This window comes from Adiantum capillus-veneris, chromosome 6, assembly GCF_014529385.1.
Source record: "Adiantum capillus-veneris isolate H3 chromosome 6, ASM1452938v2, whole genome shotgun sequence".
NCBI classification, from domain to species: domain Eukaryota; kingdom Viridiplantae; phylum Streptophyta; class Polypodiopsida; order Polypodiales; family Pteridaceae; genus Adiantum; species Adiantum capillus-veneris.
The window spans coordinates 149,000,963-149,073,051 of record NC_140936.1 but is presented as its reverse complement, the minus strand read 5'-3'; the positions used below and the strand labels follow the sequence as shown (position 1 = coordinate 149,073,051).

Genomic DNA, 72,089 nt, shown 5'->3' with positions numbered 1-72,089 from the left:
CTATAGTGATCAAAAGAGGAAAGAATAAATTTAGAACAAAGATGGATGAAAAAAAGGTAATACCACCTTGGATAGCTATTCTAGCTTCAAGGGATCCCACAATTCTATCATTGAACAAGAGCTCCAATTGACTTCCTGCACACTCAGAGTGTGTATAAGATGACACAAGCGAGGCACAAAGCCCAGTGACTTCATGACATATTCAATGAAGGACCACACAATCCTATCATACACCTTTTGTAGATATAGGTAAAGAAAAATGCACTCCTGCTTCGTGAAAGTTGCATACTCAATGCCCACCATTGCTGCCAAGATATTTTCATAAAGTGATCTTCCTTTGATAAACCCTTGCTGATGAGGGGAGATGACTCTGTCTAGGAGGGGAGAAATTTTAAGAGTGACTTAGAAATAATTTTGTATGCCACAAGCATCATAGTTATGGGATGCCAACCTATTTTGGGATAGGCTTGATAAGCCCTCTTTTCACAACAGGATCAAGGGACCCCTTGAAAAAAAATTGGTAAGCCATATACGTGATTGGGACCTTGAGGTCATCCCAAAAATACTTGAGAACTCATTGGTCAGACCATCCCATACAGGGGAATTCTCCTTGCCAAGAGCTTGCAATGCAAGTGAGCACTCATCTGTAAAAAGTCTATCTCAAGACGATTAGCTTCAGGTTGTTGGGGAATTTTCCTATTGACATTCTCGAGCAAGGTCGCTCTGGCCTCATTCACCTCTTGAGAGTGGATCTTTGGCTGGCAAATGATTTGGCTTAGATGATCAAGCATCATCCTTGCCATTTCATCTTAGTCTTGCGTGGCATTCCCATTCTCGTCTGTGAGTGAGTGGATGGAACCCCAAATTTTATTGATTTTCAAGGCCCTAAACAAATGTGCTTGATTAGAGGCCTTTGGTTGAAGGAAGGTCTCCCTCGATATCAATCTCACTCTCCTAACCTCCTTGAGCTACTGCTTGGCCAGGTTGGCTTTAGCTTCCAACCACCTTTTAAGTTCATCTTCAGAGCCAGAGGACTTACCTCGTCCTAAAGATTTTTTTGAGGTTAGACGAGTAACCTCGTCTTCAAGCTATTTGCAATGTTATTTTTGGAACTTTTCCATCCAAGGGCCCGAGCTTTTGATTTCTTTCTTGGTATTCCGAGTAAAGAGGTCCCAAGCTTTAGGTTTTCCAAGATTAACATCCTTATTAAGTTTACTCATATCTTTTTTGGTAAGCCTTCTAAATAGAGGGTCTTTGAGCAGGGGTGTGCTCCAATAACAAGAAACGTCTTACTCCCTTGGGGGTTAAGAAGTTTCTTATAATGACTCATGTCAAAGGTAAGAAACAAGTATGAACACACATGTTTCATAAAATTATTTTGACTCTATAATTTCTTTTAAATGTTCATAAATTCTTTTAATGTTCGCGCATACAATGAATTATGTTTTCTCTCAAGTGCCAAATAGACTTTGTCAATCTACTTTGGAAGACTTAATGGCTAAGTAAAGACATGCTTCTGATAGCTAAGTCTTCCAAGCACCAAGCTGAATTAGCTACCACCACTGTGGAAGGATGTCGATGGGTGAAAAGTGATCCTCTATGCAAAGTAAAATTTTTAGTTATGGCTTTATTTTCCCTAGTCCATAGTCGAGGCTTACTATGGTTTCAAGGGAGAGGAAATGTCATGAAGATTAATTTCTAGCATTTTAAAAGTATTTTCCATCTTAAATTTGTCACTTAAGTTTGGAAAAATAAAAGAGAACAAGTCAAGTTAATTAAAGTACCTATAGACTTATTTTGGTCAAAGGTTTGGGACCAAAGAAAAGAAGTCTGTTAAAGAGCAAGGATAGTTACTAGTAGTTATCTTAGGAGAAAGGTACATAATAAATATATCCCCAAAAACCTTAGTCAAAAGTACATGACAAAGAAGGTTAATCAAAGAAATTATAGGAGTTTAAACATAGAAATTAATTGTGTAAATTTTAAGCAATCATTTTTTTTCTCATTAGATTCCAAGTATTAATTTGGGAAGCTTAGGGTAAAATTAAAATTTACAAAAATCAACCTAAATTTAGCGGATCTTGAGACTAACTTTGTAGTACCTTTGAAGGAATGTGCTAAAGTTTTGCATAGAAGGTGGAGCTCCAAAGCCTAAAGATTTTGTTTCCATTTAGGAGGTCCTAAATTAGCAAGTAGACCCAAGTTTGGGCCAACTCCACATAATCTTCAAAGGATAATGCAAAGGTCTTGCACATGAGCTAGTTAAATTAAAAGCAAGTCTATGGGTTTTAATTAATTCAAGGAAAAAAATTTCTTAAGGTAAGATTGGCCCCACCATTCTTAAAAAGTTGACTTTAGTCCTTCTCTACCATGTTTGGCAAGGCCGCATGTCCAAGTAGTTGTAGGCAAGTGTGTGCACATTTATTTTTAGCCCAAGACAAGTCCAAAAAGGGGAGGGGGGGAGATAGGGTTGAGTTCTTTTAAGAATAGCAGGGGGGGAGGGAGACATATATTAACTTGTGAGCGAGAAGGTGAAAAAGGGAAAGCACTTTTTCAGAAAGATATGTCCAAATTTGCTTACGGTTGCTTTACCCCTATCAAGCCAGCATGCAAAATTGCCCTTACTATGAGGCCTTTCTTTGTGTTTAAAAAGGACAAGAGTCCTTGTTATGTGAAGACACGAAGTCAACATTGGTGCTTCGTGCTTCATGTGAGAATTCAATCACAACCTTGGAGGGAAGAAATACAAGCTTTACCTTTGGGCCAATTTCAACATTATAGTGCAAAAATGTACTCATTATGACTATGGCTAAATTTCAATTTTCAAAGCATAAACATGTTTTTTGAGCTTTCTTATGGTCAAACAATCTTTTAAAAATGGGATTTTATTGAAATGCTTATAACTCAAAGCTCCAAAAAAACTATTGGGCTGGCTTTCTAAGAAGAACACAAAAGGTGGCTGGAAGCTAAAGCCAACCTAGCCAACCAGCAGCTCGAGGAGGTCACAAAGGCGAGGTTGATATCCAAGGAGACCTTCCTCTAGCCAAAGGCTGCTAATCAAGCACACTTTTATAGGGCCTTGAAAATCAAGAAAAATTGAGGCTCCATCCACTTGCTCACCGATGACAATGGGAATGCTACACAAGCCTACCAAGACAAATGGCAGAATGATGCTTGATCATCTAAGCCAAATCATTGGCTAGCTAGAGACCCACTCTCAACAAGAGTGTCAATAGGAAAATTCCTCGTCTGAAAGCCCCAACCGTCTTGAGATGGTCTTTTCGAAGATGAATGATCGCTTGCGTTGCAAGCTCTTGGCGAGGAGAAGTCCCCTGGCTGGGATGGTCTGACCACTAAGTTCTTCAAGGAGTTTTGGGATAGCCTCAAGGTCCCGGTCTTGTGTATGGCTAACAAGATTTTTTCAAGGGTCTTTGGATCCTAGTGTGAAAAAAGGGCTTATCAAGCCTATCCCGAAGCAGGTTTATTGCTCCCATCTTAAGCACATGCGACCCATAACTATAATGTCTATGGCATGCAAAATCATTGCCAAGGTAGCCACGCTTACAATTACCCCCTTCCTAGATAGATTCATCTCCCCTTATCAGCATGGGATTATCAAAGGAAGGTCAATAATATATGACAATATCTTGATAGAAATGGTTGGCATTGAGTACGCAGCCTTCACGAAGCAAGAGTGCATTTTGCAGCAGCTGGACATGGACAAGGCATATGATTAATTTATGTGGTCCTTCATTGAAGATGTCATGAAATCATTGGGATTTGGGCCTCACCTTTGTCAGCTTATACACACTTTGGGTGCCATGGCAGTCATTTTGAACTCTTATTCAAGGATAGAATAGTGGGCTCCTTTGAAGACAAAAGATTTATCAAGCAAGGATGCCCCATGGCTCCTCTTCTCTTTTCCATTGGATTGCACCCTCTAATAATGATGCTCGAAGGTACTGCCGCCTTGGAAAGAATTCAAGGTTTAACTTTACCCGATAACGACCAGCTCCTGGCCAAGATGTTCGCAGACAATTTCCTCCTCTTTTTGAAATCCTGCCCCCAAGCACTCAAGAAATCCCTAGAGATTGTGTAGACATTTGTTGGGCTTTGGGGTCAAATCCTAGTATTGAGAAGTCTATATTGATCTCCCTAATGGAAAATGCTCATTCGACGCATCGGTATGGTCAAGGGAGTTTGTGTATAAAAGAAAGATCTTTTGCCATCCGGGCGCCCCCTTGGGGTTGGATGTTACACACAAGAAAATGTTCCAATGGGTCCTGGAGAAGATCCATATAAAAATGAGAAGGTGGGAGTATGTCTTGCTTCCCTTTTAGAGCAGGGTCAGAGTGATCAACTCATTTATGCTTCCTTATATTGCCTTCACCAGTCTGCTCCTCAAAATAGCCAAATGTAACTAGAAGGAGTTTTTGAAACCTCTTGAAAGATTCTTATGGAGGAGCAACACTAAATCCTCGACGCTGTGGCAATGGGAAAAGTGGGAAGGTATTGCTTGACCGCTGGTCCAAGGTGGCCTCAAATTCTCAACCCTGTTGTTTATGTTGATGCATTGTGTGCCAAGTTTGTGGTCTTAATCAAAATCCAAGACAAATCTTGGGCTATCATGACTAAGGATATGATAGACAAGGCGAAACTTTTCTCTGAAGGTGGTCAGTGGAAAGGGATTGAGGTGCGTGATAAAATAATATCCTCGAGCGGGTCTAGCCTGAGATTAGGTGGCATCATGAGAGAGCTGGTGCAAAAGTGCAATAGAGCAACATGGGTACTGGAATGGGGTGAATTAACCAGATACTTCTAGATCTCCATCTCACACTAGTCACCTTGGCTGTCCAAAGCGGTTGGTTTTATCCTGAACCCTTTTTGGAGAGAAACTGTAAGAAGGATGATCAATAAAGGACTCCAGTGGCTGATCCACTTTTAAGATGGAAACAAAAAGTGTTGGAAATCCTCTGACTAGGCGACTACCCAGTTTCAACTCAATGGCATTAAGAAGCTACTTGTCAACAAAGTTGTAGAAGGCATGGACAATATATTCTAATGTTGGTGTGTGAATTTACTTTTGAGTGCAAAGCTTGGAAATAGCCCACCAGTAGCCAAGTCTTTATACCTCATACCAAGGGCATTTACCAAGCGTAGTAGCCAATTCTTTATACCTCATACCAAGGGCATTTACCAAGCGTTAATACATGAGGCTGATTGGCTTGCCCCTTTGAACAGTAGTGGAAGAATCAATGGACAGCTCGATGGGTTGAGGTATATTCTCTGATTGGAGAGGGGATGGATCCTCTCCCTTGTTTTTCCCTAGATTATTGCACAACATGAGCTCCTAATCAAGCGCATGAGGCCACCATGTCATCTAAGAGATCTATAAATGAATAAGAGAAGCACAAAAGCGCTATAAGGTTTGTGGCCTTTATGAGTGTGCCAAGCTTCATCTTGAGGAACTCCATCATCAAATTTGTAGTGTGTTGTTTTGATTCACTGTAGTTGACAGAAATGCATTCGATTATCTGCAAGTCAGCTAATATAATGTTTAAAAGTGTGTGCAAAGACATGTAGCAATTTATAGTTGAAAGCGTGACTTTATTGACATATTGGTTTGGATGGATTAAGCTGGTATGGTGAAGATGGTGAGTTGATATACAAGAAGGCAATAATTTCATAACCAATATGGTATAAACAAGTTTGCCTTGATTTTGTGTAACAAAAAGAAGAGGATGCACGCCAATCGGTTGAAAAGATGAGAGAGAGAGAGAGAGAGAGAGAGAGAGAGAGATGATTTGTTATATTAAACCTAGGGTACATTGCATTGGGTGGATGCTATGAACAACATGGTGTCTAGGTGTACTAACAAGACGGTACCTTGATCAAAAAGCCCATCCCAACCACAGTGTGAAGGCATTTGAATTGTACCTCTCATGGTAGCATCCCATTGTGGAGGAATGGCAACATCAATCTCAAGCAGCTAGTTAGTCACCCCATGGCCAATGACATAGTTCTCAGTCACAAAACTAGCATCTAACATACGAGTCTCGTGAAACATTTGCATGGAAGAAGTAGGTCCTTGATCCCAAGTAGCCCAATCAAAATGTGTCCTCTCCCCTAGTTGCCGTGGTGGATCATCCAAGACAACAGCTTCTTGTTGATGTTACATTCTGGGGTTGATTCCCTCACAGGAAAAAGTTTGCTCCATCATGGGAAAAAGATTCACACCGAAAAAAGCCTTGGGGACTCCCAGTTTCCGACTTAAGAATGCAAGAATAATTATCCCATTTAGACTTTCCCAATTGCATATGTTTTCCCACATTGATCTAAATAAATCCCAAGAGGGAAAAACCTATTTCCCCTTGAGGATGTTGTATTGCCACAACGTCTTCAATCAATCCACCTCAGTCTCCACGCGTCCGGACGGACGTGTGTGACAGAGGCCTTAAAGAGTCGCAGCTTATAGGACCACACGGGAGCTTGCGTGGCGCCACTGCGTCCTCACGTGTCACTTCACTCACTCACGTATTGACCAGGGTAGTGGGCACTACTAATTCAACAACAGCCGTATTTCAACAGCTCTATACAAATTAGCTTCTGGAGCTGCTAATTGCTGCAGGTTTCCCTTGCCACTTCTTGCATTGCTTACATGGACGCCTTAATTCTGGCTTCTTCAGGGTATCCCAATCCTCCATCTTTTGCAAATACCCACTTTCAATCCCCCGATGAGGATCACAGCAGCATACTCGTTCAAGAACAGGGCTTGAACCCCCCTTTCACACCCTCTTCTCCGTCGCTTGACATGGAAGCAGCTCTTGAGCATCTGAGTAGTGGCTGTGATTCGGAGCTAAGCAGTGGCGCGAATTCTTCCGATGATACGGATGTGCTTATGGTTGATCCCTTCTTAGATTACCTCAATGGGGTGTTGATGGAAGAGCGGGACGAGGACGACGTTGCCCCTTGCAATATGGGGGACGATGTCGAAGCATCTTACAATGCCATCATGAGCAGCTTGTATGATATTGTAAGCGAGTCTTTACCACTTGATTCTACTTCCTCTAAGAGTATCTCTGCCAGTGATAGTACGATCCAAGCAAATGTTTCTGGTTTTCAATTGTCAAAACCATGGGATAAGAGCAGCCTTAGTGAGCTGCATGCTTCCATAACCGAATCCAAGAGTGCGTTCAACACAGTGGCCGGGGTGTCAAGCAAGTCTGTGCCAGCTCTTGGCAAAGTTGATGTGTGGTTGGAGGAGGAGAACACAAGAGCCTTTTGTGCAAAGCAAGCGGTAATACCGACTACTTCTTCAGAGGCACATGATGGTTCTCTGGAGACCGCTCATGTCTGTGAGTATGTCGCTGCTGGAGCCATAAATGATTTCAGCAGTAATAATGGTGGGAAGGGGCAGGATCAGGAGCAGACTAGGAAAGTTGGCCTCTTACCTTTAAATTACGAGTCTCCCACGAAACCAAGCAGTATAGACATATCGCTGGAGGAGTTTGAAGTCAGGGGTGGCTATACAGATCTGTATGCTGGAAAGCCTACTCCTTGGAATACATCAATGAGTAATGGTAGAGCTAGGTGTCTAAATGAGGCGAAGGTGAAATTGTCCAGAAAAGCAGCGTACAAAGCCAGCCAATCTGCTAGAAATGTAAGTGCTGAAGCTGTAGGCGGATCATTTTTGGATTTAAAGGAGTTGCTTGTGAGCTGTGCACAGGCTGTGGCAATTGGAGATGTGAAAAAAGCAACTGAGATTTTGCAAGAATTATACCAAGTTCATGGTGTCTCTCTAAAAGGGAATAGCTTGCAGCGCACTGCTCACTACTTCTGCGATGCTCTGATTGCTCGAATGGGAGGCATGGGAGGGTACCAATACAGAATTTTATCTGAGGTCGGAGTCCCTACTGTGTCCTTCTTGAGGGCCGCAAAGATGTGGTATGAGATGACTCCATTCATGAAGATTCTGCATTATTTTGTAAACCAGAATATTTTGAAGGCAGCAGAGGGCGCGTGGAGGCTGCATATTTTGGATTATGGGATGTCTTATGGAATGCAATGGCCCTGCCTTATAAATGCACTGGCCGAGCGTGAAGGGGGACCTCCTTTGCTGGTCATAACAGGCATAGATTGTTCAAAGCCAGGCCTGGAATGGCTAGAAGAGAATGGGAGGCGGCTGGCGGCATATGCAAAGACTTCTAATGTGCCCTTCCAATTCCATGCCATTGTCTCCGATCAGTGGGAAGATATTGATCCAGCCTCTCTCTATCTTCAGGAAGGGGAGGTCCGGGTCATTAATTGCGCAGTGAAGGGCCTCAGCCGTCATGGAGATGAGAGTACTGTCGATTCTACTAATAATTTGAGTACCATTGCCCCTCGCGAAAAGCTGCTGATGAACATGCGCAGCCTTAACCCGCGTCTTCTACTCACAGCAGAGTTAAATTTAGCATCCAATTCACCCTTCTTTGTAACCCGCTTTCGAGAAGCATTTCTCTATTACTCCAACGTGATGAATATGCTCGACGCCCTCTGTGGTGGTGGTGGTGATGACCCAGACAGGCTCATTACCGAAATGGCCCGTAGTATTTTAAATATTGTGGCTTGTGAGGGGGCTGAAAGAGTGGAGAGGCCTGAGACGTACAGGCGATGGGATGCACTCATAAAAAGGGCAGGCTTTGAATTGCTGCCAATCCCTTCAGTTATTTTGTCCAGATCAAGGTCCCATGCAAAGCAGCACTATCATAAAGATTTTATGGTTCATGATGATGCTAATGGATGGCTGCTGTTGGGCTGGAAGGGACGCATCATATTGAGTATGTTTGCGTGGAAACCGGCCACTTCTAACAGATACAGATGATAACTATACATTGCTTTGTGCATTAAGAAGAGAGAAGGCGTAATTAGGCTCTGCAGAAAATATATGTACAGACTATCGGAAGTGTACTGTATCAGATGGTGCAATTAATGTATGCAAAGACTTCGCTTAACATGATTATGGTCTAGACTTGAATGCTTATTAGTCACGGCACAAGATCATCCACGGACCACGGTTGGTTTTTGTGAGCACTCTGGACGTTAATCAGCTTTGTTATTTCTTTGTTTAGATACTCAATGGCTTCCCAAAAAAAAAAAAAATCACATACCTACGCAGTGTAATGACACTTTATAAAGAAGAAAGCGCCAAGTTTTGGACAAATTCTCACAATAATTCCCACATTGTGACTTACCTCAACATCATGAGCTTCTGCGAGGGAAGTTTGGAATTAGGAAACCTAGAAAAATTCAGCTCTAAAACCAAAACCAATTTCCAGAGACCAAAAAAGTCACAAATTCTTGACTTTTTAGAGACTTGACCAGAGGCAAAAAGGGATTGTGTGCATTAAGCCAAGGTGTTCTTATGAAGGATCATCTTGAGAGTATTGAGTGAGGCTTAAACATGACAACTCATCCATCATTGAGGTTTCCCACTCAACTCAGAGCTATGCCACCTACACAAACAGCCAGAAATACTGCAACACCTATAACAAGAGGGTGGAGACAAAACCATGAGGCTTATCAATCATATCAAGCCAAACCTCAAGACATGGCTCATGGATATTTGTCAAGTGATCATGTAGCTCACTGGAAGCCAAACCAATCAACTAAAATGTGGGAGTTTGGAAGAGCAAAAGTGGAAATTGCTGAAAACTTAGAGGAGAATCATCCTCTAATCAACAAACCCAACGTGAGGTTCATCAAAACCAATGAAGCCATGAGAGTTCTAACAGATTACACTTATGATGGCCTTTATAGGTTACCTATTGGAGATCAAAACAATTTCTATAGATGTTTAAATTCCATCATTGAAGAGTTGACAGACTACAAGAACCTCTATGCCTTCACATACACAGATGACCAGGGAGTGCAAGTTCTAATGGTAGATAAGTATGGACGAGAGTACAAACTTATCAGCCCAATTGAGCTAAAAAGATATACATACATGGGTACTCCAATCTCTGCTTACTACTTTCAATCGAAAGTAAGCGTACCGGGGTTTTTTGAAACTGATTTGCAAGAAGCTAACATTGAAACTATGGAATCAAATGGACCTCAAACATCCAGAATAGCTATTCACGGGAGTGTAGCTTCTACCTCATTGAGTGGAACCAAGATACCACCAATTAGACTTACAAATCCATCAACATTTCCAAAACATATCTCAAAGGGGATTCCACCAGGATTTGCTCCAAGACGAGAAGAGGGAACGAGGGATGTCTTTGTGAGAGACCCCAACACGCTAAGATACATGGTTGAACTAGAACCAATGAGACATATCAATTGGCCAAATGTGTCAAGAAGAAGTATGATGGGTTAAGGGATCCATACGTACATGCATCCTTGTTTAAACAAGTGTTAAGAGTCGAACAAGTATTTTATTTTCATACACAGTATGAGGGATTTGGCTTAACCTTGGAAGGGATAGCATTAAATTGATTCCAACCGTTGGACAAAAATGCCTTCTCAAACGTTGAGCAACTGTTACAAGAATTTGTTGTGGAATTCTCTAAAAGGGGAATCAAGCATAACACAGTGTCCCAAATCTACGCTACGCTTCAAACAATATATAGCGAGATGTCCGGAACGCGAGTTACCACAGGATAAAAGATTATCAATTCTCTTCATAGAGGGTTTGAAAAATGAAACTCTCAAGAAAGATTTTCACTTAAAAGGATGTATTTCCTTTGAACAAGTCACGAGAGAAGCGTTATACCTAGTTGACAATTGTAAAGCCTATGGTGAGGAAATTGGTGATACAAAGATCACTATGGATAATGCTCCTTTAGCATCTGGTGAAACCAACACAAGGCAAGTGGGTATGTGTCAATTAATGACCAACCTAGATGAGCTAGCAGCACAAGTAGCACAACGAATAAAATGGTGTGCCATTGAGCAAAAATGGACCAATCATGAGATGAGTGAGTGCTACTATAATCAAACCTACACGAGGGGGACACTATTTGGACATCAAATAGAAAAGCAAATGCCTTTACCAAATCATCCATTATTTCAAAATAGGGTTGTATCAAGGGCTTTACAAAGAGCTGAGGTATCACAACCTAGGCTAGGGCAAGAACCTATGAGAAACATGCCACAAACATTTTTTTCAACAACAGAAGAAAATAAGGGCACACTGAAATCTCTTTCGTTTTTAGATCAACATTTGAAACATATTTTGATAATTACGTGAGAGCACCATGGCCTTGTATATATATAGTCCTACTTTTGTCCTTTTGTCTTTGTCTTTTTGTGAGGACAATGGGGTGACACCGTCAATGAACTTCTGTTTGAAAAGGGGCAACGGGGGGGACCATACGGAGGTGGTCGGACTCCCACGAGCATGCAAGGTTGCGTCCACCTGATCCATCAATATATATTTGTGATCATTAAAGGTGGGGGAATCTTCAACAAAGATGACACTTAATGCTTTGCAGTTGAGCGCCTACATAGTACTGTAAGATTTTCAGATGTTGAAACTAAGAGAAAATGTACAAAGCTTAATTAAACAGGTTTGATTTTTAAACGTCAATGAGAGAACTTATCCGATTATAGCAAAGGTTGGTATTTTGGAATCTTAAGCACGACAATCCTATAGCTTGGATTTTTCAAAACTGAATTCAGGTGAAAACCGACCCTGCTATGGCCTCCAAAAGTTTTCACATCTACTTTAATTTGCTAAAATAATTGAAAGGATTTAATAATCATTGAAGCAGAAGACTTGTTATGACCTCCGAGAAATATTCCCATATATTTATCAATAAAGCAGAAAATAGGCTTGAAAATTAGCATAGTTGAAAATTAAAGCAGGGAGGTGCTGGGGAGAGCCATCACTGACCTTCCAAAGTCTGATTAAGTAGCAGGTAGCACTACCTTAAGCTGGGGTCATGCTTGGAGTGAAAGAAACAGCCAAATTCAGTCCCTGTGGCCCAGGAAAACTATAAATAGGACCTTAAACCTCACAAATTCTCCCAAACTCGAAGACCCAGCCAAATCTCTCTAGCATAGAGAGACCCTGTCAAAAACTCACTAGAGAGCAAAACTCTAGTTAATTAATCAAGGTAATTAGTGTTAATGTCAATTGATTACTAGAAACATATTAATCTAAGTCTAATTTTCTTAATTATTTATTTAATTAAGAAAGATTAAACCTCCCTCTATTCTAAATTATATATTTTTATGCTAATACACTTTTGACTATTCAATTTATGATTAGTATTATTAGTCTTATTAATTACTAACCTCTATTAGAGCTAAAATTAATTAATCTTAGTCTTAATTAAGGGAAAGTATATCATTACAAGATAACTATTAGAGCTTCTACATAGTGTTGGGAAGCTAAGGGAATCATATTAAAAAAATTAAATTAATTTTAGCATTTTCCTAGGTAGAAATGATTATTTTTAGTCTTAAAATTGATGGAGTATTTAGTAAACTAGCTTGAAAAATAACAAGATAATTATTAGAGAAATATCTAAGTGTAAATAATCCATGATAATTAGCTCATAATTAGTTAACAAGCTTTAATGATTACCTTAGCCTGAAAACTCTATTCTTGGCTGAAAAATTAATGGAGATAATTACTAATCCACTTAAAAGTTCTCAAGATAATTATTGGAGGTATTAGCCCCCCCCCCCCCCAATTTTAGGAAAAAGAAAAATCATTGTATTAGTTTAGGTTCATGATCAATTTTGAAGATTGGTAATATCACATAAAGGTAATAATTATGTAATATGTATTTAGTCACTGAAGGTTTTGTGTGAACGTTATTGCTTTTGGGAAGGCGATAAGTTCTTGGACATAGGAGATGGAGAAGCGTACATGAAGAAGCTCTAGGTAATGGTCGTGTACGGATATTTAGTGTCGACAAAACATGAAGCGGTCAAGAGGAGGTGAGCACCATATGGAGGCTGTGGAGGTGTATAGTGCAGGAAGGAGATGGACTTTTGGTAGCCACATCCCTACTGTTGAAGTTATGGAACACATCTCTCATGAGATTAGGGTAAGTTTGGATCTCTTGTTTCTGGAGATGGTGCGTAGGGATGGACATACCCCCTTTGTCTTGTCAAAGAGCACCACCCTTGTTGCTAGCTGCCACTATGATGTGAGGGTGAGATGGAATCAAGAAGACATTTTGGAGCAGGTGTTTCCGTAGATCCAAACACTTGTTATTGCATTCAGCCTGTGGTGGATTCGCTTGTTGCATACATAAAGCAAGGGAAGTTCTGTGTGCTTTGTGGCCTGAGGCAAAGTGGAAAGTCTACCTCCGCCACGGTTGCAATTAGATAGTTGTCAACGGTGTTAGAAGCAGATGTAGTTTATTTGGATGGACTAGAGGTAGAAGAGGGTGCAAAAGAGAAGAGGGAATCTTTGCTTGTGAGACAAGACTAGGTTCTTTTTATGGGGCTATAGTCCCAAGTCATTGCCAATGGTAAAGATCTATTTTTGGGATTTTCCTTGCTTAGAGACTCTGACTTGTATTAGGCCTAGAGACCTATCAAGGACCCATCTTGACCTTGTTGTGGGCGAGTTGGGGACCTCTCACTTGGTATCAAGGCATGTGTTTAAATAAGATCTTGAGCCTAAAAAAATTTGAAGTATTAGGTTGAATTGAATGGTTTTGACAAATTCAATTAAAGTTGTGAAAAATTGAAAAGCGGTAGAGAAAGAAAAAGAGAAAATTTATCCCCATCTATGTAGGAAGATTTCCAGCAGGCCTATCATAAGTTAATGGTTTTTAATATCATGTTTATGGAAGCATGCACATTTTGACAATACACGGTTTGGAAAAGTATGATGGATTTATTGGACATAATGTTTCCCCACCCAGTCGATCCTCCACTTAGGGGATCAGCTGGGCTGGGTCTGCAACAGAATTAGAAGGTTTTTAACTAAATATTAAGAGACTCAAATGGACTAAAGAACCTTAAGTGATTGAAGTTTACTTTTTCTTTGGGACTGAGAATCCAGATGAAACCCTTACAGTATAGATGGAATACTAGTATCTCAGAATCATTGGGTATTTGATCAGGTGTCTACTATAGTCTACACATGTAGTATTAGACCCATGGGTGTAGGCCATATTTTTAGAGGGCCAAAAGATCTTTGTATTTTTTTATCCCATGACCGGCCCACCCATGGTTCTTATACTTCTAGTATAGGATTATTGGATGGTCACCCTTGTACATATTAGAAGCTTTAGTTGTACCAGTTTTTGTACATACTATGGTTTTTTTGGGATACTATACGACATGCATACTTTGAATAAAGAATGGTGCATTTTTTGTTTAATCATTGCAAATTAAGTGCAAAGTGTCTTGTTTGAGTATGTAATAGGTTGAAAGTATAAACAAAGTAGAGGTGTAGTTAATAACATTAAACTCCATTACTTAATCACAGGGCAACACTCATGTAAATAGTCTTTACACAGTTACACAAGAGAAAGAATTATTATTAAAGCAATTCCAAGTCCCTACCTTCAAGGGATAAGGACCCAATTTAGAGCGTGATGTCGAAGCATGGTTAGATGCTATGGATAATTATTTACTAGCATCATGAATCGCTCAAGAAAATCAAGCAATGTTAGGTATGTTCTGCCTCAGCGGAGATGCCAAACTTTGGTGGAAACAACACTGTAAAGATAACCCCCGCCAATAGCCCATCTTAGGAAAAGATGAAGCAAGCGGTAAAAGAACATTACCTCCCTCCTTCACAACAGGCCATTAAGATGAATGAGTCTTCGGCTTACGCCAATTAGGACTTTCACTAGAAGAGTAGAACACCAAATTTATATCCTTACAAGGGTATGCTCCCCAAATGACAATGGAGCAGCAGATTGTCCATTTCTGTCAAGGCCTCAACAAACCTCTAGGTACACACCCTAGAAGCTATGAGGCCTACCACTATTCAAGATGCCCTTCTCAGGGCCAAGCCTCTAGTAGTAGAAGGAACCAACCCTACCAAGAATTATAATAACTTGAACAGTTATAGGGGAAGAGCTAGAGGAAATTTCAACCAAGGAAATCGACAACGTATATTAGCAGCTACGACAATCTTGGAGCAACCTTTTCTTGATGTTAGATGTTATGGATGCAACCATATGGGACACTATAAAACGAAATTTTCCACAAGAAGTAAATCCTAGAACTATTGCCAGGCCTAATCGCCAACTTCAAGCAAATTAAGAAATTATACAAGGAGGAGGTAGAAATGACGGACGGGGAAGGGAAGAGGAAGAGCAAGAGGGGCCCAAGCCTATGGAGAAGTAGGAGAACCTACCTTGATGAATGGGAAAGAGGAAAGAGCAACATTGTTTGCTGCAAGTGACAATCCTAGAGTTCATCAGTAATATGCGGTCATTCAAACTACTGCAAATCGACAAGGTGAAAAGTTTGAATTACTTGTAGATTGTGGTAGTACCCATTCCTTTCTTTCTCCAAAATGTTTAAGAAAACTCATCCCAATACCAATCTTCTCATTTATCAATACTCTAGAAAAATTTTAATGTGCATGTTCTTTCGCTCACTCATGCACTGTACATATTTTCCAATCTGTTTTTCAACCATATACTAGAAACTCTGAAGGTGCATAAACACCTCGCTTTTTTGCTTCATGAAATAGACCCATACTTTTCTTGTATGATCATCAATGAAGCTCACATAGTACTTGTATCCATCCATATACGCACTCTTTGTCAAACCCCATACATCTATATGTAATATATCTAATGCATTTCTGCTTACATGCTTGTTTGAGGAAACGATGCGTTTGCATACACAATTTTTGTACATTTCAACGACTTTAAAGGTTGGAAAACATATAACCATCTCTCTAGTTTGCATCATTTTTAGCCTTTACAAATTTACATGACCAATACGTTTGTGCCAAATCTCAATATCTGCAACAACTCATATACCTTGTGCAAACATGGCAACATTCACCTCAGGTGCATTTACATTTTAAAGTAAACATTATGTCCACTTTCTTTCTTTGTGCAACCAACTTTTCATTCTTCTTATGCTCTTTGACAAAGAGACCATCAAAGTTAAACTTGACTTATAAACCTTGCTCGACTATCTGTCCAACTAAACCAAATTCTTTAAGATATTAGATACATGTAGTATATCAACCAAGTACTTTACTTACAATGGTACATTTTCTGCATGCATAATGAGATGTGCAATATCATCCCTAGTCTCTAATACATAGCCAAGACTTTGCAAAGTCTGTATTTTTTTGAATCACTCACCATGACAGTATTTACAAACAGTATTTAATATATGATGTACCACAAATACTCTCAGGCTTATCTACATTCCTCCTAGTGGATGGATAATTATTTTTTCGTCTCTTGTCTAGACAATCACGTTCAATGTGACCCTATCTCCCACACCTCCAGCATACAATGTTCACATGTATTGTTACGTTGCACATTACCACAATTTCTTGGACTCTCCTTGTCTTGAAAAGTTCTTGATCACCTATGTTCTATTTCTGAGCATTATTTAGTTAATGTGCTTGGTGGTTGCCTCTTCATCGACCACATCCATGGCCTCTATAGCCCCCTCTTCCTCTTCCTCTTCCTTTATTGTTAAAGAGGATCTATTCAAAATTATTTTTACCTTGCATAGAAGAGTCTTCCTCAAGTTCTTCTCCTCCACAATTAGTAAGGAAACCAAATCTGTAAACGTGCGAATGATTTCTCGAAGAAAGATAACAATCTGAAACTTGTTTGTATTCTGGATGTAAACCTCATGGACATACTTTTACCTATTGAGGCGGTCCGGGATAAGCAATAAGAGAAGTGGCATCTAGACACCTCTCCAGGCTCCCATGCTGCTCATAGGGTTTGAGGGTCTAACACGAACACAATACACAGACCCCAAACACAACAAATACCACCCACAAAATTTGAAAAATATAGGGTAAACACCTCGTTTTTTGTATCACGAACTAGGACGTGAGCGAAGGTGTAGAGAGAGAGAGAGAGAGAGAGAGAGAGAGAGAGAGAGATACCACATTTCTTAGCCAACACCGTGAGAACCTTCAAGCATGCATATTCAATGCTTCAAGAAAACGGATGAGTGATATGAGTACCTTAACTAAACCAAAACCACAACACATAAGCTAAACAAAACTGGCACCACAACGGTTAGAATTTCAGGTTTCATTCAACACAAAATACACACTCAAACCTAGCCACCCCATGCATTGTCTTAAGGTCAAGGGAGCCCTCTCCACCTTGCAACCCTCTTACGATTTCTTACTTGAGGCAAGGGCTATACACACAAAACATCAATCAAAAAACCAATAAAACAACGTGATGCTTGAAACACTTACACATGTGTGTGCAGATGTTTAGCAAACACAACACGAAGGAAAATCATGAAGATGTGGATCCCAAAACCACCTCTTCTATAATGAGACCACCAAAATGAGTATACAATTGTCAAGAAGAAACCTCTGATTCCTCTCTTCTCTTGTCTTTGGCATACACTATGTAAAGCACTTTGCATTTTCGGTTTAGAAAGCATTGGCAAAGGTTATGGCTATTTGCACTCACAAAGCTAGCATAGCATAATGCAAGGTTTCTTGCGCAAAGCTTGTAGCCTCTCTCACACTTCCTCTCGCACTGTTCTTCTCATACATTTCTCACTTCTTCTTCTCATGTTTTTCATTACAAAGAGAGGCCCTCCTTTTATAGGTTTTCGGAGGGATTGAAATTTGCATGATCACTTTACACATTACAAAACTTTGCTTAGGAGTAATATGATGTAAGTGAGTAGATAGGTGGCAGGGCTAGATTTGAGATTAGTAGGTTAGAACTCTAATAAGTATTTTTACATAATAGAAAATAAAAATATACAATGGTAGTTGTGCAAAATAAGAAATTAGCAAGCTTCTTTTTTCATCCATCGGTGCTTGGAATCCAGTTGAATTGATTTATCTCCTGCCAATTGCATCCTCTTGTCCTTTTTCTTATAGGTGGAATAAATTAGAAGATTTTGGAGCATTGAAGATGTGTGTATAAGAAGGAGAAAAAGAAAAAAAAAATTGTAGAGAGTTGCAAAATTATGAAGGTATATACAATGGCAAGCACGGTTGATTCTAATGATCTTCTCCATGCTAGGTTTGATCTCATGCTACTAATGTGTGTGTGTGTGTGTGTGTGTGTGTGTGTGTGTGTGTGTGTGTGTGTGTGTGTGTGTGAGAGAGAGAGAGAGAGAGAGAGAGAGAGAGAGAGAGAAAGGAAATAAAAATGTGTCAAAAGAGAATGGGTTGTTTGGAAGTGCATAAATGCATTTTAAGACCCTAGAGAGGCCCGAATAATCCCACGAGATCATGGTCATTGGTCCTTGGGTCTTTTTTTAATGTATAAGGGGTGAGAGAAGAATATGGCTCAAAAATGAGGAGAGAGTGAAATTCAAACTAGGGTTTTGTGGAAAAGTGTAGAAGTTGCATACATGTCACCAAGCTCTTGAAAAAATCTTACTTGTCCAATTTTGTATGTATACCTTTATCCACATGTCCACCATGACTTTGCATAAAACTTATGTCTATCCTCTTGTATAGGCTTGTAGTTTGTTGAAATGTATAACTTCTCCTTTAAATCAAATGCGAAACCAACACCACATGTCTTTTGCATTCAAGTTTCCTTAATTTTCTAGAAATGTACATGTCCTCTTAAGAAACGTCATCCCAAAGCTACTCTCCAATGTGGAGACATTACCAACCTTATTTATTACCATATAGATATATACAAGGAGTAGCATAGAAAGCTATATGGGTAAGCTTAAAATAAAAAGATAAATGTGAAGTTATTTTTATTTATTTATTTAAATGCTCCTTAGTTATAATATACATATGCAAACTCACATTTATTAATAACGTACACCTAAAGTTAATATAAAACAAAATGTGGGATTCTCTGAGAAAGATTGACGATAGATATTTATCCCACTATTTTACCTATACATAGATAGCTTATTAGAATTTTGTACATATATACATATTCGGTTTATTATGGCTATGTTAATATTTTTGCTATATTTTTCTCTCATGATAGTTGGATCAAAAAATAGCCTATCACTATCAATTGTATCACCATTTGATGAAAAAGACTTATATATGCTCTTTATCTTTAGCGATAGTCATTGATAGACAAGTTTTCGTCTACAATATATTCACATCAATCTTCAATAACAGCTTCTTTGTGTTTGTTTGGTTACATCCAACGATCTCAAGCCTCCTTAGGGATATGAGCATTTTGTATGTGTCCAATCGTTCTGGACTTTCAAGCATGAAGGTTGTTCTTGTCCAGCTTCTCCCTAATCTGATTAAGTCCATCATTGTTGGACAACACCTTTGCAACACTTCACCAAGTCTCTAAACAACTTGCTACAAATGCTACAAACGAAAGAATGCGGTGGCCCTACAAAATACGTAAAATAACACGTTGCAGACAATAAAATGATAGATCTATATAACTGACGCATCCACGAGCACATAATCGATGATATACGCGAACAACAAGAGATAGAGAGCGGGAGAGATCAAGAGAGCACATGTAGGTGCGCCTCCTAGAGCGGAGAGCCACATCGGCATGGCGAGAGAGAAGGGAGGAGAGGAGAGAAGAAAGACACGAACACTGGGTGCAATCTCCCCCCGTGCAAGAGTGACCATTTCCCTCTTGCACGTATTTGATTTATAAATTTCTTGAATGATCAATGTGATTACAAACTGGCTGGCCGTACATAAACAGCCAAAGCTTGTAAAGAGTACTTGAATAATGAATTATACATAAATGTGATAATATCCTTTCACATAGTCCTTTAGCTGCTAATTCTTTTTCCACCTGTCAGTTGCAATAAATAATAAAATATCAATTCCATAACATACCTCTCCGTTCGAAAACAATTGTCCTCAGTTGCAAAGTATGAATCTGCAAACGATACTTGTCAAAAAACGGTGATTAGTATCCTGTGTCAAAATATCACAGAGTAAAAGAAAAATTTAATAAACTGAACAATATTGCGTATGCCTGTTCTCATCCACATACTACCTATTCTAGTCTCCCATACCACTAGAATAAGCAGTATATGTTATACCCTGATAAATCAGGATATCATTGGTCACACTCATCATCATGATAATCAATTTTCATCAATCTCAAATCCAATTTCATAAATATTGTTGCGACAGAAAATGTCATATACCAAGTCCAAATTCCACATAAATCTTTGCCCCATTTTAAATTCAAAGTCAAGATATCCAAATCCAAAATCCCTGGGTAACAAAATTATACCAGTTATAGTGGTGGCCAGCCACTGCAGCATGATTTTTTGATCGGTGTTGCCTAAATCAACGAATCTACACCAATAATATGTGCTGCCTAAATTGGCAAATGTGCACTAATGCTGCTTAAATCGGCGAATCTGCATTTGGTATTGTTTTAAAATCTTGTTGCACTGCCTAAATCGACAAATTTGTACTCGTGCTACCGAAATCGGCGGCGCTGCATGGATAAATGGCGCCTAAATCGGTGAATCTACACCAGGATGAGCATTTACACACTGCCTAAATTGGCGAATCTGTGTGCACGTGACCAATGGACTAAATAAAACATAAAAATTTATAAAACATTTACTTGGCATCAAATTGGAATAGATTGGATTGCTGGAGTATATACCAAATGTGACAATCGTCCCCAAATCAATTAAATTCATGCTATACCATAATGTCAAATGATATCAATAGAAAGTCCAGTTACTACCAGCGTAATCCACGATGTGAGAGATGGCTACAATAATATTTGCAAACGTGTTTCTTAAAGACAAGTACTAAAGATGATTTTTTGTTAAATTCAACAATAATTTCATTGCACCAAATACATCAAAAATTATAATAAAAGTGATGCAAACAAGCGGATAATGAAGGTGCTATATAAATTTGCAAATTGGTTTGCAAGACTAGGATAACCATTGGATATTGGTCTCATAACAAAGTAATGCCAAGTTCGATGAATAACTACTATGATGTGTTGAAATTAGGTTTTTTATAAGTAGCTGGTATCACATTTTGGTGTAGAGATGAGTACCCTTAGCAAATTGGTGCCCAACATGTGCTTCATTAAAATCCATAAATTGCCAGAAGTATGAATATCTTGTGTCTTTAGAATTTAAAGCTTACAATTCTTGAGAAAATGTGAAGTCATTGTGAACAAACATACAGCTAGCAGACACACGTTGGACATGCCATGTTACCGGTTAGAAATCGACATGAATGTGTGGCATACCTACTTACATTTGGCATAAAAACTATAACACACAAAAGGTCTACATGACTAAAAGTTAGGAGGCTACATTTGAAAGGATGCAAAATAGACATAAAAATTATTTATGAATATTTTAATAGTGTAACAGTATGTATCAATTATATAGATTTTTGTAGGTCAACTTGAGGCAATTTTAAAGTACCTAATTTTAATAGTTTGGTTAGAGTTCATAATTTTAATAGTTTGATTAGTGATCATGAAAATATCTTTCTGAAATATGTGCACTTGCATCTAAACCTTCTTTGTCAAGGCCCAAGGGAAATTGCAGTGGTGCGTGCCTACTTGGGGATTCTAATTATCAATAATCGTATGGGGATCATTAAGAGTTGCTTAGTCTAGCGCCATTGGCGAGACTTATGCTTGAGCAATTAGAGCTTAATGGATGGACTTGCATCTTAAGGGTGGCATTCAGAGGCTCATATGGTTGAGGTTATTGTTGCCAAAAGCATTACCCTTTAGATTATAATCATAATACATCAAGGTATGGAAACAAACCATAGGGGAAAAACTACTAGGGATGTAAGCTTACGAAATAGGGAGATACAAACAAAAAAACTGAATGGTCATTCACATGCTCGAGAGGTTGAGGTTAGCGTTGCTAGAAGCATTACCCTTTAGATGATATACTCATAATACATCAAAGCCCGTAAACAAACCATGGGGAAAAACTACAAGGGATGTAGGGTTACAAAATAGGGAGATACAGACAAAAAAACTGAGTTGAAGGATGATTGTAGAGGAGAGCAAGTGCAAAAACAGGCCACCGAAACTATAGAGCTCAAAAACTTGGCCGAAGGATTCTCGATATTGGATTCCATGCTCTCTACCAAAAAAACGCATCCAGTAGTTGCACATATTTTCACAAAAGAGCACCACTATCCACAGGACAGGACTTCAGCCATTTACATAGAGATCATCGTAGCAGTAAAGTCGATGAAGACATAAAAATGATATTGGGCATATTTACCAAATTACAAAGCATTGCTGCTCAAAATATCTAATTTAGAATACTTTGTTGCTTGCTTTTCTTATCAGCGTGATGTATCTCTTGTTCGGATTTCGTTTTCAACGTTTACTCTTTTGGCCAAGCTCTTTGTGTGCAGAGCCTCTTATGGTGGTGCTTTTTAAAAACCTGAAACGGACTGTAATGGCCCCAAAAAGAAAACCCACTTGCTGGTGTTCGTGTGATGCTGTAGCAGTCCATGAAGGGCTCACGAGCAGGACACACTCGGCAAGAGAAAGTGGAGGATGCGGCGCTGCAGAAGAGGGGAACTGCAAGGGACACGGGAGCTTCGATCAAGAGGAGAAGCTGGTCAACAACTCAGCGGGGGGTATTCAAAGGGTAGGCTACAGAGGCTGCAAGAGGAGAGGTGCTTGTTCGGAGAGAAGGGCCGAAAGCGGCATGCAAGATTGAGGAGCTACACAAGGGTGGGCGCGCCGCCAGGTGCATGTGCTGAGTTTCGAGAGAGACAGAGACAACTAATACTTTCCATGTGTGTAGCTGGTAGTTGGAGAGAGAGAGAGAGAGAGAGAGAGAGAGAGAGAGTTGGAGGAGATTGAAGGGTATGTAGCTACAGTCAAGGTGAGACAAGCTCAAGGAGCGAGGTCAAAAGAAGTGGTTGAGAATCTGCCGGGCCCAGGCCGACGTGTGGGTGTGTGGTGGAAGTTGGTGCAAACCAAGAGTGTTCAGACTGTGGAGGATACACTGGCTTGTAAGTAGATCCTCAAAAGGCTGGAGGAACTAAAGTACTCAACACTACATGGCGGCTGGCCAAGTAGGCGCCCTGAGAATGAGAGACGAGCGTTCCGTTGGTTGTTAAGAGTGTCGAGAAAGGGTGGAGTGAGGACGTGAAATAGAGAAAGAGAGACTGCTAGTATTGACGAGCTGCATGTTTGATATGTTATCTTGTGGAGTACATTGATTGCGTAGCGGCTACATGCAGTATAACTTGACTAACCTCCAATAACTGGAGCCGAAAAAAGGAACGTGTGGCCGAGGGTAGGCGCCTCCATGCAAGAGCTACGGTAGGTTTTGAGGGAACTGGCGGCTGAAAACTCTGTGTAGGTCCGCGCAATTGTTTCGCCAAAGAAAGAGAATAGTGAGTGTTGTATTTGCATGAGAGAGAGAGAGAGAGAGAGAGAGAGAGTTGGTGAACAAAGAGCTGGTTGGCACTTTGAGTACACCGGTTGTGCAACCACAGCAAGCTTGCAGATAGGGGGAGCGACTCGATTAGGGTGCCCTATGTGCTGACGTGGCATTGTAGATGCTTATGGATGACACTACTCGTCGCCTCTGCCACCATAGGGTTGGCCTCGACAACTTGCCAGCAAGTGATGCCCCAATTTGTGGTTGTCGCCACTACTGTACAACATGCAGGTGCTACTAGTAATCATCAACGACAGAGATCTTCAACTTTTATATATATATATATATATATATATATATATACACACACACACACTTTCTGAGTAGGTTGTTTCCCACAATAAAGAAGCTCCTTTTGACATCACCTACACGGGGCTACAAAGCAATACCTATCTACTGGCTTGCAAGAGACTGATCCGGTGCAAAGCAGTGGGTAAATAATATAGTAAAATAACACGTCTCTTTTCTTACTTCGCTCTGTGCTTCTTCAAACTTTTTCTTTTTTTTTAAAAAAAATTAGAAGTAAAAAAATAAAAAATAATAATACTATTAATCATCTAACTATGCACGTTAGCAAGTGTTAATGATATTAACAACTATAGCTCCTCCTAATCACTTCATTGATCGGTTTTTTTTTAAATCCCTTCTCTACTATTTAATCTTTCGTAATATCCTATCTAAGGCTATATGCTAATCCTTTCTTATTATGGATTATTTTCATTAAGTTTAATCTATTCAATTACTATGTTTAATTATCATAATTTCACTAGTAATTACTATATCATGACAATAAAGAAGAAATTCTCTTTAATTTCAAAGATGACTAACTGCATCATACAATCAATACAAATTACTGTAAGCTGAAGCAACTAACAACACTTACAAGCATGAGAGAACAAAATACTTAGCTGATGCTTGTCGAGATCCTTAATCTTGGAGCGTAGCCTACGCTCTGATACCACTGCTACAAACGGAAGAACACGGTGGCCCTGCAAATTACGTAACATAACACATTACAGACAATAAAACGATAGATCTGTATACCTAACGCATCCACGGGCACATGATCGACGATATATGCAAACAGCGAGAGATAGAGAGCAGAAGAGATCAAGACAGCACATGCAGCGCGCCTCCTAGAGCGGAGAGCCACACCGGCATGGCGAGAGAGAAGGGAGAAGAGAAAAAAAGAAAGACACGAACACTTGATACAATCACCTCCCCGTGCAAGATTGACCATTTTTCTCTTTCACGTATTTGATTTATAGATTTCTTGAATGGTCAATGTGATTACAAACTGACTGGCAGACATAAACGACCAAAGCTTGTAAAGAGCACTTGAATAATGAATTATACATAAATGTGATAATATCCTTTCACATAGTTCTTTAGCTGTTAATTCTTTTTCCACCGATCAGCTACAATAAATAATAAAATATCAATTCCATAACAACAAATAGTCAATTACCACATGTAACCACAACATATAAGCATACACTTAACAATACTAAATAGTACATGTGAACGTTGCAAACAAAACAAAACTTTCTGCACTACCAAAATGTAGATCTATAGAATCTCGAACCTTTAGCATTTTAACATGAGAACACACTCTAACTCTAGAACCAAAACGCTTTCAAAATGAAAATTTTGCTGCATAATTTCAATGCAAAAGACTACACACAAACTCGAAACGCACCATTTCCAAAAAGAAACACCTCTATCGGAGATCATTTTACGATGGCTCCCGAAAATCCAAGCACGGCTTATTGTGCTACTCTCTACTCTCACTTGCTGCTCCAAGCTCCTCAGGTACAACTAGGCTCTAATACGATGTTAAGAGATAAAGAAGGAGAGAACTTAAACTCTTACAAGCCCACGCACACACAGATGAAGGCAAACCTTCTACTTGTTTCACTTACTCAAAATAAGAAGTCTACAAAGCATTAAAAGAAAAATATATCAATAAAAAAACTAGTACAATAGTTTAGTATGAACCGCTAGTAAGTGAATTGGATGGATAAATGTACCATCACTCCAATAGGCAGACCAAGTTGATATAATCCAACCATAATGTCACTGATAAATATATACACATCCTCTAAGGCATGCCAACGATGAGATGACTATCAACAATAGTCATTCAAGAGTAGTACGTGTTGAACTCGGCATCTTAACAAATTGTAGGACGTGTTAGCATTGATTTCAAGTTCAAATTGTGTAGCCATATCTTCTATGTTTCTATGCAAATGGTGTGCACCAATGATTATTAAAGGAGTTATATTTTATGTTTTAGATAATCTAAAGATAGTTTTTATTTTTAGCTAGAGTAAGCTGTATCTCTTTTGATCCTGACTCTTCATTTATAAATTAAATACGTATAAAAAGAAGCATCTCACTTTTGCGATGGAGAAGATTGTACCCAGTGCTCGAGTCCCTTCTTCTCTCCTCTCGATCGGGTGCATGCATAGCACTTTGATTGCAAAGATGAGCATGTCCCCACTCTCTACTCTCTTGATTTGTGCTTTTGTTATAATTTTTACCAATACACCATGCCTCTATTATTGCAAATGTACCATATTACATGTGGCTACGCTCTTGGGCAGATAGTGGTGGCTACGGAGACCTTTCCCTACGACAATCAAATATAAGCCTTCTATGTCTCTTTGTGTTGAAATGTTCTGCTCATTGTTAAGTATGGTGCAGATCATTTGAGATGGTCACACATTATGAGAAACAATGTGCTCTCTCCTCTAATTCAAACCTCTCATGTACAGTTAGTCTTTGGAGGGTGATGGGGCACCAATGAAAGACCAAACCTCTTATAGCCAACAGCAGTCTGCCAAGTAGTTAAACAAATCAGCCTTTGAAGGCCAACAAATTCTTCATAGATTACACATTATAAAATCCTTCACCTGCTTTCTTACTATACCTTCGACTACTGCGAATAGACAAAGAATTCAACAATCAGTTGTTAAATCTATTGGTGGCAATCAACAGCACATGAGCTTCCTACCATTCATCTGCAACACTTGAGTCGCTTTCCAATGTTGCACAAAGAGTAAATTGCAAGGTTGGCTGGCTTATGCACTCTTTGATGCCTCTGCATGTAGTATTTAAGTCATTGGAAAGGAGACCCAACAACTTGCAATGTTCGGGAAACTCTTTTTGCCTACACCCCGTTAGGCTTCCTCCTTGATGCAAACCAAAAATACTGGTAGAAATTTCCAAATTTTCATGATTTTTGAAGTCATTGGAAAGGAGTCCCAAGCAGTGTTCTCTTTTTTCCTAACCGGTCAAGAAATTGTCAAGATTCCTCCTTGTACATATGCAAACCGGAAATACTAGTAGAAATTTCTAAATTTTTTAACTATTTTCTAGTATATTTTTCCGGGTTTTTCTTCCTTTACCATCGTTTGCAACCAGCTGGCTCAAGGCTGAGTTGAGGCACACCTTTTCCCAACACTTGGGACTCCCAAGTGTTTTACAAGGTGGGTATGTGAGCTTTTGCGCTTCGACCTTACAGGGTGATTCGACGAGTAAAGGAAGGTGTGCCATTTTAGAGCCTCAAAATTACATGGTGAATAGAGGAGCAAAGGTAAGCTCAACTACAGAAACAGGGTAGGGTTATCATCGTACCTGTCAAACGGTACTTCCATACGGGAAAATACAATGTGTCATCGTAGGTTAATAATCATCTAATAATGTACGGTCTGTTGTATCATTCTGTCATACGGTACGGTCGTAAAGTACGCCGTATTCGTACAATATGGGTGTTTGTACACCGTATTCCCTTTGTAAGGATATCGTCACATGATCAAGATTCAATATTACATAAAGCTGGTTATGTTTTTCAGTCAAAGAGAGATGATTTACCCTGTGATAACACTTACAAGCTATCCTTCAGTTACACAGGTTCCACAAGCCTCTTGTACATAAGGTGCCTGCGGCGTTGGAAGAGAAGAAGGGATAGTATACTGTCTGTCTCTACCACCGAATACCCAGAGCTCTTGTACATGTTCAAAGGTGCCTCATCAACCATTCTACAATGTAGATACATCTCAGTGCCTCCCATCTCAAGTGCTAGCTCTTCTGCTGCTTTCAAAAGCTCTCTTCCAATTCCCCTCCTGTTACAATCAATCACAAAACAGCTATCATACATGGAAATCCAGCAGTTCATACGTTGATATTAATTCCCTGTATTGTTAATATAACATGAACAATATCGCCGAGGGTAATGAGCTCGAATTAACCCACAAGCAACTAATGGACGGACAACCACTTTATTTGAGACACTGTGGATTACCTTTGAATTCTATCTATAACAAGGAAACCAGGGAAAACAATTCAAACAGCTAGGTTGAGAGAAGAGAGAATCATAGTCACATGGAAGGGGGAACTGGTAATGGCAAACAAGGATCTGGGATGAAATTGGGAGTGAAAAATACGAGGGGGGCGGCAAGGAGAGATCTGGGGAGAAAGGGAGAGATAACAAGCTGATAACAAGACTGAATCACCCATGAGCAACTAATGGATGACAGTATTTGGAGGGCTCTCCATGTGGATAACAAGCTATTGTCAAAGGTGCAGCAGAAAAGGGTGAATCAAGTGATGATCTCGTCTGCAACCGCTAGCAAATCTCCTCTCGGGACCAGGCAGCCAATGGATCTTTGATTTATCGCCATAGATCTCCATGGAAATTCCCTTCTATCGCACATTGCCTACTGAACGAGCACGGATAGCGATCTGCTATGCAACCTACACATAGGGGAGGTTGAGTTCTTTCTTGGGGTATGTGAATTTCTATAGAAGATTTGTACACAAGTTAGCTTCTCAAGCAGTACCACTATATGAGCTTACAAAGAAGACCAATAAGTTCCATTGGACTGTTGAGTGTGAGGAGAGTTTCCAGAATTTGAAAAAAGCCATTACCAGTAAACCAGTCCTCAGGCAGCCGAATTGGGATATTATTTTTCATGTACATGTAGATGCTTCAGGATTGGCAATGGGAGCAATATTAGCTCAGCCAGATGGCAGAACAGACTATCCGTCGGAGATTCAGTCAGGCTGAACAAGGCTATACGACTACTAAAAGAGAAGCCCTCGGAATGGTTTTTAGCGCCACGAAGTTCAGGCATTACTTATTGGGGAAGTTATTCCATTTTTATGTGGATTATCAAGCTCTTCTATTTCTGATCAACAAAGTTATTATTCAAGGCAGGCTGATAAGATGGATGATGTTCCTTATGGAATTTGAATTCAGAATTTTCCATAAGCCTGGCCGAAATCACTGTGGAGCTGACTTTCTTTCCAGAAGTACAGAAGGATATTCAGAATCACCTCTGAGAGATGAGCCAATGGATGCTGATTTATTTCAGTTAGAAGCAGAAGAATCAGTGGATCCTGAATGGTATGATATTTATCAATTCCTTTCCAAAGATGCTTTTCCAGAGGATTGGAAACAGAATCCAAAGAAAGCTATGATCATAAAAAGTCTGAAATTTACAGTCATTGGGGGAGTACTTTGTCGATTAGGTGTGGATGGTATACTTCGAAGATGTGTCCCTATGGAAGGAAGAATGCAAGTTATCTGAGAAGCGCATAATGGCGAGTCTAGTGGACATTTTTCCAACGAAGTAACCTACAAGAAGATTCTGCAAGCAGGTCTGTGATGGCAAACAATGATTGCTGATGTCAGAAGCTTTTGTAAAACTTGTGACATATGCCAAAGAATGGGCCGACCAACAGCTGCAGACATGACTCCCTTAATGCCGATACAACCATTGGGAGTATTCATGAAATGGGGACTAGATTTTATGGGACCTTTTAAGAAGGTGACTCCCAGGAAGAACAAGTACATCGTGATGGCTACTTGTTATGTTACCAAGTGGGTTGAAGCTAAAGCTCTTCCTAACAACACAGCCAAGTCAACTGCAAGGTTTCTGTTTGAGAATATTGTCTGCCGATATGGATGTCCAGTGGAAATTGTGACCGATCAAGGGACACACTTTATCAATGATACTATGGAAATCCTATTGGATATGCTTTCAGTCAAGCATCGGAAATCTACCCCTTACTATCCCAGATGCAATGGACAGGCTGAAAGTAGTAATAAGACAATCAAGACTATTCTCACTAAGGTGGTGCAAAAGAAACCAGACCAGTGGGATTTGAAGCTTCAAACTGCTCTATGGGCTTATAGGACAGCTTATAAGTTAACTACTGGAATGACACCATTCAGAATGGTGTATGGTATAGAAACTGTGGTTCCTATGGAGTTTGTAATCCCCAGTCTGGAGAATGGCTATGAAGTATGGATTAGATTTCAACCATAATCTTAAGAAAAGATTGGATGAACTGATGCAGCTAGATGAACTCAGGCAAAGAGCTATATTGGAACAGGAGATTGTTCAACAAAGAAGGAAGCACTGGCATGATCGCCGAATTAAAATCCGAGAATTCCAGAAAGGAGACTTAGTGCTTCTATATCAGTCTAAATTGGGTCCAAAGAAGCCGAATTTGAAGATTGCCTGGGCGGGACCTTTTGAGGTCAATTGGGTCTTCTCCAATGGCACAGTCAGATTGAAAGATTTATCTGGACTGATGTTGCCAGGAGTATATAATGGCGCAAAGATCAAACTTTATTATTCAGAGACTAGAGAAACTGGGTTGGAACAAGGTACTAAGGAACTGGCGGATGTTGATCAAGAGATACCAGAATCATACATTTTTGGTCTTTTTCATGTGCAACCAGTTCCAGCTTCAGAACCAGTACCAGAAGAACCAGATCAGGTTGACCTGAGAACCAGTACCAGTATGGTCCAGCCAGAGTGGGAATCGGTCCAAAACCAGTATGGACAGACTTTCCTAATTTTAAGTGGGCAACGGTCAAGTGGTATGCCAGTGGTAATTATTACAAGGATGGGTTGCAGTCTTGTCCAATGCATGTTTGCCACGACAGCAACGGCGCACACAAGCCTAGGAGCAGCGAGTGGTGGAGCTTTTATGGCGCGAACACGTATAACAGTCAGGAGAGTTAGCATTTTTCCTCATAAATCTCCTACGCGACGCTTTCCTCCTGTCAACCATTCGCCATCGCCAAGCTCCGAGGTTCCTTCACTACAGCCGCAAACTTCAACCTCTAACGAAACAGTTGACTGTCAGACAGCCTTACAAGCAACACCAGGAAACGGCTTTGACACAAGTAAGTCCTCTTCGTCTTCGCCTGTTTCATCGTCGTCATCCTCACAGTGTATGGGTAGAAGGAAACGCTCAGAAAAGATGCAGGAAACTCTTGAAGAAACCCAGGCTATAATTGTTGAGGCAAAGGCAAGCCTTCCTGTTCTTCCATACAGTAAAATCCAACGATATGTCTTTACTGATCACGCAATGACTCTGCTACAACTCCGGGATCTGCGAGTGGTGTTGCAAGCGACAAGGATTGCTTTTGATGTAGAAATCATCAAGCAAGTTCTTGATTCCTTTGATGCTGAAAACAACAGTGCTATAATAAATAATAGGAAGGTGTCAGTGACACCAGAAGCCATTGCATTTGCATTTTGGATGCCTAATGAGCCCAAACCATCGGTGGCGACTACGCAGCAAATAAGTATTGCTCTAAAGGAGGATGAAACAGCTAGAAAGAAGCGCAAGGCAAGTGCTCAAGGAGTTCCAGTAGCATGACCGGAAGCCTCCGCTGCTTACAGGTTTGTAGTTGAAGCCATCAATCTTAAGAATAACCCAACTTATATGTCAGAAAAATTATTTGCTATGCTGTTGGCCAAGATACTGGATCCACAAGTCCATATCAACCTGTGTCAAATACTTTCGCATAATGTACTCCAACAGACTCCAAGCTGAAATCTCAAACTGTTTTAAAGGCATGGTATGTCTGGCAATTTCTGTATTGGGCTACTGCTGCAGATGTTAATGAGCAGGTAAAGCAGGCTTGGAGTGAGCAACCTATTTCTAAACCAAAGAAGATTGAACTGTCCTCAGACGACGAGGAAACGGACAGTCAAACGATTTCCAATGACCTGAAAAGGAAAGCCACTGCAGAGGAAGCTGGCAGTTCAAAGAAGCCAAGAATTACACTGACAAAAAGCAGTGAGTTCTTGAAGCAAATAGAAAGCCAGGTTAAGGCAGTGAGCACTGAGAAAGCTGAGAAAAGTAAAACTGAGCAGCAATTTGCTCAGCAAACTGTGCCTGATCAGTCAGTTCTTGCTACTAGCTCTGGGAAAGATCATGTGAAGCCAATCACAAGAGAAGGTATCAGACCAGTCAAGAGATAAAGGCAAGAGTCAACTGGATAAAGGGAAAGGTCCAGCGTCCTCGACCTTGTCTGGAGCAATTCCTGCCATTTTTGGAAACCATCTGCAACTGGTTAAAAAGGATAAGTTGCAGCAAATGCAAACTCAGAAATTGAGAGAGCATCTTTCGCTCAGCAAAAGTGATTATGCAACTTTACCCTATATTGCTCCTGTGGCAATATATGAACCTGTTGATTTTGATCCAACCACGGTCAAAGACAGATGTTCAGTACTGATACAGTCTTCTTGGAATACCATTGTCAGCTGTATGGAACAATTGGTGGAGGCTGTTGGATCAGAAGATGAAGTCAACAAGCTTAAAACTGACTTGGCAGAAGCACAGCATCAGATTGAAACACTCCAGAAAGTCCAGGAAGTGCAGAACATACAACACAGAGTATTGGAAGCTCAATCAGAAAGGGCTCAGGAGTTGCTGAACAAAAAGTTAGCTAAAGCTGAGTCTGAAATTATGATCATAAAGAGTCAAAGGAATGAAGCATTGAGAGCTGCCGAGCGAGCTGAAACGGTGCTCAGAATGAAGCGGGTAGAATACAGAAAACTGCTATTACACCATACAGCTCTGAAGCGTTCCCTGACTGACAGATACATCTACAATAGCTTGTCTGAAATTTTAAACCCCGCAGGCAATGTTGTTTTTGATTTAGAAAATTTAAAGTCCTTGATGGAAAGTCTGCAGAGTGATTTGCAGGACAAGGTGAGTGAGTTCAACAATGCTCTGATGAACCAAGCAATAATGGATTATATTGAGCAGCAGACTTCCCCGGAGGAGGATGAAGAAGACGAAGAAGATGAAGCTGATCAGGAGGAGGATGATCAAGAAACCGGGCATACAAAGGATGATGATGATGCCCCACCACCATCTCCACCTCCAGGACCTGGTACTGGTGAGACAGGACCCGATGAAGGAGGCCAGCCACACAGCCAGACCAGCCAGAAGGGAATGAGGGTCAGCAGGAAGGACAGGATAAAGAGCACCAGTCGGGTTATCAACAGACTGAAGAGCAGCAGCCCAGAAACACTGGAGATCAGCCAACTGATCAGTCCCATCACAGCAGAGAAGCTAAAGGGAAAATGAAGGTTCAGGATGAGGGACCAGTGATTGATCATCAGCATTCACTGCAGCTCATTACTTTGAATAAGCAGCTGAGACATCAACGGGCCTCCATCACCAGACAGTATCTAGAGGATGATGCTCTCTGGACTGATTTAGAAAGATTTCAAAGACTATATGTGGGAGCCAGGGAAATGGTAGCACATTGGAAATCCGCTGCTTTCCATGATCAAGAAGCTTGTAGACTACCTGCACATCCCAGTACAGTTCAGCTGTTGGAACGAGTTCCGGAATGGATGCTTAATGCTGATGAGAGAGTGGTAAACCCGCACTGGCAAAGACAGTCTACTGCAGATTGTCGATCTTTAGCCCTAGAACTGGAACTTCTACTCGGTAACAAACCAACTTACCGCTGCATGAAGGATGTTAGGGTCCAACTCAAGGAAGTTCCGGTACAACTGCAAGCTGCCATAGGTGTTTTGGATCAGAGAGTGAAAGCCATTCTTGAGGACCAGACAGCCACTAGCAGAGGACCCCAAACGCGAATGTCAGTAGGAGCACAGGCAACTGCTCTCCGAACCCTATTCCAGCTAGTGAGAATCACTAGAAAGATGATGCAAGAGGAGAACCAGGCTGTTCTCAATTTCCTGGAATTTGTGTCTGATTCTCCAGTTCTCTTGTATGCTATTCCGGCAAGAGAAACTAAGCTGCCAAGATTCTTTCCAACGATGTATCCTCAATATCAGGAACCAGTTGATCGACTCACATATTTCAAAATAACTGATGAGCTTCAAGATTGGTATAAGCGATCAACTGTGGAATGGAAGACTTGGCAGACATTGTTCAATGATGCTCTTCAAATCAATGACATTCAAGCAATGAAAGAAGAGCTACATAGGATTCAGCTGTGTCTGGGCCAGTGGAAGATTCAGGTCAGAGGATTGACTAGGATTATTAATCAGTTACTACAGCTTACGGTCGAATCTTCCAAACTGCCTGAGAAAGATATTGCAGCAAAGCCAGGTCTGGCACCGCAGTACAGGGTGATGGCTGAGATTCTTTTCGAAGCTCGCGTCAAAACAAATCAGCCTCTTCCACAAGGATGGATCCATACTGCTTCGCATTGTCATAAGCTGGCCAGAACCAGACTGAGCAAGGGCAGGCGTACACTCTATGATCCTGATACGAAAATATCATTCTCTCACACCTTATGAGGTAGAGATGACCATCGACCGGCGGGATCAGCTTGAGCAGGAGGCCATTTACCGACTGATTCAGAAGGAGAATGCTGGTGCTCGGACTTCTCAAGTACCAACCCGGTCGAAGAACAAAGGCAAAAGGAAGACGGTCCAATGGAAGGATACTTGGTAGTTCTATCTCAGAATTCAGTGGCGACTTTTCTTCTCAGCAAGCAGGGAGAGATGACAGCTCCACCTTGGTTGATGACAGCTCCACCTTGGCCTTTTCAGCTGCCTCTCGCAATTTGTGGTCCTTCTTGAACTCCTGCATCCCAACACCAGAACCAGACGATGGATTTTTCAGTCTCACATCGGCATCAGACAGGAATTTTTCAGAAATTTTGGAATCTCACCAAAATTCAAGAAAGAAGGGAAGGATGTAGACGGCTGGATAATCACCATGTGGGAACGTGTTCTTAAAAGATAGGCAGCGAATTACTTAGTAATTACTAGAGTAATTACGACAGTAAACCCGAAGTGTATAAATAGGACCCATTACATTGTTATCGGGATGGCAATTGTTATCACTTGTATTAGCGCTTTGAGCTATAATTACACTTGAGCATCAGTGGCAGTATTATCGGCTACACTTTCTCTCTCTGTAATCATATTCGCTGTAATCTCAATCATGGTATATATATTCCAGTGATACTTACTTCTCGACAGTCTTCTGAATCTGAATCTGAACCTTATTCCAGTCTTTAAGTCTGATTCTCATTTCGATATTCACATTTCAGTCTAATCACTGATTTCTGTCTAGTCTGCTGTCTGAACTCTTCCTACTCTAAGTAACTGAAATCCTTCAACACTGGAATTAGCTGTCTCAAGAGATCAGCTCCAATTCCACCCTCACTCCCTAATTTGCTCCTCGGAGATACTGGAGCCAAACAAGAACCCAAAACTCTAAAGACCCCCTCTCACCTCCTCGACAAGGAACCAATTCAAAGGAGCTAGCATGAGAGGATAATGTGGTTTGTGGTAGAGGTTTGGTGAAGATATCATCAGGGTTGTCGAACGTAGGAACATACTCTATCGAATAGAGCCATCCTTGGTCTTTTCACATACATAACGGTATTGTATCTCTGTATGATTGGTCCAGGCATGAATTTCTTGCCATGGATAAACAACCATGGTTGTCACAATAGATCGTGGTCGATCTATTGTGAAAGCAATGGCAATAGCTTACATATAGCACTGCAAACAGCCCTATACTCCGCCTCTGTGGATTATAAGACAATTGTAGGTTGTTTCTTACCTACTGAGCTATTTCTTATATCCTGAGCTAAACGAAAAGGTATAATCTATAGTCGACCATCATCCATCACAATTTAAATCACTCCATCCTCGAAGAATGATCTTGGGGTTTGTACCTCCAACCACATAGAAAAATGCCAAACGACTTTCACAGCTTTAAATACTGCAAAGTCCCAAGAGTCTGCTCCATATGTGACTTGGTGGCATATATGAACTGAAAAATCCCACCAAGAAATTGAATCATACCGGGCATTGAGTACCCAAATAAGAGAACCGACCAGCTTTATATTGTATGGGAGATGAGACAGGTTTAAACTCGGACATACCAAATGCTTCCAACAACTCTTGGGCATAGTGCTACTAAAAGAAAAAGATCCCCCTCTACCCGAGTTATCTCCAATCCAAGAAAGTACTGAAGCAAGCCGAGATCTGTCATCTCAAACTCCTTAGACAAGGTCTCCATAGTACTGCGAATGTACTCAACTGTCATGTGTACATCTAACCCTATGTATACGTGGACAAGCTACTTCATGACATGGGTTCCATTCAGTTCAATTAGCCTAGAATAGGAAGTGTTCTAGCACTTTTGTGAGTGTTCGCAGACCGTGCATATCCAGACACTTAGAGTAGATGCATATCCTCTGGTTGCACACAACATGATCATCGGTTTACCATCAAAACCCATCAGGAGCATTTTAAGAGTGCATAGACCTATTTTCCCTATTTTAGCCAGTTTTCACTTCTTATTTTTAAGTGACTTTTGTTGGCAACTAGGTAGGGCAAACTTTGCAAGTGAGTATATATGAAACCCTAGCGCTAGCACTTTCTGGCAGAAGAGGCAGCAGGGACCTGACATCCAACAGTGCACCTTCTCACCAAGACCCCCTCGGCAGGAGACATAGCGTTTTCAGCCACAAGAAGAAAGAGCGTTTTCAGCTTTGCAAATCAGCCTAGCGTTTTGCATTGGCAGCAGCCTGACGATGGCAAGACCAAGCAGAAGCATAGCGTTTTGCAGCAAACCCCAGATCAGCCCCTAGCGTTTTTGAATCAGCAAGCAGCACCCTAGCGTTTTTGCAGATCCACGGCGTCAAATCAGCCCATAGCCTCAGCGTTTTCAGTTTTCAGCACATAGACACCACAGTAGAAGTCCTAAACCTCGCAGATCTCACCTTCCCGCAGCGGATCCTCGCCGCACGGTCAAATCCACCGAAGTTTGCAGATTCAGCCCGCAAAATGCAGATTTCAGCATCTACGTTTTCAGCACGTCGTCGTTGCATCGTCACACCTTTGATCCTCATCACTCGAGTGATGGAGGGTAGGTAAGATTAGTACAACAGGAATGTTTCTGTTTTAGAGTTGCATCATTGCCGTCGTCACCAACATAGAGTCAGAATTCAACAGATAAAGATTTGCAGATTTCAGCCATTAGCGTTTTCAGATTTCAGCCCATCTCGTCGTCGTCGACATCGTCAGCAAGTCCAAAGCATTGTAGAGATTTGTGCAATCAATAGTAGACCGCTCTCGCCATAGAGAGTGGGGCCTTTGGAGGAGGGTTTGACAACATTCTGGTGTCATATTCTACTCTCTCTATCTCTCAGTCTCGTTCACCACTTTGTTTGTGTTCATTGCCCTCTCTCACTAAAGGAACAGAAGGCTCTCCCTTCCATAAGTAAAAGGAACCTTGAGCACAGTTCGGAGCACTTATCTTGAGCAAAGTTCAACATTCACTTCCATTGCACCTTACATTGGTATCAGAGCTTTGGCAATGTTCTATATCACTCAAGGAAAGAACCACTGAATTTTATTTTTTTTGCTTGTTGCGGTCGCATGTAACCCAAGTCCTCTTGGGCGTGTCGATTTCTAATTGTGTTTTTGAAGAGTGACAGGAAACCCAAGAAAGAAGGGCTTTGTCCAGTCTCCCCTTGTTTCTCTTTTCACTCGTTGAGAGCGGACCGTGCACTTAGCGGCCGGCCAATCGACGTGAGGTGGGAAAAAGCAACCTGCAGAGCATCTGGACGCGAAGTTTGAGAGTGAGACCCTCCCACTCCCTTGTACTTTGAGTTGCAGATTAATACAAAAAGAAATACCGAAAGGGACGCTAGGCACGGAACTCCGCCGGGCCGTGTCGAATCAATTGTGAACTGTTTTGACGTGAATTCCTGTCGTGTCGCGGTAGAATCTTGACTTGGAGTGTCCAAGTTTGTTACAGTGGTATCAGAGCACAGCCGATTTCTCTTCTACCGGGAAATCCGATCCTTTTTCTAGCGACACTTATGGATTCAAACAGAGATCAATCGACTTCCTCTGCATCTCGAGATGCGGAAAGCGATCACGAAGAAGATTCTCACGAGGAGTACGGGCCGCACCGGCCTACTCAGGCGGAGATCGAAGAGATGGAGCATCGACGATTGGTTGACGATGCAACAAAGATGATGATAAATTTTGTGAAGGACCCGAAATTTGCAAAATTTTTGACCTAGACCTCCTTTGACGAGGTGCACTCACAGTGCCGGCAAACCACAGAATCACCCCTCAAACCGGCACTCAAGAAATGTCATGTGACACATCCCAACCCTATGTGTCCGTGGACAAGCTACACCACAACAGGGTTCAATCAGTCCAGTCAAGTCTAGATTAGCAGTGATTTGGCACTTTTGTGAGTTTATTTGTAGACCGTGCATGCCCAGTCACTTAGCATAGATGCATATCCTCCGGTTGTACACAGCATAATCATCAGTATTCCCTTCAAAATCCATCAGATTCAGTCAAGGAAATTTTCCAATGCATTTAGCCTATTTTCCCTATTTTTGGTTATTTTCACTTATTATTTTTAAGTGACTTTCCAACAAAAGTAGGTAGGGCAATTTTGCTAAGTTAATATATAAGCAAACCCAAGTTAGCACTTTCTGGCAGAAGAGGCAGCAGGACCTTCCCGCTCAACACGCAACTTCTCAACAGTACCCCCCTCCCCTCCCCCAGCATCCCCAGCGTTTTTGGACCTCCATCTTCGCGGGCATTTTCCAGCATCACCCTCAACATCCTAGCCATTGTAGATCCCCCAGCATCGCCATCAAGTTCCATTCCCTGGTGTTTTCCTTCTCTTGCAGATATCGCCATCACACATTCTATGCTGGCGTTTTTTCCCTCCATCTCAGCGTTTTTCAGCGAACTACTAACGCTAGTATCTGCTGCCCATTGCAGCGTTTTTCAGCATGGAATAGACCTACAAGACTAGTGTTTTTCAGCCTTCAACCATGGCAGAAAACGCAGCCAAAAAGGTACAACAGTTCAGCGTTTTTGACCTCAGCATGAACCCCGACGGAACCATTCATTCTCAGCCCTTAAGACAGCAATAAAACAATCGATTTCAGCCCCGAAACAGTCCACGAAATTCAGCCAATAGAAGATCGCAGATTTCAGCCTAAGTCGTCGTCGTCACCACCGTCCTCGTCATCGGCATAGTCCCATTGCATCAGTCCATTGCATACGCATTGTACACCTTTGTGCAATCAAAGTAGACCACTCTCGCCGACGAGAGTGGGGCCTTCGGAGGAGGGTTTTACAACCTCTTGGGTGTCGTATCTCTTCTCTCTCCTTCTCTCAGTCTCATTCACTTACACGCACAATATCCACTCACTTTGTTCGTGATCACAGCACTCTCCATAAGACGGAAGGCTCTCTCCTTCCCTAAGAACTAAAAGGAACCAGGAGCAATAAAGATCACTAATCTTGAGAAAATACAACATTCATTCCGCTGCACCTTACATTGGTATCAGAGGTTTGGAAGTGTTCTGCATTACTCAAGGAAAGAACCACAAGAATTTTTTTTTGCTTGTTGCAGTCGTATGAACCCAAGCTTACTTGGGCGTGGAGATTCCTAATCGTGTTTTGTTGAAGAGTGACAAGAATCCCAAGAAAGAAGGGCTTGTCCAGCCTCCCCTTGTGTCTCTTTTCACTCATTGAGAGCGGACCGAGCACTTAGCGGCCGGCCAATCGACGTCAAGTGGGAAAAAGCAACCTTGGTGTGACCGCAAGGCCGCCAAGGGGTGCGCCCGTAGAAAAGAGTAGAACTCAGGTGAATAAAAGATCCTTCTCCAACGCGATTTGCAAGCGAAAGAACACCTCAAGAACCCAAGAACCAAGACCCTCAAGAACCCAAGTTCCTCGTGAACTTAAGAACCAAAGATCCTAGTGCATGGTCGTCACCCGAAGCGGAATGGATACTTCGCATACAGGTGATGAGCATGAGAGAGGCGACGAAGACTCGTCCCCACCCGGAGATGATTTCTTCAACCCTCCCCCTTCGTCATCTACGCCACCAAGTGCACCAAGCCCTATGGAGGCAATGGTCAAACAGATGATGGCCATGATGGATAGACAAGAAGCAAATCGCCTTGCTCAGGACCGTAAGCGCGACGAAAGAGACCGTGAGCGCGACGACAAGATTGCAAGAATGGCCGCAGACCAAGCAGCCAAGGACCGCGAGCGCGACGACAGAAATGCAAGATTTGCCGCACAACAAGAAGAAAATCGCATTGCTTTAGAACGCGAACGCGACGCAAGAAAAGAACTACGAAAGGAGGAAGCGGCAGCACAAGCCGCGGCCTTGGAGGCCGAGCGTGAAGCTCGACGAGAGCTAAGAATTCCTTGCCCAAGTCCTAGCCTCGAAGACCGAGCCGCCCAAAGATCGTGGGAGTTCATCAAGTGGCAGAAGCCACGATGCGGATTCCAACCATCCACTCACAGAAAAGTTGACTTTCAGTAAGTATAACGGTAAGATGGATGCTACGGTTATTCATTCTTGGTTGCATCAATTTAAAGCTTATTTTGCGACAACTAAGAAAACAGGCAATAGCAAAGTTTTGACGGCAACTATGTACCTTGCCGGTGATGCCATCAATTGGTACCACGCATGGCAAGAGGCACAGCTAGCCGCGCACCTAAAGGCAGCCGACCATTTCACGCCCCTCTCTTTTAGTTGGGTTGATTTCCAAGACAAGCTCAAGGCGCGGTTTATGCCACCTCAGTACCTCGCACGATTAAAGGGCGATTGGCGCGCTCTCAAGCAAAATGGTATACCGGTTATGTCTTTTTTTAATCGTGTTTTGCAGCTAGGTACCCAATTACGCATGTTGGATAATGAACGCAAAGAGACATTCCTTTTTGGATTAGACGACTATATCAAGTTCCATGTAGAAGTCTTGGATCCAATCGATCTCAACAAGGCGGTAGCGATTGCTCTCGCACAGGAGATGAAGCACAACAAGGGAAAGCCTAAGGAGAACAAGACTTCCACAAGTACCTCGCAGACTTCTCAGATCCCTCAGAACGGTAAGAACCGTAAGATTGGTAAGAATGATAACTCTTCTAACCAATCTTCCAACAGTCTCTCATCAAAGAATTCTTCCAATGAATCTAAGGGTAAAGCTAACACAATTGCTACACCTAAGCTTACTCCATATGAAAAGGTAGCACAAGGAATTGTAAGAGGTTACATCACTTCGGAAGAACAAAGCACTTATTCTAAGGAAGGTCGTTTTCCCATTGTCACATTAAGAGTCACATAAAACGAACATGTCCTAAGCTTGAATCAAATGAATCTAAAGAACCCACAGCACCCACTACATCTGTCAATGCAATGAATGATAAAACGATTGTGCCCACAGTTTCTCAGGACCCTCCCATTGATGATTCTCTCATTAAATGTTATGGTCGTACGCCGGGGCACCGTTTTGTCATATTGTTTGACCCAGGTAGTATGCATGATGTGATCAGTTCCTCTCTTGTTGAGAGAGCCAGCCTCGAAGTTAGTCCGAAATCTCCTATCGAGGTCTCTGGCTTTCGTCCTGGTATGGACGCTCTCATCACGGAGGAGTGCCTTGATGTGTTGTTTGCAATTCAACAGACTGCCTTTACTAGAAGATTTGTTGTTTCTCCTCTCTCAGGATGTGATATGATTTTGGGCATTCGATGGTTTTGTGAGACTAACGCTCTCATTGATTTTGAGGCTAACACTTTAACTCTCAATGCCAAAAGTGATTCTCCTACTGTCTTTCATGGAGTGGACATTGCTCCTTCTCCATCTTTCATTGCTAATATGCAAGACAAGGTTGAAAGGATTCGGGATAAGGAGATTCTCTCAGTCTCTCTTTCTCCACAACATGACACACAAGATTTGGATGATTATGAGAAGTATGATGATTTGAAGGATAATGATTTGCATGATGATTTGGATGACAATGACAAGCATGATGATTTGCATGATCAAGATGTGATTTCTCACAAGCATGATGAGTTGCATAAAGAAGGTGTGATTGTTCACAAGGATGATGTGTTAGTTGATGTTTTTTCTAGCGAAGCTAACCTCGTTGTAGATTCGATCAATCACCAAGAATCGATCTTGGCTTTCGAGTCGAGATCCACAAATCCCCCACAAGAAGATTCGATAGATCCCGAAGAAGCGATCTTGGCTCTCGAGCCTTGGTCCAAGGAACCATCACAGGAAGTATTATGTGTTCGCATGATTGATACGCACGCATTGTTCGAGTGTTTCATTCATGAAGGTTTTCTGTATTTTAGTCAACATCGTTATGTGATCCCTGTTCCTAGGCATGACATATTGTATGTTGAGCATGTTTCTATCATGAATGAGGACGAATGTATGCAGATTGTTCATGAAAAGTTGAAAAGTTTGTATGTAAGGAAGTCACATTCCATGTCTCTTCCTTGGCATGACATAGTTTCTGAACGAGCACATGATAGTATCAGCACCAAGCATAAGCATTTCCATTGTGATTTGCCACAGTTGATTGATTTCGATCAAACACAAAAGATTCGATTTCCTTGTTTGCATGTATTTGATGAACGGGTTGTCCCTCCATCCATTTGTTCATCTACATTGCATACACAATCTTTAGAGAAGACAATATTTTTTTCCTTCACTTTACATGAAATGGATATGTTCATGGTTTTGTGTTGGAGACAAGGTGGAAAGGTACGGCGTGTACGGTACGTAATCAGTATGTAAGGTACGTACTTCTGTACGGATCGGCCTTTAAGGTACGTGACCAATACGTAACATTTGTAACAACAAAAAGAATAGTGACTTTAGCCTTTTCCAACCTATACATACTAGGAACTACATAGAGTCTAGACATAGATACTACTTCAAACATCCATTAGATACTGCTTCAATGTCCATTAGATACTGCTTCAAATGTTATCTGTACTTAACTCTTAGAATACATCACTTAGTCAAATTTCAATAGCACTAAACATGAGTCACGATTGCGAAAAGTTAAAACTTAAAACTTCAACATACCATGATACCGGAATCAAAATACATAAAACATCAAGAGTCAAGATTGAGGACTGATTATCAATCCTTATACAAAGATGGATACATCATACTATAGTGACCAGTCTAGACTCTGCCATCAAAAAGACAGAAAAATGGGAATACACTATATAATACAATAAACTTTAGTCCATTGCCCAATGGCAAGATGCCCTTGAAAAAACAAAAAAACAAAATTTAAATTTGTTAAATCTCTCTCTCTCTCTCTCTCTCTCTCTCTCTCTCTCTCTCTCTCTCTCTCTCTCTCAAGAAGACAATGTTATATATGTAAAAATTGAAGTCAAATGCATAAAGTATTCGGACAAAACACAAGCTTGATGAACGAATTATCAGTAGAAATAAAAACGATAAAATTACTTCCACAAACTAGTACACATAGAGAAGGGTCAGAGAGGAAGGGTCAGGAAGGAAGGAAGGGAAGGGAGAACAATGGGAGAGAGAAGTAGAGGGAGAGAGGGAGCCGGAGAGGACGCAAGCAAAAGGGATAGAGAGGCCGTTCCATTCTCAATGCCAATTCCAAATTTTCATTCCAAATCCCCATTCCATAATTTAGATGTCACGTGCACATCTAACCCTATATGTACGTGGATGTCACGTGACACATCCCAACCCTATGTGTCCATGGACAAGCTACACCACAGCAGGGTTCCCGTCAGTCCAGTCAGTTTAGATTAGCAGTGATCTGGCACTTTTGTGAGTCTATTCGTAGACCGTGCATGCAAGTCACTTAGCATAGATACATATCCTCCGGTTGCACACAACATGATCATCGGAATTCCCATCAGAATCCATTAGCATCAGTTAGGGGAATTTTCCAGTGCATTTAGCCTATTTTCCTATTTATTGGTTATTTTCACTTATTATTTTTGAGTGACTTTCCAACAAAAGTAGGTAGGGCTACGTTAATATATATAAGCAAACCCAAGTTAGCACTTTCTGGCAGAAGAGGCAGCAGGAGCTCCCCGCTCAACAGGCAACTTCTCAGCAGTACCCCCCCTCAAACCATCCCTGGCGTTTTTGCATCTACACCACAGCCTCAGCGTTTTCTCCCTACAGCCAACCATCGCCATAAGTCTCCAGTTCTTGGCACTTGGTCAGCGACAGGCTCAGCCAGCCATTGGCGTTTTCACTAACGCTAGGCAGCCTGCAAATTCCAGCCTTTTGGTGGCGTTTTTCAGCAGGTGTTCCTCATCATTGGCAGCATTTTCAGCAGGTGCAGATCTGCCCTAAAACGGAGCTCAGCAGGTACAAAGCATCAGCGTTTTCATCTGCAGCATGAACCCCGAAGGAAGCGACCATTTTCAGCCATAAACACCACAAGAAAACAGTCCATTTTCAGCCCGAAACAGTCCAAGAAATTCAGCATATAGAAGATCCACAGATTTCAGCCCAAGTCGTCGTCGTCATCACCGTCGTCGTCATCGGCATAGTCCCATTGCATCAGTCCATTGCATTAACATTGTACACCTTTGTGCAATCAAAGTAGACCACTCTCGCCAACGAGAGTGGGGCCTTCGGAGGAGGGTTTTCCAACCTCTCGGGTGTCGTATCTCTTCTCTCTCCTTCTCTCAGTCTCATTCACTTGCACGCACAATATCCACTCACTTTGTTTGTGATCATAGCACTCTCCATAAGACGGAAAGCTCTCCTTTCCCTATGAACTAAAAGGAACCTTGAGCAATGAAGATCACTAATCTTGAGAAAATACAACATTCATTCCGTTGCACCTTACATTGGTATCAGAGCTTTGGAAGTGTTCTGCATTACTCAAGGAAAGAACCACAAGAACCACAAGATTTTTTTTGCTTGTTGCGATCGCACGAACCCAAGTTTACTTGGGCGTGGCGATTCCTAATCGTGTTTTGTTGAAGAGTGACAGGAATCCCAAGAAAGAAGGGCTTGTCCAGCCTCCCCTTGTGTCTCTTTTCACTCATTGAGAGCGGACCATGCACTTAGCGGCCGGCCAATCGACGTGAGGTGGGACAAAGCAACCTTGGTGTGAGCATAAGGCCGCCAAGGGATGCGCCCGCAGAAAAGGGTAGAACTCGGGTGAAGAGAAGATCCTTCTCCAACGCGATTTGCAAGCGAAAGAAAACCTCAAGAACCCAAGACCTCAAGACTCAAGAACCTCAAGAACCCTAGATTCTCACGAATCAAGGACCTCAAGAACCTCAAGACCCTCAAGAACCCAAGTTCCTCGCGAACTTCAGAACCCAAGATTATAGTGCATGGTCGTCACCCGAAGCGGAATGGATACTTCGCATACAAGTGATGAGCATGAGAGAGGCGACGAAGATTTTTCCCCACCAGGAGACTTTTTCGACCCTCCCCCTTCGCCATCTACGCTACGAGTTGCACTCACTCCTATGGAGATGATGGTCAAGTCGATGTTGGACATGATGGCACAACAACAAGAAACGAATCGAGTTGCATTGGCACAACTCGCAAGCAAAGAAGAAGCACAAGAAGCCAAGGACCGCGAGCGCGATGAAAGAAACGCAACACTTGCCGCAAAACAAGAAGAAAATCGACTTGCTCAGGAACGTGAGCGCATTGCTCTTGCCGTAAAACAAGAAGAACATCGACTTGCTTTCGAACGCGAGCGCGATGAAAGAGAGGCTCAAAGGGAGATTTGTCATCAAGAATTTATTTCCCAAATTCTAGCCTCGAAGACCGAACCACCCAAAGATCGTGGAAATTCCTCAAGTGGCGCAAGCCACGATGCGGATTCCAACCATCTAGTCACAGAAAAGTTGACTTTCAGTAAGTATGACGGTAAGATGGATGCTACAGTTATTCATTCTTGGTTGCATCAATCTAATGCTTATTTTGCGACAACTAAGAAGACAAGAAATAGCAAAGTTTTGACGGCAGCTATGTACCTTGCCGGTGATGCCATTAATTGGTACCACTCATGGCAAGAGGCACAGCTAGCCGCGCACCTAGAGGCAGCCGACCATTTCATGCCCCTCTTTTTTAGTTGGGTTGATTTCCAAGACAAGCTCAAGGCGCGGTTTATGCCACCTCAGTACCTCGCACGATTAAAGGACGATTGGCGCGTTCTCAAGCAAAATGGTATGCCGGTTATGTCTTTTTCTGATCGTCTTTTGCAGCTAGGTACCCAATTACGCATGTTGGATGATGAACGCAAAGAGGCATTCCTTTTTTGATTAGACGACCATATCAAGTTCCATGTAGAAGTCTTGGATCCAATCGATCTCAACAAGGCGGTAGCGATTGCTCTCGCACAGGAGATGAAGCACAACAAGAGAAAGCCTAAGGAGAACAAGACTTCCACAAGTACCTCGTAGACTTCTCAGATCCCTCAGAACGGTAAGAACCGTAAGATTGGTAAGAATGATAACTCTTCTAACCAATCTTCCAACAGTCTCTCATCAAAGAATTCTTCCAATGAATCTAAGGGTAAAGCTAACACAATTGCTACACCTAAGCTTACTCCATATGAAAAGGTAGCACAAGGAATTGTAAGAGGTTACATCACTTCGGAAGAACAAAGCACTTATTCTAAGAAAAGTCGTTGTTTTCATTGTCACATTAAGGGTCACATAAAACGAACATGTCCTGAGCTTCAATCGAATGAATCTAAAGAACCCACAGCACCCACTACATCTGTCAATGCAATGAATGATAACACGATTGTGCCCACAGTTTCTCAGGACCCTCCCATTGATGATTCTCTCATTAAATGTTATGGTCGTACGCCGGGGCACCGTTTTGTCATATTGTTTGACCCAAGTAGTATGCATGATGTGATCAGTTCCTCTCTTGTTGAGAGAGCCAGCCTCGAAGTTAGTTCGAGATCTCCTATCGAGGTCTCTGGCTTTCGTCCTGGTATGGACGCTCTCATCACGGAGGAGTGCCTTGATGTGTTGTTTGCAATTCAACAGACTGCCTTCACTAGAAGATTTGTTGTTTCTCCTCTCTCAGGATGTGATATGATTTTGGGCATTCGATGGTTTCGTGAGACTAACGCTCTCATTGATTTTGAGGCTAACACTTAAACTCTCAATGCCAAAAGTGATTCTCCTACTGTCTTTCATGGAGTGGACATTGCTCCTTCTCCATCTTTCATTGCTAATATGCAAGACAAGGTTGAAAGGATTCGGGATAAGGAGATTCTCTCAGTCTCTCTTTCTCCACAGCATGACACACACAATGTCACGTGACACATCCCAACCCTATGTGTCCGTGGACAAGCTACACCACAGCAGGGTTCAGTCAGTTCAGTCAAGTCTAGATTAGCAGTGATATGGCACTTTTGTGAGTCTATTCGTAGACCGTGCATGCCCAGTCACTTAGCATAGATGCATATCCTCCGGTTGCACATAGCATGATCATCGGAATTCCCATCAGAATCCATTAGCATCAGTTACGGGAATTTTCGAGCGCATTTAGCCTATTTTCCTATTTATTGAGATTTTCACTTATTATTTTTAAGTGACTTTCCAACAAAAGTAGGTAGGGCAATTTTGCTAAGTTAATATATAAGCAAACCAAAGTTCACACTTTCTGGCAGAAGAGGCAGCAGGAGCTTCCCGCTCAACGGCAACTTCACAGTAGTACCCCCCCCCAAAGACCCCTAGCGTTTCTGTTCCCGGCAGCAACCACCATCTCTGGCGTTTCCTCTCTAGCAGTCATCGTCATCACCATCAACACACTAGCGTTAGCAGATTGATGCCGCCGCAAAGACCACCAGCATTAGCGTTTTTCATTTGCAGAGAGCCCTACTTTCAGCCAGCGTTTTTCATCCAAAAACGCCACCAAAACCTCAGCTTTCCTCAGCGATTTCAGCCCCAGCACTAACGCTAGGAAAGCTGCAGTTTCAGCAGGGAGAAAACTCAGAATTCAAAATATAGAACAGTAGCAGATTCCCCCCATTCAGTTGCAGATTGATCCCCCATTTTCAGCCATAAAAACGCAACCAAATCAGTCATTTTCAGCCACCGAATCAGTCCCCGAATTCAGCGATTAGAAGCCTACAGATTTCAGCCATCGAGTCGTCGTCGTCATCACCGTCGTCGCCATCAGCATAGTCCAACTTGCATCTGTCCATTGCATACGCATTGTACACCTTTGTGCAATCAAAGAATAGACCACTCTCGCAGACGAGAGTGGGGCCTTCGGAGGAGGGTTTTCCAACCTCTCGGGTGTCGTATCTCTTTTCTCTCCTTCTCTCAGTCTCATTCACTTGCACGCACAATATCCACTCACTTTGTTCGTGACCACAACACGCTACAAGATGGAAAGCTCTCTCTTTCCCTAAGAACTAAAAGGAACCTTGAGCAATAAAGATCACTAATCTTGAGGAAATACAACATTCATTCCGCTGCACCTAACACAGGATTTGCATGATTATGAGAAGCATGATGATGATTTGATTGACCATGATTTGCATTATGATTTGGATGATAAAGACAAGCATGATGAATTGCATGAACCAGATGTGATTGTTCACAATGATGATGTGTTAGTAGATGCTTTTTCTAGCAAAGTTAACCTCGTTGTAGATTCGATCAATCACGAAGATCCGATCTTGGCTCTCGAGCCTTGGTCCAAAGAACCCTCACAGGAAATATTATGTGTTCGCATGATTGATACGCACGCATTGTTCGAGTGTTTCATTCGTGAAGGTTTCCTGTATTTTAGTCAGCATCGTTATGTGATCCCTTTTCCTAGGCATGACATATTGTATGTTGAACAATTTCTCTCATGGATGAGCACGAATGTATGCGGAATTTTCATGAAAATTTGAAAAGTCTATATGTCAGGAAGTCACATTCCATGTCTCTTCCATGGCATGACACAGTTTCCGAACGATCACATGATAGTATGAGCACCAAGCATGGGCATTTCCTTTGTGATTTGCCACAGTTGATTGAGTTTGATCAAACAGAAAAGATTCGACCTCATTGTTTGCATGTGTTTCATGAACGGGTTGTCACTCCGTCTCTATGTTCATCTACATTGCATACACAGTCTTTAGAGAAGACAAGATTTTTTTCCTTCACTTTACATAGAATGGGTATGTTCATGGTTTTGTGTTGGAGATGGTTTCAGGAATTTTCAGCCATGGAGATTCTTGAAGACGAAAGAAGCAGGACTATAGACGAAGTTGAAGCATCGAAGGAGCCACAGAAGACTTTGAGTCGCTTTCGGCGCGGCCCAAAGAAGCAAGCGTTGCAGACCTTTATGAAGTTCAAGTACCGCACGACCCACACATCAGAGTGGGCCAACGAAGAGTCCCTTCCAGGATTCCGAATGCTCTTGGCGATCTCCCTCGACGCCATACAGTTTGGTACCAGTACCTCACTTTGAAAAGGAGGGGATGTCACGTGACACATCCCAACCATATGTGTCCGTGGACAAGCTACACCACAGCAGGGTTCCCGTCAGTCCAGTCAGTTTAGATTAGCAGTGATCTGGCACTTTGTGAGTCTATTCGTAGACTGTGCATGCCCAGTCACTTAGCATAGATACATATCCTCCGGTTGCACACAGCATGATCATCGGAATTCCCATCAGAATCCATTAGCATCAGTTAGGGGAATTTTCCAGTGCATTTAGCCTATTTTCCTATTTATTGGTTATTTTCACTTATTATTTTTAAGTGACTTTCCAACAAAAGTAGGTAGGGCAATTTTGCTACGTTAATATATAAGCAAACCCAAGTTAGCACTTTCTGGCAGAAGAGGCAACAGGAGCTCCCCGCTCAACAGGCAACTTCTCAACAGTACCCCCCTCAAACCATCCCTGGCGTTTTGCATCTTCAACCATCCCTGGCGTTTTTGCATCTACACCACAGCCTCAGCGTTTTCTCCCTAACAGCCAACCATCGCCATAAGTCTCCAGTTCTTGGCACTTGGTCAGCGACAGGCTCAGCCAGCCATTGGCGTTTTCACTAACGCTAGGCAGCCTGCAAATTCCAGCCTTTTGGTGGCGTTTTTCAGCAGGTGTTCCTCATCATTGGCAGCGTTTTCAGCAGGTGCAGATCTGCCCTAAAACGCAGCTCAGCAGGTACAAAGCATCAGCGTTTTCATCTGCAGCATGAACCCCGAAGGAAGCGACCATTTTCAGCCATAAACACCACAAGAAAACAGTCCATTTTCAGCCCGAAACAGTCCAAATTCAGCATATAGAAGATCCACAGATTTCAGCCCAAGTCGTCGTCGTCATCACCGTCGTCGTCATCGGCATAGTCCCATTGCATTCGCATTGTACACCTTTGTGCAATCAAAGTAGACCACTCTCGCCAACGAGAGTGGGGCCTTCGGAGGAGGGTTTTCCAACCTCTCGGGTGTCGTATCTCTTCTCTCTCCTTCTCTCAGTCTCATTCACTTGCACGCACAATATCCACTCACTTTGTTCGTGATCATAGCACTCTCCATAAGACGGAAAGCTCTCTCTTTCCCTAAGAACTAAAAGGAACCTTGAGCAATAAAGATCACTAATCTTGAGAAAATACAACATTCATTCCGCTGCACCTTACAATGGACAAGCTACTTCATGACATGGGTTCAGTTCCGTTCAGTTAGCCTAGATTAAGAAGTGATGTGGCACCTTTGTGAGTCTGTTCGCAGACTGTGCATGTCCAGGCACTTGTCAGAACCCATCGGGAGCATTTTTATAGTGCATAGACCTATTTAAAATTTTCCCTATTTTTGACATTTTTCACTTATTATTTTTAAGTGACTTTTGTTGGAAGGTAGGTAGGGCAAATTTACTAACATTTATATAAGTAGAAACCTAGCGCTAGCACTTTTTGGCAGAAGAGGCAGCAGGCGCACTCGCTCAACAGGCAACTTCTAAGTAGAACCCCCAGATGCCCTAGCGTTTTTGCATCCCAGCAGAAGGCTAGCGTTTTTGGACCAGATCAGCCAGCGTTCTTGCTTTGACAACAGTCTAGTGACAACAAGAAGCAGCATACTCCCCAACGTTAGCAGATTTCCACCGCAGGGACAAAGATCAGCCCTAGCGTTTTTGTATCTACAAGGCACTTCAGCATTTTTGCAGATCTTCGCGACGGAATCCCCACAAGCATCAGCGTTTTCAATTTTCAGCAGTTAGCACCCGCAATAGAACCCCCGAACCTCACAGATCTCACCTTCCCACAGCAAATCCTCGCCGCACAGTCAAATCCCGCAAAGTTCGCAGTTTCAGCCCGGAAAACGCAGATTTCAGCATCGCATTGTAGTCGCATAGTCGCCATCGACATAGAGTCAGAATTCAGCAGATAAAGATTTGCAGATTTCAGCCCTTAGCATTTTCAGATTTCAGCCCACCTCATCGTCGTCGACATCGTCGGCAAGTCCAAGCATTGTAGAGATTTGTGCAATCATAAGGAGACTGCTCTCACCATAGAGAGTGGGGCCTTCGGAGGAGCATTTTGACAACATTCTGGTGTCGTATTCTTCTCTCTCTATCTCTCAGTCTCAGCACCTTCATTCATAGTGTTTATCCACTTTGTTTGTGTCCATTGCACTCTCTCACTAAAGGAACGGAAGGCTCTCCCTTCCGTAAGTAAAAGGAACCTTGAGCACAGTTCGGAGCACTCATCTTGAGCAAAGTTCAACATTCACTTCCGCTGCACCTTACATTGGTATCAGAGCTTTGGCAGTGTTCCGTATCACTCAAGGAAAGAACCACAAGAATCACAAGATTTTTTTTTTGCTTGTTGCGGTCGCACGTAACCCAAGATTCCTTGGGCGTGTTGATTCCTAATCGTGTTTTTGAAGAGTGATAGGAATCCCAAGAAAGAAGGGCTTGTCCAGCCTCCCCTTGTGCCTCTTTTCACTCATTGAGAGCGGACCGTGCACTTAGCGGCTGGCCAATCGACGTGAGGTGGGAAAAAGCAACCTTAGTGTGAGCGCAAGGCCGCCAAGGGGTGCGCCCGCGGAAAAGAGCAGAACTCGGGGAAGAGAAGATCCTTCTCTAACACAGATTTCAAGCGAAAGAAGAACCGCAAGACCCTCAAGAACCGCAAGAACCTCAAGACCCTCAAGAATCCCAAGAACCAAGACCCCCAGAATCCAAGTTCCTCGTGAACTTAAGAACCCAAGACCACAAGAACCCACAAGAACCCAAGACTTCAGTGGATGGTCATCACTCGAAGCGGAATGGATACTTCGCTTGGAGGTGATGAGCACGAGAGAGGCGAAGAAGAATTTTCCCCACCAAGAGGATTTTCCTACCCTCCCCCTTCCCCATCTCCGCCAAGGATTGCACTAACTCCTATGGAGGAGTTGAAGCAGTTGTTTATGGAAAGGAAGTTAGAACGCGAAGAAAGAAAAGGAGAAAGAGAAGCAGAAAGAAAGGCCTACGAAGAAAGAAGGGCAAGGCAGCCATAGATCGTGAATACGACGCAAGAATGGAAAGAAAGACAAGCACGATTTGATCGCGAGAACAAAGCACGAATGCAAGAGATGTTGCGACTCTTTTCTCAAGTTCAGGCACAGATGCAAGCGATTCGGGAAAAGGAGACTCTCTCAGTCTCTTCTTCTCCAAAGCATGACGCACATGATTTGCATGATGATAAGCATGCTGAATTGAATGATTATTGATAATGATAAGCATGATGATTTGAATGACAATGACAAGCATGATTATTTGCATGATGATCACGATGTGATTTCTCAGGAGCATGATGATTTGTATGATCAAGACGTGATTGTTCACAAGGATGATGGTTTAGTTGATGTTTTTTCTAGCGAAGCTAACCTCGTTGCAGTTTCGATCAATCACGAAGAATCGATCTTGGCTTTCAAGTCGAGGTCCACAGCACCCCCCTCCCGCCCCCCCCCCCCCCCCCCCCCTCCCAGGAAGATTCGATCAAACACGACGAACCGACCTTGGCTCTCGAGCCTAGGTCCAAAGAACCCTTACAGGAAGTACTATGTGTTCGAATGACTTGTCAGCACGCATTGTTCGAGTGTTTCATTCGTGATAGTTTCCTGTATTTTCGTCAGTGTCTTTATGTGATCCCTTTTCCTAGGCATGACATTGTACGTTGAGCACGTTTCACTCATGAATGAGCACGGATGTATACGGATTACTCATGAAAAGATGAAATGTTTGCATTCAAGGACTTCACATTCCATGTCTCTTCCTTGGCATGACAAGTATCAAAAAGAGCACAAGAACGATTGAGCATCAAGCATCGGCATTTCCATTGTGTTTTGCCACAGTTGATTGATTTCGATCAGAAAGTCAAGATTTGATCCCATTGTTTGCGTGTCTTTGATGAATGATTTGGCACTCCCTCTATATGTTCATCTACATTGCATGCACAGTCTTTTAGGAAGACTCGAATTTTTCCAGTCACTTTACATAGAATGGGTATATTCATGTTTTTGTGTTGGAAGTGGTTTCAAGAATTTTCATCCTCGGAGATTCTTGAAGAAGGTAGACGCATGACTATAGACGAAGTTGAAGCATTGAAGGAGCCACAAAAGACTGTCGCTTTCGGCGCGGCCCAAAGAAGCAAGCGTTGTAGACCTTTATGAAGTTCAAGTATCGCATGACCCACGCATCAGAGTGGGCCGGCGAAGAGTCCTTTCTAGGATTCCAAACGCTATTGGCGATCTCCCTCGACGCCATACAATTCGGTACCAGTATCTTACTTTGAAAAGGAGGGGATGTCACGTGCACATCTAACCCTACGTGTACGTGGACAAGCTACTTCATGACATGGGTTCACTTCAGTTCAGTTAGCCTAGATTACGAAGTGATCTGGCACCTTTGTGAGTCTGTTCACAGACCGTGCATGTCCATGCACTTAGATTAGATGCATATCCTCTGATTGCACACAGCATGATCATCAAATTTCCATCAAAACTCATCAGGAGCATTTTTACAGTGTATAGACCTATTTTCCCTATTTTTGACATTTTTCACTTATTATTTTTAAATGACTTTTGTTGGAAAGTAGGTAGGGCAAATTTACTAAGTTTGTATAAGTAGAAACCTAGCGCTAGCACTTTCTGGCAGAAGAGGCAGCAAGAGCACTCGCTCAACATGCAACTTCTAAGCAGAACCCCCAGATGCCCTAGCATTTTTGCATGCCAGCAGAAGGCTAGCGTTTTTGGACCAGATCAGCCAACGTTTTTGCTTTGACAACAGCCTGGCGACAACAAGAAGCAACAGACCCCCCAGCGTTAGCAGATTTCCACCCCAAGAACAAAGATCAGCCCTAGCGTTTTTGCAGATCTTCGCGACGGAATCCCCACAAGCATCAGCGTTTTCAGTTTTCAGCAGTTAGCACCCGCAGTAGAACCCCCGAACCTCGCAGATCTCACCTTCCCGCAGCAGATCCTCGCCGCACGGTCAAATCCCGCAAAGTTCGCAGTTTCAGCTTGAAAAACGCAGATTTCAGCATCTGCGTTTTCAGCGCGTTGTCGTCGCACCGTCGTTATCGACATAGAGTCAGAATTCAGCAGATAAAGATTTGCAGATTTCAGCCCTTATCATTTTTAGATTTCAGCCCGTCTCGTCGTCGTCCTCATCGTCGTCGACATCGTCGGCAAGATTAAGCATTGTAGAGTTTTGTGCAATCATAAGTAGACCGCTCTCCCCATAGAGAGTGGGGCCTTCGGAGGAGGGTTTTGTTGGAATTAGGGTTGCAGAGAAACACACACAGCTTGGAGAAGACGAAGGAAGCTCAAGGCACACAATAGAGAGTGTGTTACTTAGTGTGAAATGGAAAGATAGATAGCCCTAGAGTGATGGGCGTATATACAATGCACGGGGGAAAAAACCTCCTAAAGAGGGAAAAAATACCCCGGCGGTCCTAGTGTGTTCACACACATCACTACCACATGTATATGGTAACAAATCCCCCCTGGAGTGATGCAGTGAACGAGAGCTGGCACATGAGTAAAGGGAAGTGCCATGTCCTGAGGACAGGATCAGTCCACAAAGGGGAGTAAGCCCAAAGCTTTGCGGAAAGCTTCAAGCTTCTCACGAGACAATGCCTTTGTGAAAAGATCTGCAAGGTTGTCCTGTGTTGGCACATAAGCCAAGCTGATCTCTCCTGCTGAGAGCCTCTCCCTGACATAGTGGTAATGCACCTCAATGTGCTTTGTGCGAGCATGAAAAACTGGGTTCCTCGCAACTGCCAATGAGCTCTGACTGTCAGTGTAGATAGTGTTGGCAGTGTCCTGTCCAACACCCAAGTCAGCCATAAGGCGTCTGAGCCATACACACTCAACCGTAGCTGTGAAGACTGCCCAGCCTCACAACTCGAAGTGGCCACAGTAGGTTGCTTCTTGCTCAACCATGATATACATAAACTGCCAAGCATGAAACAAAAACCACTTGTGGACACTCGCGTGTCAAAACAACCAGCCCAATCTGAGTCCGAAAAAGCATGTAAGTCTGGCGGCAATGATCCCACCTTGGGATAAAACAAGCCAAGATGTAAAGTGCCACTAAGGTAGCGGAAAATCCTCTTGACAACCTGCCAATGCTTAGACCCTGGGCTATGCATAAATCTACTGACCTGCGAGACTGCAAACTGAATATCTGGCCTCGTGTTGCATACATAAATGAGGCAGCCAACAGCAGTTTGGTAAAGAGTGACATCAGCAGGATCGCCAGCATCATGTAGACTCAACTTCAAACCTGTTTCCATGGGAGTGGCAATAGGTTTGCAATCCTCAAGTCCAAACTTACATAGCAATGTCTCTATGTAACTTTTCTGACACAAGGCAATACCACCATCACACTGCTTAAACTGTATACCCAAGTAATGATGCAACAGCCCCAAATCTTTCATCTTGAAAGTAGCATTCAAATCAGCCTTAAATTCAGCAATATGTCTCTCATTTGGTCCAGTGATCAGCAAATCATCAACATAAAGAACCACAATGAGAAATACATCATCCTCACGCTTTACATACAATGTGCTTTCTGTTGGACTGTTACGAAAGCCTCGTTTAACCAAATGAGTGTCAGCTTTCTCATACCAAGCACGAGGAGATTGCTTCAACCCATACAAAGCCTTCTTACATTTGCACACTTTGTCCTCTTGTCCTTTTATGACAAAACCGCGAGGCTGCGTTACATAAACTTCCTCAAATATGTCACCATTCAAGAAAGCAGTAACAATGTCTGATTGATGTACATCCCAACCAAAATGAGCTGCCAATGCACATAGAAAACGCACAGTAGTCATACGACAAGTGGGAGCAAAAGTCTCTTCATAATCTATGCCTTTTTGTTGTGCATAACCCTTTGCAACAAGTCGAGCCTTATGGCGATCGATCTCACCATCCGGCTTGCGTTTCAACTTGTAAACCCACTTCGTACCAATGGCCTTTTTGCCAGGAGGAAAATCACATAAAGTCCATGTGTCATTCTCTATAAGTGCATCATATTCTGATTTCATGGCAGCAATCCAATTTTCTGAATTCTGTGCTTCATCAAAAGACAGAGGCTCCTCAACATCATGTAAACTAGACACAGCCAAAGCATAACAATCTGATGCATAAGATGCATGGTGAGAGCCTGAACGAGTACGACTAGATAAAGGTGCATCCAATTTACTGTCACGCAAAGTGTGCACCAGCCATTTTGGCATACCTCTAGCCTGCTCATTTTCAGCCCTTTCCTCATCAAGTACATCATGTACATCTGCATCAGTAATAGGCTGTTCTAAAACATTTTCAGAAACCCCCATAGGCTGTACATTTGCCTCATTGGAACTTACATTCGTATTTCCACCACTGAAAAGAGGCAACAAAGTGTCATAAATGTCCTGTGAGCTTACATTACTGTCTCTAGTACATGACAGCAAGGGCTGAACAGAGTCTTCCACAAACACTACATCCTGTGAAACCAGAATACGTTTTGTTTGCGGATGATACAACCTGTAACCTTTGCTTTCAGCACTATAACCAACAAAAATACATTTGACAGCCTTATCATCCAATTTTCTGCGCTGCACTTGTGGCACCAAAGCATATGTCAAACAGCCAAAAACACGCATGTGCTCAATAGAAGGTTTTCTATCATGCCATGCTTCATATGGAGTAATAGACTGCAAAGCTTTCGTAGGACACCTGTTAAGTACATAAGTGGCACACATGATGGCCTCAAGCCAAAAAGAATGCGGCAAAGCTTGACTTTTGACCATACATCGTGCCATTTCCGTTAGTGACCTGTTTTTCCTCTCAGCAACACCATTTTGCTGAGGTGTATAAGGCACTGTACATTGGTGTTTTATCCCACGACTAGCCAAAAATGCATTAAATTCATGAGACATATACTCCCCCCCTCGATCAGAACGGAGCGTGCCCATAGTACATTTTGAGACATTTTCAGCCATAGCCAAAAATTGTTTGAAGCACATAAAAACTTCGGACTTCGCTTTAAGCGGAAATACCCATGCATGCCTGGAGTAATCATCAATGAAAGTCACGAAGTACAAGTAATTGCCCAAGGACGGAGTTTGCATGGGCCCACAAACATCACTATGCATAAGCTGCAACCTGCATGTGGCCCTAAGTGAACCATCCTTTGGAAACTTAGAACGCTGCATTTTACCCAGAATACAGCCTTCACAAACATGTTTGACAGGTGCTTCAAGAGGCGGCAAAGAAGCAACCATATCAGATTTCTGCAAACGCAGAAAACTGGCAAAATTCAGATGACCAAAACGTGCATACCAAAGTTTTGCATCTGAAATAGCCCTTGAATCTGCAACAGCATTTGCAAAATTTTGTCCACACTTATCATACAAAGTGAGCTTATACAGCCCACGGCACAAAAGCCCAGATGCAACAATTTCATCACCAAAACTGAGATCATGAATTGTACATCTGTCATCCACAAATTTGACTACAAGTCCAAGTCTAGCAAGTGCGGATACAGACAAGAGATTCTTCTTGATCCCAGGTACATAAAGTGCATCAACAAGTGTGAAGGATCTGCCATTAGCAACAATGAGCACAATCTTTCCAACTCCCTGAACTGGATAAGAGGCGTTAGCACAAGTGACTGAATTCCCATGAGGGACAGACTCGAGAGAGGTAAACAATTCACAATGTGAGGTAATGTGCTTTGTAGCACCACTGTCGAAATACCACACATGTGAATCTGCAGCAACTGACAAGCATGCATCATGGACAGCAGGATTGTAAGTGCACTCTGCGCTAAAAGCCCATTCTGCATCAACATCAGCATCACAATCTCCTTTCACAGAAGACTCAACAATGGCTGCATTTGTAGTGGAACCAGCATTTGCAGTGGAATCACCCTCTTTCTTCTTAGCCTCTTTGGCCTTCAACTTAGGACACGACTTGATCAATTGATCATTGGCTTTACAATAATGGCAACGCATCTTCTTTTTGCCCTTATCACCAGAATTGCCAGACGAAATGCTGCCACCAGAAGCATTAGGAACAGAATTTTTGCCACTCGCAGCAGAACCATAAGAAGTGGCTGCATTACTGTTACCACCCTTTCTTTGAGAAGCAATAAAAGCCTGTTCAACCGCACACTGCCTAGTCCTGTTTTTTCTAGAAAGTGACTCTTGCAACAGCAATGTGCATAATGCATCAAACTTGACAACTTCAGGATTTCCTTGGGTCATCAGTCTCCAAGTACTAGCAAAAGTCTGGTAGGAATCTGGTAAGGCATCAAGAACAGTCTGCACAAGGGAACTGTCCGAAATGACTTCACTTGCAGAAATGAGTTGCTCATTGATATCCTTGACACTAGCAAGGAAAGTGTCCATATCATCTTCCTCATGCATAATCTTCGACTCTAGCTCTTTACGCAGCAAAGCAATTTTAGCCTCATTGTGGCTTGCATAAAGACCTGCTAGAATATCCCAAGCCTGTTTTGCAGATTTTGCTGAACGGATGTGAGGAATAATGGTGCGCTTCACAGACAACGCAATCAATGCATGAGCCTGCGCATCCTTAACATCCCAACGAGCTTGTTCTGCCGTAGGCAAAACAACTCTAACAGCTGCAATCCTTGCAGCAAAACCTGCAACATCCTCAACATTGCCTACATCTTCAGAACCAGGACGTACATCAATGCCCTGCACAATGTTCCAGACACCTTTTGACACAAGAACATGTTGCATCATATAAGCCCACATAGGGTAGTTGTCCCCATCCAACCTGTCCTCAGCAGCAAACATCTTGAACACATCTGTGTTGTTGTTGTCAGCCATGGTAAATGCTGCACCTCATGTGAAAACTGCCCGAAAACAGGAGAAATGGAGTGGGAACAACTTGTGCTATATAGCACAAACCGTAGAAGACTATAAGGCACCTGTTATGCAGAGAACGGCACTGACAGAAAATCTGCACAAAATGACGAAATAGCCTGTGCAGTACTGCCTGTAGTGGAAACGGAGGCCGAAATGAGCCGAAATGAGCTCTCCCAAAATATTTGTCGACCTGCAAACGCTCGCCAAAGCTCACTGAAATCGGAGAAAGTGAGCAGGCGTGTGCTGGAGCAGCTGGCGACTAAGCCCAGGAGGACGTGACCTGCTCTGATACCAATTGTTGGAATTAGGGTTGCAGAGAAACACACAGCTTGGAGAAGACGAAGGAAGCTCAAGGCACACAATAGAGAGTGTCTTACTTAGTGTGCAATGGAAAGATAGATAGCCCTAGAGTGATGGGCGTATATACAATGCACGGGGGAAAAAACCTCCTATAGAGGGAAAAAATGCCCCGGCGGTCCTAGTGTGTTCACACACATCACTACCACATGTATATGGTAACAGGTTTTGACAACATTCTTGTGTCATTCTTCTCTCTCTATCTCTCAATCGCAGCACCTTCATTCATAGTGTTTATCCACTTTGTTTGTGTCCATTGCACTCTCTCACTAAAGGAACGGAAGGCTCTCCCTTCCGTAAGTAAAAAGGAACCTTGAGCACAGTTTGGAGCACTCATCTTGAGCAAAGTTCAACATTCACTTCCGTTGCGCCTTACATTAGACCTGAGTATTCGGAACAGAGAATGGCATTTCATGCCCATTTGTGTTCCCCATTCTACGTTCCGATTTTGATTTCCCATTCTTGGTAACTATGACCTAGACCAACCGCACGAATCCAAAGAGATGCCAACCTATAACAAGTCAAGGGTTGGAAGAAGGTTTTTTACCTATCTTGTGCACCAACGACAACCTCTTTCAAGCAGATCTTATTGTTTTGTTAACAATCTTTCTACAACTCTATTGAAGTTGAGGAGGCTTAGTAGAAGTCTCAAGACAGGCATACTGAGCATTTCACATGGGTTTCCTCCACCTTTCAAGGGACAATGTATGGTGCCTGAGGAGCAACCAAAGGTAGAACAAATAGAGGAACTTCAACCTGGACTGATCTTGGCCTAAAAGGAGAGAAAAGTGAAGGGAAAGCTGGTCCATAAATACTTGCCCAAGTTTAGGAAGTATCATTGTTAGGACGCTAAGTGGATGGAGGAGAAGGACTACACAAACTCACTCTTTTTTTTCTAAAAAGATTCTCCTCTCCAAGAAGAAGCTTCTTCGTATTTCTTGATAGAACAAAGCTACCAAATACTAAGCAGAAGACCTTGCACAATCTTTCAAGAGTTTTCTTTCTCTACTAGCTTCCTTTTGCAAGTGGATTAAGCTATCTCCTAAAGGCATACTAAGTAAAGAGAAAATTCTGTAAGATTTCAGTTTCTAGAGCTGATCACTATATTTCAAAAGCCATAATACAAAGAAAAGAGGAAAGTCACCCAAATTCTGTGAAGAGCTGAGTTTAAGAGCTGATCAAAACATGTTGGAAGCAATGGTACTATTTCAAACGGATAGTAAAGACGGATCTTTAGCACTCTGGTAAGGTGCTCTATACTACAAACATGGTACGAACTTGCTAGGCATGCAAATAGCGTAGCCATTAACATGGAACCAAATGCAAAAGATATTAAGGGCCTAGGTTTATTTGAGTACACCCCTAGCTTTTTTTCTTTAGAAAACACACAGGCACCATAACCTTCTACCAATACTCATTGCAAACACACACCTTCTGAAGTTCTTTAGTACAGCCATGTTACTCAGGAAAGGAGCATCCTCTGGCGGCAGCGGTGCCTGCATATCCTTGGGCTTGCCACCAGCATTGAACGAGATTTCAACAGCACCAGCCAACCACCACTTACGGGCCAATTGTTCATTGGCCATTGCCTCCTCACAGGGCTTATAAAGACCAACCAATGTCACAGCATTAGGAAGACAAGCCTGCCTCTCTCTCAAATAAGACGAAAGAATCCAAGCCAGAACAGGTCTGTATGTAAGGGGTCCCCACATGAGCTCTGAATATGAATCTGTAAGTAGGTTTTCCAAATCTTTGATCTGCTCTGTTCTCATAGCCTGTATAGCCAATTGGCCCTGGAGGTTGTCGTTTATGACCTTGAACTTCATTATCTTTTCAAGATTAATCTTCTCAAGAGGAGTGAGGGACTTTGATTCTTGTAAGGTTTTCAATAACTCCGGCTCAGACAAAGAAAACCGCCTTATTTCGCCCTTCGTCTCCTTTTCACCTGCATTAGACAGGATATGTGATGTGGTAGCATCATGCCTGCTGCCTGCATCATTGCTGTCTCCATCATCCTGACTGTGAGCAGATGGCAAGTTTGTAGCATTTGAAGGGCTTGTAGCTGATGAAGTATTAAATGTTGTCGCATTTGAGGAGCCTTCGGCTGGTTGTATCTGAGCCCCGGCATAGTCAAAAGGCCGAGATGAGAAGCTTAATGAGTTGAAATTTACCAATTCGCCTCTTTCAGCAGCTACAACATCTGCTCTGGTTGTGGCTTCATCTGGTATGTCTGATGACATGCATACATTTGGTGCTGAATTTTGCGGGTTGGTAGCTTTGAGACGCTCATGTTTAGGGAGCTCACCACCAGCGTCCTGAGTCACAGAAAGAGGGCCATTTGAGGTTTCAATGCCTGTGGTGCTGTTCCCCGTGACGGTGATTTCGTTGGTCTCGCTGCGAGCATCAGCGACGATAATGCTTGAGGAGCCGCGATGATAGGGCAGAGGGTGTGCTGTGCGAGAGGCTACAGAAGAGGAGAGCTTCCCCTGCAAGCGGTTTTCTCTGACGCCACTCGCCTTAGGCCTGCTGGTCCTCAACTCGCGCTTCTGCCAACAGAGTGTCGTCGAGCTGAGCTGAGAACTTGGAGTTGCGAGACCCATTTACGTAATACGATTATCTTACTATCTTACTACTCCTAATGATTACTTAAATTTCAGACCTTATTTGTTATTGCTAAGTAGGACCCTACACTTTTTGAAAAAGAAATCATTGTCGAATCTTAGGGAAGTGCCGTGCTCCGAGGATATGATCAATCCACAAAGGGAAGTAAGCTTAAAGCTTTGCGGAAAACGAGGCAATGCCTTTGTGAAAAGATCTGCAAGCTTGTCCTGTGTCAGCACAAAGGCCAAGCTGATCTCTCCTATTGAGAGTCTCTCTCTGACATAGTGATAATGCATCTCAATCTGCTTTGTGCGAGCATGAAAAATTGGGTTCCTTGTAAGTGCTAATGTGCTTTGATTGTCAGTGTAGATGATGTTGGCATTGTCCTGTCCAACAGCTAGATCATCCATAAGGCGTATGAGCCATACACACTCAACCATAGCTGTGAAGATTGCACTGTACTCATCTTCACAACTAGAAGTGGCCACAGCTTGTTGCTTCTTGCTCAACCATAATGCGCATGAATTTTTGAGCATGAAACAAAAACCACTTGTGGACACTTATGTATCATAACAACCATCCCAATCTGAGTCTGAAAAAGCATGTAAATCTAGCGGCAATGATCTCCGCTTGGGATAAAACAACATAAGATGTAAAGTGACACTCAAGTAGCAAAAGATCCTCTTAACAGCCTGCCAATGCTTAGACCCTAGGCTATGCATAAATTTGTTGATCTGTAAGACTTCAAATTGAATATCCAGTCTCGTATTGCGTACATAAATAAGCCATCCAACATCAGTTTGGTAAAGAGTGACATTGGTGGCAAGATCACCAGCATCATAAAGACTTAATTTCAAACCTCTTTACATGGGAGTAGCAATAGGTTTGCAGTCCTCAAGTCCAAACTTACATAGTAATGTCTCTATGTAGCTTGTTTGAAACAAGGCAATACCACCATCACACATCTTAAATTGTATGCCCAAGTAATGTGCAAAAGCCCCAAGTCTTTCATCTTGAAAGTAGCTTTCAAATTAGCCTTGAATTCAACAATGTGTGTCTCATTTGGATGAGTAATAAGTAAATCATCTACATGTAGAACGATGATTAGAAATACATCACCCTCATGCTTTACATACATAGTGCTTTCTATTGGAATGCATGAAAGCCTCGTTCAACCACATGAGTGTCAGCTTTCTCATACCAATCCCGAGGAGACTGCTTCAACCCATACAAAGCTTTCTTATATTTGCACACTTTATCTTCTTGTCCTTTCTTGACAAAACCGTGAGGTTGTGTTACATAAACTTTCTCAAATATATCACCATTCAAGAAAGCAACAACAATGTATGATTGATGTACATCCCATCCAAAGTGAGTTGCCAATGCACATAGAAAATGAACAATAGTCATACGAAAAGTGCTCAAGAGAAAAAGTCTCTTCATAATCTATGCCTTTTTGTTGTACACAACCTTTTGCAACAAGTCAAGTCTTGTAGGGATCAATCTCACCATCCAGCTTACGTTTCAACTTGTAAACCCACTTCGTACCAAAGGCCTTTATGCCAAGAGGCAAATCACATAAAGTTCATTTGTCATTTTCTATAAGTGCATCATATTCTGATTGCATGGCAGCCATCCAATTTTTTTGAATTATGTGCAAGTAGAAAATTGGGCATGTGAAGTGATATTAGACCACAAAGATCTAAGAGAGTAAGTAATCCTATGCAGGGATTGACATGGCAAATATGTGGCTCACAATTGTGTGTATACGATGAAGATTGTGTAGGATGTAGAGGCTTTGCTTTAAAGATGTTGTTGCAGATCGAAATTGGGATCAAGCTATAGATGAGGAGATGGCAATCCTTGATGCTAATGAGACATGGATTTAGTGTCGTTGCCAAAAGAAAATAATATGATTGCTTGTAAATGGTTATACAAGGTATTAAACAATGCAAATGGCACATTGAGTAGGTATAAAGCTAGATTAGTGGCAAAGGGCTATGCAGACTCGTGCCATTGATTATGAGAAGACATTTCCCTAAGGATAAGATGACTACTGTTATTGGAGTGGCTACAACAAAAGGTTGAGTGTGGTCATGAGATGGTGATTTCGTTGGCTTGGAGTAAAGTTGTGACGAGAATTTTCGTATATGCTTTGTGAAGACTTTGAGTGCAAGATGGATGCAGACCAAAAATAGGGCACTTTATAGTGATCCTAGACCACAAAGATGTGAGAGAGTAAGGCCTATGTATCAATTGACTTATGAAAATTATGTGGCTTGCAATTGTGTGTAGGATGTAGAGCTTACTTGCTTTGAGGTGGTTGTTGGAGATCCAAAGTGGGATGAAGCTATGAATGAGGAGATATAAAGCCTTGATGCTAATGAGACATGGAATTTTTTCTAGTTGCCAAAAGAAAAGAGCATGATTGGGTGTAAATGGGTATGGAAGGTGAAACATAATGCAAATGGCATAGTGTGTAGGTCTATTTGAGCACTATTGCTTTTCGTATAGCTGAAATGGAATACTCCTTATATGTGTGAATAAAGTAGGCATTGTGATCATGTGCATCCATGTGGATGATATGATTGTTGGTGGCATTCATGAAGCTGAAGTTGAGCATGTAAAGATCCTCTTATAGCAAGAGTTTGACATGAAGGCTTTGGGAAACCTACGTTCAAAATGTACGCATCAAAGAGAGCATATGGTTGTCACAAATGCAATATCCATTGGATATGTTGGAAAAATATGGTATGACTAGTTATAAGCCTATTGCTATGCCCTTGTATTAAAATTTGAAGGTGCAAGCTGATGTGGGCGATGTGCTTAGAACACTACCACAAACAAGAAGATTGTGGGTATCTTGATATACTTGACAATCTCACGACTAGATTTGACTTACATGGTTGAGCTTGAGAGCTAGTTTATGCAGCTTCCCAGGAAGCCACATTTGGATGCAATGAGGTGCACATTACACTATGTGAGTGCTACCTTGTTCTTTTATAAGGTCGGCAAAGGGAGCTATGGCTTTATGTGTTCGAAAATATGACGTAGGTAAATAGATATTTGAGTAGCTTACTTAATGGAGAGAGAGAAATGTTCACACACAAGAGATTATAGAGTAGAGAGAGAGAGAGAGCACACACGATATACGTGGTTCACCCAGTGTGGGCTACATCCACGGGAAAGCAACCACTTAATGGCTTTAGTACTTCAAACAAGAAGTAGGCTACAACGGGATTATACCCTTAATAGAGCTCCCGCCTTGCTTCACTCTCACACCTCACACCAATTTCACAATGCACCACAATGCTTCACAATTCGTTTTTGTGTGTAGAAGAGGCCTCCTTTTGTAGGCCAAAAGGGATGCCCTCTCTCATGAGAGGCAGCCATGTGTAGCCGCCCTTATGTAGACAAGTCCAAATCGGACCCTCCAATCCGCCCATGTGTGGCCGCCCTTGAGAAGACAAGTCCGCTTTTTTTAATTCGGCCACTGGCCATTGACTTCCGACCATCGGCCACCTGCCATTAACTACCGGCCAACTGACCGGTCATTTTTCGACCACTTTTCGGCCACCGTCCGGTCATAAGATTTTGGTGAAAAGGAATATTCCAACGAAGCTCGAGACTGACCGTGAAAATTTTGGCTTTCAGCAAGTGATTTTTCTTCACGCACGATGGCTTCTCCTCATAATGGGGGCCTTACAAATGTGCGTTTTTAATACAAAAATTTACAAGGGGTAAATCAGGCTCCATACTTAACATTATGGTTATACAAATGTAGATTGGGTTGGTAGTCTATTTGATCGGCTCTCTTTGCGAGTTTATATACTCACTTGGGAGTGTTATTATCACATGGATCAAACTCTTTGTGAAAATACTAAAAAAGGAACTGTACACACTCCTTACATGCTTGAGTGTGTTTCCCCCAAACCCAACACTCTACTTCTTCTTTTTCCCATTCTCGCAATCACACATGCACCGGCACCGCTGCATACTCCCTCACAATAGGTATCAAAGCCTTGTTGACGCAAGCCATGGCTTCTTGAAACCCATGCCCCTACCCTCACATGCATCGCTCCAAGCTATAGGCTAATGTTGAAGACTAAGGTATGTTGTTGTGCAAGAATATTAACAATCGAGCAAAAGAAAGGTAGCGTTGGAGATGTTGCAGAGGATCAAGAAATTAATTAACCAACTTAAAGTAGGCAGTTTGGAAGGTAGAAGCTTGAGGGCTTTAGCAAAGTGGAAATCGAACAATGCATCTTGAACCTTAGCAGAAAGAAAGAAAGTCTGCAACATTTTTCACGGTAGGGAAGTGCTGGGAACCTCGAGGGAAGCAAGGCAACTCATGGTAGTGCTGGGAATTTGAAGCATCAAATTCAGAGCAGTGCTAAAGTTTCCAAGCTCACAAAATCTCTAAGCTTGGCAAGATCTTCAATAGGCAAAACAATGTTGATGTACCAAGCACGAGAGGAAAATTGGCCTTTAAATTGATAGTGTTGGAGGTTTGATAGAATCTAGCAACCTTGAAAAAATTTATAAAGCTTTGCCCTTCAAATTGCGGCAAGTTGCGCCAAAACATTTTTAAAAATTAGCAAAGGTACCTAGTAGAGCTAATTTATCTTGAGATTTAAAGCTTTATGTTTGTATGTGCATGCACGCACACACACAGACACATTGGCAAAAATGACTTTGAAGATTCATGTGTTTCATCATTTGTGTGTAAATTGGCAAGCATTCCTCTTGCATGTGCTCACTTTGCATCATCGGCTTTGGCATCCAGATTTCCTACAAATGGACTCTTTTCATGGTGACATTAGCTCTTTGCATCACAAAACTCAACTCTCAACTTCAACATCGAGCGGAGTTTACTTCCCTGACAATCGACGAGCCTAGCTCCACATCTCGATGATTTTGAGCATTGGCAAGTCCAACATTGGCATCGAGGCTCAACACTTTCATCCGGCGGCAGAAGATGACTCACATCATCCCCAACATTGCATTGACTAGGCATCAGTGAACCCATCTGCCTACCTTTGACCTCTTGTTTTTTAGAGACCGGTTTTCTCTAGTGGTGAGCATAGTCGTATTGGCAAAACATGGCTTTTGATAGGTTCACAGGTGCAGGGTACAGGCATCTCTAAATATTTTACTCATAGGCTTACAAAGGGGCTTTTGAGCCTGCATGTATTTATTTTTTGTGGCCATACACATTGATAGGCATCAGTGCTCGTCATATAGCAATTTTTTTTTGCTTTTGATTTGTATCATACTTATGTATGCCTATTGTGGTTGCATTTGATGCATGCACTTATCTCTAGGCTTCAGACAATCACATGTAATGACTTTCATGCTAGATACATGTATAGGGATTTCAAAGGCACCTTTGGTAGCGTTTTTTACCAACAGTTTCATTGCAGGTTGTTATGCATTGACACATGCACTGGCTACATTTTCATATTTGCAAGAGAAGCCATTTCTTGGAGATCATTTCTTCAAGATTGTATGTCTTCTTCCACTACATGGTTGGCATATTAGTGGGAAATTCAAACATCGAGCAAGCTTTGGTTTTACATTGTGATAGTTAGAGTACCATTGCTTTGGCAAGAAATCCCATGTTTCACTCCAAGTTGAAACACATTGAGGTGAGGTATCATCTCATTCGAGATGCGTTGCTGGATTATCGAATGAAAACCCAATGGATGCTCTAATAAAGAGCCTCGCTACGAAGTGGTTTGCACATTGTATCGAGTTAATGTGTGTAGTGTGACCACAACTGTACAAGGGTAAAGCTATCGTGCTGCACGATTGTACATAGTAGCTTTAGTCATAGCCACTTACGACCACGTTGGGCTTTAAGTGAGAAATTGCTGGAGTACTGGCCTATGGCCACTCACGACTGTGAAATGACTACACAATTTTAACTTACTCTTTCTATAAATACTAATAAAGTAACCTTACACGCTCCTTACTTGTTTGGGTGTGGTTCCCAATGTAGTGCTCTCTTCCTCTTCTCTCTCTCTCTCTCTCTCTCTCTCTCTCTCTCTCTCTCTCTCTCTCTCTCTCACACACACACACACACACACACACACACAAATGTCTATCTAGGAGAAATTTTAGGCCTTATCTTCTTATAAAGCAATATAATGGGCTTGCTTGGCTCACACCCAAGACTACTTGTATTTGCTTTGAGTTTTTTGGCGGGTCTTAGACTATTTGCATGGTCATATAATAACACGTGTATGGGGTCCTTTTGGGTATAAATTTTTGACCTCACTTATGTTAAAAGAATTTTGACTCTTGGTTGTAGTAGGGTAATGCTCGATCTTCAATATTGGTTGGTATTCTTGCCTGTATAATTTTGATCGGTGAGTTGTCATTGCAAGTGGTGCGATTCCGCCCTATCCTGGAGTACATTTGCTGGCAGTACACATGGCTCCATTCAATGCTAGCATACAAAACGGCATCCGACTGGAGATAGGGCGTGGCGGAGCGGTGGTGTTGCATTCGCATGGACGTGTTGTTTACTCACAGCTTTGCAGATTCAATCCTATTTAAAGGTGAGGGTTTTGCCTACCTTAGCGGGCTTGTGTACATTCAGTCTAAGGTTGATGTGTAGAGGTTGCTTTACTTGAGTGGATTTACTCTGCATGTGATACTCTATGGCTAAAGGGGAAGATAAGCAACAGTCTTTGGAGGTTTAGTCTCTCTGGCTTCATCTCAGGTGGTGTTCTTTGGCTTTGTGTGTAAATTTTTGAAGCTAATACCTCTTTGCTTGATAAATGATAGCATGATGTCATTTCTAAATGTGTGGCTATGAGCTTATGGCATGGGTATGCCTGAGGTGTTGTTGGGTGACTCTGGTGTGGGTATGTTTTTCAGGATAAAGTGATTACAGTTGTGTGTAATCGAAGGGACTGGAGCCTATATTGGCTGAAGACTGTTTATTGGGACTTGGTTGGTAAATTGCTTGGTATGTAGTTGGAAAAACATTTCACAAGTTTTCCTAAGGTCTCTTTGATATCATGCATGACGGATATGTGATGGAATTCCCTTGCTTCATGTACATATGCTGATCTAATCAGATTTGCCCAAATTGTTTCCTTTCCGATGGACACCTTGGGCGGTATGCTGCATTGTTTCCTTTCCTATGGGTACCTTTGGCTGGTATGCTGTTGTAGGCCACTATTTGGCTTCCACCTGGGCTGGCATGGGATTTACTTTAGACTACTTTGCTCCATCTGGGATTCGACCTAGTGTTAAAGAAAAGGCTCACTTAACCTTATTGTATAAGGCACCTCTTGCCATTGTGCTACTGATAGGTGGCTGTTCTTGGTTAGTACTAATACCCTGGTTGTTCTGCCTTCTAGTTTATGTAGATATAGCTCATCATTAGTTTGTCTTGTCTGATGATGTATACCTTAAAACATAAATGGTTTTTTATGTTGTTTAAGATCTGGTTTACGGACGCCTAATGAAATTCAGCTAACTTTTGACATCTCAAACTGTGGAAGGCATGGTTGGGATGATAGGGTTACCTGATCTTTGCAAGACCCTATAGATTTACTTATTTCCAAATATACCCTCATTTGAAAAAAATTGCAGATGTCCAGCCATGGTGCTGACTTTAGTAGGCGATTGATCCGATTGAGCTACTTTGGATGAATTCTTGACGGGGGATGGGGTATGGTTACAGTATCGTATAAGACTAATCTATGCATGTTTAAAAGATATGCAGGTATTCTCTGACAAGAGTTTTTTAGAAACTGCCTGGGCTGTTTTTTCCTGGAGTAATACTCCCTATAAATTTCCTAGTTTACTACATTATCTGCTTGTTTTTTGCACAGTTAATGTGTCTGGGTACATAGAGATGATGTGGCTTTTTGAGGGGTTGCTTTGTCTCATGGTCTCTATTGCTACAAGAGGTCAAAGGGATTCACATTCGTATGACCATCCTAAGGGAGAGTTTATGTTCTTACAAATACTGGTTTGGATGGTTCGTTACTGTCTCAGCATGTTATATCATACCTTAGCTTGTATGATAATTATGTATAGCTTCTTATTGTTGAGGATCACGAGTTCCCTAGACTTTTGTTGAAATTCGGCCAAATACTTACTGGTGTTGCTCACTATAATGGCAGAACCTGTCATGGTTTTTCTTGAATATAGGATTGTTTATATGTGGGTTTCGATACTAATAAAGCCCAAAATGGTTTGTCTATTGTTACCAGGATATACCAAAGTATAAGTTGACTGCATGGATAAGTATTGTAGTTGATCCTATCAAGAGGGTGCATATCTCGGCAAAGCTCAAAGCAGTTGGGGCAAATTATGTGGCCTCATTTGTGGCTAAGAACATGGCGTCTACTAGGAAGAGAGCCTTTTTTTATAGAACTTGCAAGAATAAGGAGATTAACTATAAAGACCTTTAGCACCACAGGAATAATTTTAATGCTAATCCTTGGCCGTTCTCATGTAACTATGCATCAATAGGCTGTTGAAGTTTTGTTTATGATGGTGTAATTGTCTACCAAAGTCTCTTGAAATTTCTCTTTCAATGATGATTTACTTGCACCAAAAAGTTGTACCTTTGTGACATGGATAACAACTAGGATGCCCATGCATCACCTGCATACAGAGCCAATGCTAACATAATGTTGTGTTGTTTCTATGGGTGCAGGTGAGGGCTACTCTCTTTGGTTCAGCTTTTTGGTTAGTTTACTGTTTGGAAGATTGGCTGCCGGTTCGAAGTTTGTAAAGGGATTTCTACCTTTTAGGATGGTGACTTGTACCAACCTCATGTTATTCATTTGTACAAAATCTTGCTATCTAAGTTTGTTTAGTACAATAGCCTTGTCTTTATCTGGGTATCTTGGTCTTTGAACTTGTATATATTCGTTTGTGGGTAATATATGTAAACAACAAAAACATACCCACACATGCAGGGGCATTGTTGTGCACTCCGTCATAGCTTTGTCAAGTATAGAGTCTGAGTACAAGGGTGAGACAATGGTAGCATGTGAGGTAACGTGGCTAGAGATGCTACTTGGAGAGATAAGCATACATATTTAGAAGCCAATTGTTAGCTACTTTGACAATCTTAACACCATAAAATTGGTGCAGAACCCAGTGTTCCATGAGAGGATGAAGCACATTGAAGTGCACTAGCACTTCATTAGAGATAAAATCTTGGCTGGAGACATCGACCTTAGGTACGTGAGGACATACGAGCAGGTTGCAAAAATATTCACAAAGGCCCTAGAAGTAGAGAGGTCGAGGTGATTTTGAGCTATCTTGAAGTACAAGAGATGGCATTGAGCTTGAGGGGGAGTGTTGAGATATCTAGTTGAACACACGGTACACCTAGATGACTTCTTACCTACATTTATCACTGACATGAGGTAGTGAACATGAGGATCATCGCTAGTGGTACTATGCTAGAATTAACTGATAAGGTCTATCTATTGAGAGTGCTAGCCACTTACCTTTCTAGCTCACTTACTAGTAGTTTCACATTGACCATTATAAATAGGCATTATTACATTGTATTTCAGACTTATTGTTAACCCTCACGGCTCACGGACACCCCATCACCTACGACGGACGTGTATTATGTATTTGGTAGAGTCAGGTACCGGGCTTGTTGGACCAATAGGAAAAGGGTAAGAGTGATCGCCGATGAGAGGTGCACTCTAACTGGGACATTCAAGGGATTAGTTGGCTAAGCATGGGCGCCCAAGTGTGAATGGGGTGAGCTCATATAAAAGCCAACTAAACCTAAAATTCACTCATTCTCTCATTTGTGCAATAGAAGAGTGCTCTTGCTCCATCTCCATCTCCATCTTCTTCTTCTTCACCTCCTCGTGTGTGTGTGTATGTGAGAGAGAGAGAGAGGGAGAGTGTGTGTGCGATCGAGCATTACAAAGGCACGACGGCGGCGAAGCGGTTGAGCGCGGCACGACTGCAGCTTCTTCTTCATCGCGGCGAGGAATCCTCCACGGCAGGAGCATAGAGCGGTGAGTGACACACCATTGCCCTCTTTTGAGCTTGCTAGATTAGTCTTGTTGTGTGCTTGGAGCCATTTGTGGCTCGCACACGGTGTATCGGCAAGTCCCTTGCTTCGACAGTGCGGCAAGGAGCG

The 72,089-nt window shown here is 42.1% G+C and overlaps 2 protein-coding genes across 3 annotated transcripts; one reads left to right on the top strand and one right to left on the bottom strand.

Annotated features, from left to right (window-relative positions):
* Positions 1–6,591: 6,591 nt before the first annotated feature.
* On the top strand, positions 6,592–8,993 carry LOC147456455 (scarecrow-like protein 30). The gene has a single exon (XM_086514912.1). It carries the CDS (start codon positions 6,659–6,661, stop codon positions 8,861–8,863), a length of 2,205 nt encoding a protein of 734 aa, XP_086371038.1. The 5' UTR covers positions 6,592–6,658; the 3' UTR covers positions 8,864–8,993.
* An 18,067-nt stretch (positions 8,994–27,060) lies between these two features.
* Positions 27,061–61,971, bottom strand: LOC147456454 (Acyl-CoA N-acyltransferases (NAT) superfamily protein). 2 transcript variants are annotated; one of them, XM_086514910.1, is made up of 2 exons: positions 60,776–61,971; positions 27,061–27,647 (listed from the first exon to the last, which is right to left on the bottom strand). In XM_086514910.1, the coding sequence occupies exons 1-2, from the start codon at positions 61,942–61,944 to the stop codon at positions 27,428–27,430; spliced, it is 1,389 nt and encodes a 462-aa protein (XP_086371036.1). In that variant the 5' UTR covers positions 61,945–61,971; the 3' UTR covers positions 27,061–27,427. The 2 variants fall into 2 exon arrangements, with proteins under 2 accessions (XP_086371036.1, XP_086371037.1); XM_086514911.1 differs by lacking the exon at positions 27,061–27,647 and adding an exon at positions 42,692–42,903.
* Between the last annotated feature and the right edge of the window lie 10,118 nt (positions 61,972–72,089).

Bases quoted from the DNA above. Each gene is read 5' to 3' on its own strand.
- LOC147456455 (XM_086514912.1), top strand. From the start codon at position 6,659: ATGGACGCCTTAATTCTGGCTTCTTCAGGGTATCCCAATCCTCCATCT.
- LOC147456454 (XM_086514910.1), bottom strand. From the start codon at position 61,944: ATGGGTCTCGCAACTCCAAGTTCTCAGCTCAGCTCGACGACACTCTGT. The intron at 27,648-60,775 runs GTGTGTGTTTGC...TGATTGTAACAG, and splicing joins GTACTAAAGAACTTCAGAAG to GAGGGGAATTGGAAGAGAGC.